Source organism: Momordica charantia (genome assembly GCF_013281855.1).
Source record: "Momordica charantia cultivar OHB3-1 chromosome 8 unlocalized genomic scaffold, Mcharantia_2.0 BLBB01000008.1, whole genome shotgun sequence".
NCBI lineage: Eukaryota > Viridiplantae > Streptophyta > Magnoliopsida > Cucurbitales > Cucurbitaceae > Momordica > Momordica charantia.
In genome coordinates, this window is record NW_028275166.1 from 7,994,571 (window position 1) to 8,055,518 (window position 60,948).

Below are 60,948 nucleotides of genomic sequence, written 5' to 3' on the forward strand. Positions count from 1 at the left end.
AAAAAAAAAAGAAAGAAAATCAAGAGAGAAACTATAATATAAACCGATTAAGTGATTTTGTTACATATGGAATCGTGCAAGCTTGTAGATAAGAGCAAAAGAGTCCCACGCGGTGAGAACTCTACACAACTTGTAACTTCTAAGTCGGCCGCCATGCATGCGCCTCAAACATGGCCATTGGATATCAATATTATCAGACCAAACATAATTCAATCACACAGAACATCTATTTCTTACTTAAAAAAAATCTTGAATTCCAATGTTGATTACTAAATACCATGTCACAAAATTAAAATTATATTTAAGACCAATGATAAAATTACACGTGTCCTAAATTTAATTTTAAAATCGACGAATCAAATTATACCACGTGTCTTTCTTACGATGAAATCAACTAATTTGATCAAAACTCATTAAGAGACTGGACTCAAGTCCATGGCCCATTAAGCCATTACTCATATAAGACCCACCAAGACTCTATAGATAGAGGGGTGACCCCTCATTTGAGAAGGGGAAGAAGGATTGGAAGAGAACTAGAAAATTTAGAGATTTGGAGCACTCAAAATCGTCTAACAAGAATTCGATACTTGAAGAATGTGAGACTTCAACATTGAATCTTCTCTCCCCAAGCAACAATACTTGAACATCAAACTGCAAAGTCTTCATCAAATTGGCAGAAGAACTTGAACACACTGCAAAGTCGAAGCACTTCACAAACTGCAAAGTCTAAGAATTTTAGAAGCTGCAAAGCCAAACAACTTCACAAGCTGCAAAGCTGAAGCATTTTACAAGCTGCAAAGCCGAAGAACTTCACGAGCGCAAAGTCAAAGACTTCAAAGATTCTTCAATAAGCTCAAAGCTGAAAACTTCACAAATTCTTCATCAATCTACAAGCCAAAGAACTTTATCAACAAGTCAAAGTCTTCAACAAGCTCAAAACCGAAGACTTCAAAGAACCTTCGACAAACAAGAAGCTGAAGGCATCAACCACTAATTCAAGAACAAGCTTATAAGTCCTTTAATTAAATTTTACATTTGAGAGAATTACTCAGAAGATTATACATGAGAGATTGTTACACCTACGTACATAAATACAAACACAAGTTCATTAATTCGACTTTTCTCTTTTTGTTGAATTTCTCGTCGAACATCAACCTCTACCCCAATATATATATATATTAAAAATAATAATAAGAAAGCTGCTCCCCCGCTTTATCTTTTATTTAAAAAAATACTTGTATCTCTTTAAAAATTAAATATTATTTCAAATAAATTGATGTTTAAAGTCGAGGGTAAGATAGCTATTTTCAATTAAAAGTTTATGAATTCAAATGTCTATCTAGCAACAAATTTATGAAAAAATAAAAATAATACTTTTTTTAAATGATAGGGACACTTTTTATAAATTTAATCTAAACATAATTCAAATGCAGTAATATTGATGCAATATTCAAAAAATAGAGACCTTAGAAATTTATAATTTACATTTACCATCATGGCACCGACCCATGATCACAACGCCGAACAAAAGCGACCCAGCACCGGTAAAACTTTATGACTCGCCGAAATTGAGAGCGTGAAAATGGTGCTGGAATTGACGTGTTTGGATTTAGATTTTCCAGCACGCAAAATGTATGGAAATGGACCCAATTCTGAATTCAAGTTCCCATTTTTTGACACTGAAACAGAGAGACGCAAGAACACAAAATTAATCTAAAATATCCCTTTTTTTTAAGGTAAAATAAAGACAAAAGAGAACTGGGTTTGGGTTATCTTGAAGGGATTGAAATATCTGGTTCAAATTCCACTAAACAAATGCAGAAATCTCATAATTCCGTTTCTGCCTTATCTCTATTTTTCTCTTTTCCTGATACCTTTTCGTCCCTTTTTGTTTTTTCTTTGGGTTAAATTTCTTGTTTGAAAGTGATTTCGAGCCACAACTCCATTTGGAAAAAGACAACTCTTTGCTTCGATTTAATACCCACAAAGGGTCGGCGAATTCTGAATCACTTCTCCACATGGCGCTTCTCAATTCTCCACCGTCCGATTCCAAATTCCACCGCTTCCCCTCCCTCCACCGCGCGATCCACCGCCCACGGCCGTCGCCCGTCCATTTCCCCCGGGTTTCCCCCGACCCATTATCCCTAAATTTTGTGGGTCGGCGCGATTTCAAATCCCTGAGGCTGAATTCGCCTACCCTGAATCTGAACAGAGCAATTCCACCGCCGGCGGAGGCGTTCGAGGCAGAGGCGTCGCGGCCGGCGGCGGCGGATGGGAGGAGGATTTTGTTGTCGGACGTGGTGGTGAGGCGGCGGAGGGAGGTGTTTTGGGGGCGGAAATGGACCTCTCTGGACATCGGAACCGCCGGCGTGGTGGTGGCGACGCATTTACTAACTCTTCTGGCTCCGTTTCAGTTCAATTGGGCGGCATTTTGGGTGGCGATTTCTCTGTACGTTGTCACCGGACTCTTCGGAATTACCCTCTCTTATCATCGGAATCTCTCTCACCGGAGCTTCAAACTTCCCAAATGGCTTGAATATCTCTTCGCCTATTGTGGAGTTCAAGCCCTTCAGGTTCTGAAAATCCCATTCTCCCTTTCTTCAAAATCTGTTCTGTTCTGTTCTGTACTTACATTTGTTTCCATTTTTTGGGTTGTCTTAGATTTTTTATTAAATTCTTGATTGACTTCCTAAACTTTAGGTTTAAGATTCTGTCTAACAAGTCCCCTTTTGTATCTCATTAGTTCTCCATAGGTTTTAGAAAATATTGAATACATCTTGTGGTGAGAATTGAAACATACGAACTTCTAATCAAACATAACTGTTGTGCTATGTTCAGATGACGAAAATATCGAATAGATCAATAACTTAAAGTGGGACTACAATTATGAGACACAGTTAACTCTTAACTTAAAATTTAACTTTAATTTTTTTGGCAGGGAAATCCGATCGATTGGGTAAGCACACATAGATACCATCATCAATTTTGCGATTCCGAGAGAGACCCACATAGCCCAATTGAAGGGTTTTGGTTCAGCCACATGAGTTGGCTGTTTGATACCAATGCCATGATTGAAAGGGTGAGAATTCAGATCCCATGGCTGAATAATTGACCAAAAATGAATGGTTGTTCTAACTTTAAATTTTGGGTTTCTTTTGGTGATGGTTTTTTTTTTTTTTTTTCTTCTCTTAGTGTGGAGAGGTAAACAATGTTGGGGATTTGCAGAAGCAGCCATTTTACAGGTTTGTTCAGAGCACTTATCTTCTTCATCCAATTGCCCTTGGTGCTCTGCTCTATGCCATTGGTGGATTTCCTTTCCTTGTTTGGGGAATGGTAAGGATTCTTCTTTTCTTTCTATTTCTCTATAAAATTTACTTCTTTTTCCTTTTTGTCTACTGATTTTGGGTGAATGAGTTGTTTTTCTAGTTGTGGGGTCTTTTTCTTCTTTTCTAAATTAGTGGGTATTTTAAAGGATTAAGGCAAAAATAAAATAGTCCAAATATAGGAGTTAGTTTTTTATTGATTGGGCCATTTGAATGACAAAGACTTGATTAATACTAATTACATTCAAATTTTATATTTCAATTGTCTTTGTCAAAGGAAAAAGAAATAGTTTACTTGAGTTTGGAAGAAGTGGGCTACCCAAATGGAGCTGTTTTGGGCTCTTGTGGGCTTTTTGTGATTCTCTCCATGGTCCATAACTATGTCAAATTTTGATTACTCAATTATGAAATGTGAATTTGAAATAATTAAAATAAGTGTAAATCTTGTGTTTGATTCTTGATTTCAGGGTGTGAGAATAGTATGGGTGTACCACATCACCTGGCTGGTGAATTCAGCTTGCCATGTATGGGGAAAACAAGCTTGGAAAACAGGGGATTTGTCTAGAAACAATTGGTAACTTTCTTGACTAATTTCCAACTAATCGAGTATATCGACGATATTATTTCAATAAGAGTTCATGAAGCTATATAAATTTAACGACGACGATGAAAACGTGATTTATTGTGAAGTGTTGTGCGATCTAATATATAATATGTGTTCGCTGGTGAAGGTGGGTGGCATTGCTTGCATTTGGAGAGGGGTGGCACAACAACCACCATGCATTCGAGTTCTCAGCTCGGCACGGCCTCGAGTGGTGGCAGTTCGACATGACATGGTACGTTGTTTGGCTTCTTCAAGCTCTTGGTTTGGCCACAGATGTGAAGACACCATCTGAACTTCAGAAAGAAAGAATGGCTGTTCTCAACACCACCTGATTTTGTACTTACTTTTCTCTGCCAAATCTCAGAACCAAGAACTTTATGGTTTTAAAATTTTAAAATATATAGAAAGAGAGGAGAGAGCATTTCAATTGGGAAACATTTAAATTGTTCTTGCGGTTAACTTTACATAGCATATCATCATGTATTCACTGATTTAATTAGAATGAGATTTTTTTTTAATTCGTAAGTTTTATTTTTCTTAAAATGGACTGTAATATTCATTTAATTCGAAATTGGTTAATCCTAATTGATTTAAAAACTCAATGAGCTTTACCTTTGTTGTGAAAACAGAGCTACAACAACTGTTTTTTCTCGGAAATCAATAACGCTAAATTTCAATACTAAAATAAAACAGAGAACATAAATTTGATTTACATTCATTTTAGGTATATTTTACTATCTTTGGTTTAGAATGAGCAAATTCCAGAGAATACAACTCTCAATACAATCCCCTATCATAGACCTTTCATTCAAATTTTGAACTATCGGGTTTGTGAGGCACGCAAACATAGTCTCATATTGACTAGGGACCGAAAAGGTAATGGGTATATATATATGAGTGACAACATCTTCATTGGTATAAGACTGTTGGATGATACCAAAAGTAAAGTCGCGGATAATATCATACCTTCATGCGAATTTCAGCTAGTTAGGTTTGGATCGAACCTGCCTAGATATGATGGATATGACACTCCAAATGTACATCATCATTTCGTTATTCAATTCAACGATATAATTGAATCAGTTTTGATTAAAAATTTTGAAATTGATGAAACAGTATTTATACTCGGTACTCGATAGGCTATATAATTAAACTTGAAAAGATGATTATATTATTAAGTTTAGAGTAAGGAAGGATGATTAAAATGTTGAAATTAAACATAAGGTAGATTAGGGACAGCCTCGAGCAATGAGTCATGAAGAGGTTTGGGACTGTGTGAGAGGCAAAGCCATGTGAAAGAGCTTAGCTCATGGCTTTTGAAAACGAAAAGAAGCCAATATAATTAAATTGAAGCAAAACAAAACAAACACACGACATCCAATCCAAACGCTTTAAAGGGTTGTTTTGTTTTGTAGGGAAAATTAGAAAAGAAGAAACTCTCGAGTCTTAAGTCTTACTTACCTTACCCCGACATTTGGAATTTCGAAGCTAATAAGGAGAGAAAAGAAACCAAACAGATTAATAATAATGTTATGCCTTTTAAGAGGACAATGAAAGGAGAATTGCTTTATTTTACGTGTATAGTTTCCATTCTACATGTGCACGAGAGCACAGAAAGCATGGTTTCAAAAAAAGTGCTTCTTTTTTTCCTTCTTTTTTGGATGGGTTGTTTCCGAAAAAGAAAAAAAAAAATAAATGTTTATGTTTTTTAACTTGACAACTAAATTTTGATACTCGGGTTAATTATATTCCTAGATTTGAATTTTGTGATTCTATCACTCTTCTTGGTTGTTAATGTTATGGGTAGGAAAAAGTCTTATTCACAAGTGAGTATAGTAGAAAAATTTAGAAAGCCAATCCTCATCGTCTTATACCTTTAGGCTCAAGGATGATCTAAGAGTCGAGTCTTTTGACACGAATTTCTACTGAACTAGCCTACAAACCAAGCATCGTAAGTCAAGGGCCGGAGGCACAAGCCATGGGTTAGACCACCCATGAGAATAAGCCCCATTGGGCTAATTAAGCAGCCCATGGATCGAGGTTTAGCTCGAGACTTGATGATTGAGCTCAAAGTCCCTAGGCCGAACTTAGTCAATGAGTCAAGCTCTCATGTGTTGAGATACTCATAAATGAATTAAATTTAGCTAACCAATCAGTTTAAGGTTTTTAGTTGAGTGGTGGTTGGGCCCGAGCAACTTATGGGTCAACGTACATTATCTTTTCAGTATTTTGAAAAAATATGTAGCCTTCAAGTGGATGTCTCTTGGATTGAGGGAATTCTCGAGGTTTTATGAGTGCGTAGTTTCTTTATTTTTGGAAATTCAGTCAAATCCCCTTATTCAAAGATGAGTGCTACGAATTTGGCATCATGTTAGATTAAATTTATACATCAACAATTAATATCATTATTAAGTGATGGTATGATTATTGGGACATGTTAAAAAGTTAAGTTACGTTTAGGGTTGTGTGCTTTCTCCAGGAAGATAGTCATTAGGGTGATGAATTGAATATTTTCTCATATTTACACGGAAGCAATTTCATTATTCTTGGGAGATGGTGTCATAAGGCAAAGCTTCATAATATTATGCAAAACCTGATAAGTTTTGGTGCTTCCCTCTTAAAGGATGAAGGTAAAAGTTATGGGATAGAGCCTCTTAACTTCTCGAAAAGGAACTATAGGTATTTTAATCGTTGAGCATATATTTATAAAGGTCGATTTTCACTCTTTACTAATACATTTAACGACGAAAAATCAAGACTTTCAATGACGATTCGTCCTTTATAAATATATGTTAAAACATTTTTAACGATAAAAGATTCCTTAATTAAAACTTCTCAAATACAAAAATCTTATATTTTTAATTAAGCTAGTGAGTAACTTAAAGTGTGCCATGATATTGTTGATGAAGTATATACAAATAAATATAACACCATAACTAGCTAATAGATGTTAACTAATAAGCCTAGTATTTCTAATCATAAAATTGTTGATTCATTTAACATAGATAAATTAAAAGGTTAAGGATCTGGCTATCTCCTTTCAACACATATACCTATTAAACATTTTTAAGTTCAAGTCACCTTATGAATTTAGACTAATCATTTCAAATTGATAAAATGATAAAGAAAAAATTGCCACAAAATTGAAACTATATTTTATAAAAAATTCAATAATAGGTGTTTGATTAAAACAATCAACAACATAAAATTCCCAACAATTTCTTAAACATAACATTGATGAATTCGAGTAAATTAAATACATAAAGATGGGAAAGTGGATGAATTTGCTGACGAATTCATATGTAAGAAAGCATGCATTTGGTAGCGAGGAAGTCGAGGTAATTATTAAGAAATAAAACATGCTTCACGAACAAGGATTAATTAAATTATTTCTTAACCCATAATCCGAGTTATGCTCTTCTGCACACTTTTTAATATTCAATTTAATTAATTACTTCTAATAATGCATTCCAAAAAGTACTGTTTTTCATAACTTTAATAATATTAATTGCTGAATAATTTAAACCATCATTTGCTTCTTAGATACATTCAAACATAGTATGCTTTTAATTAATATTTTGATTAAATCATTATCACCTTTCTTATAACTCATGCTCTTTGACAGACTTTGTCCTTTGTCCACTCTCTGCTGCAGTTTTATCATATTATTATTTTGAAAACAACATTTTAGTCTTTATTAAAAAATCTAGATGTTCAAGTTTCAAATTTAGTCTTCACTGTTAAAATTTGAGCAATGAATTGATGAAAAATAGGTTTAAAACATTCAATAGTCAAATGAAAAATTGAAGAAAATCTTGTTAGAAAATTTAACAAAATAAAAATAAAGGAAGTCTTGTGACTTTTTAGGTAAAGGCTTAGCAACCACTTAGCATATTATAAAACTTATTAAATTTTGAAAACCCGAAATATAACATTTTTTAACTTTCAAAGTACCAAATTTTAGGACAAAAATATAAATCTCAGGAGAAAGTGTCGTTTGGCAATTCCAACGTGAGTTTTGAAGAGCAGTAACTTATTATTATTATTTTTTTAGTACAACATGTGGGATAGATGATCCAACTCATAATCTCTTAGTTGTAGATGTATGTCAATTATCGTTTAATTATGTTCGAAGTTAATTATTATCATGAGATATCCATCCTTTAGAATAATTGAAATGTAATTCTTCAACATAAAATCTTGTTGAGATAGTGAAAAGTTTAAAATCACTTTAAGGGTCGTTTGTTTTTCGATAATATTTTAAATTTATAGAATGTTCCAAGAGTAGCTTTAGAATATTCATATGCATTCATTTAATATAATAGATTTGTTTTCACTAATTTAGTATTTTGTTTTTTATGTTATTTTGTAGAACAAATTAATTCATATTAATATAATATAAATTTTATTTTCAACTTTAATATTTTTTCAAAAACACAATTATATAATGGGTGTTATTTTAGGTGACGAAATTTATTTTTCTTATCATTACATTATGAGGAAAAATCTCACATGTATGCGGGTCATAAAAAGAATGTTGCTTTAAAATTATATATTTATGATAATAAGTATTATTAATAATATAATTGCTTCAAAGTATTAAAATTAAATGAAGGGCAAAAATGTAAAGAGTGGATGCCATCGACACGGAAATCTTGGAAACTCGTACTTCAAAAGGGCATCCAAAGCTTATTAGATGTCCTCCGGTATGGGCATCCTAGGGTATCTGGACATCTTGAGATACTTAGGGATCGTTTGTTTCATATGAGAATCCAAGATTCCTATGAAAACGGACATCTGGATTCCCACGTTTATTTTGTAGTGATGTAAGAATACCTGGGTATTTCGAGATGTCTGGATATCCAAGGATGCCCATTTGGAAAGCATCCAAGTCGATTTGGATGTCTTTTTGAAACATAGGTTTCCATGACTCGCATGTCGATGATATCCTATGTTGACATTTTTACCTCTTCGTTATCTTTTCATATAATTTCTTTTATCAAATTTCTTTGGGTTTTTTTTTGTAATTTTATAGTTTAAATAAATTAATATATTCATTGACTAATAAGCAATTAAGTATATTTATGTATTACATGTACATATAAAATAAACTTCAATTAAATTATATAATATCTCCATTTACTTTCAATATTTGGAATGAATATTATAAATAATATCTATTATCTTAAATATATAATTTCAAAGTAATACTTTTTTAACAATTAGCTTAATTTTGATATTTTTCTTTTTACAATAATATAATAAATTAATTTTACCCCATATAACATTAACTATATAACTGTATTTTTTTAAAAATATTAAAATTGAAAATTTGAAATTTATTTTCAATATTAATTACTTTTAAAAAAGTCTTATATTAATATGAATTCTACCTAATAACATACAAAAAATTAATACATATATACAATTAATATAAAAAAAACCTAAAATATTAAATTAATTTTAAGAAAACCTATTACATAAATGCAAATTATATTATATTAATGTGTAAATTATATTAATATTCGTAAGGACGTTTTTGGAACATTATATAAAATTTACACATTCCCATTAAAAAATCCTGCAAAACAAATGTGGCTATCCAGATTCTCGGACATCCTTATATATTTTCCTACGAAACAAACATGATTATCTGAAGATATCGAAGATCTAAAATTCTGGACATCTAAAATTTCAGGCATCTGAAGATGCCTCTTATGTATCCGATGTCCTCACAAAACAAAACATAGGAATCTAGATGCCCATCACATGGGAATCTTGGATTCTCACGAAACAAACGGCCCTAAGTGATTCCCAATCAAGCACTTGGAGTGTGATTATCTAGGTAATTTTTTAGTTCTCATCTCTTTTGTAAGTTTATTTCTCTATCTAAAATTTGTAAATTTGTGTCCGTTACCCTCTAAAATTTCTATCTCTAAGATTTATGTTTAAAGTTTTTGTCAAATTCTCTCTTTGCACTTTAAATATCAATGATTCAAAATCTTTTTTAATTATATAAAAATTACTTGAAAAAGTTGGTAACCAAATATTTGAAAATGATTTTTGACACTTTTGTCATTCTCCAAAATCACTGGTATATTATTGTCAAACATAACTATTTTAAATGGAAGTGATTATGAGAATAGAGGGATTTAACCGTCAACCTCTCTGAGGAAAAAAGTAAAGTTAGACAATGAAATATACAAATGATTTCTATAAATGACAAAAATAATTTTAGCTATACCAAAATTACTCTTAAATAAATTAATTAAAAACTGTATTTGGGAGTGGAAAAAAAGTTAATTAAAATGATTTTGCCATCCCAGAAGACATATAATGAGTCACATCAACAAGTTGGAGAGAGCAAATGAATGGTCTTATTATTATTCTATCAACCTGTAATTCAGTGATTCCCCATATGCCACTCATCAGAGAGTGTAAAATGCCCATCATCACCCCTTGGAAAATTAAGCCCTTCCACGTCATCATCATCATCTTCTGATCCTCTGCTCTTTTTTTTTTTTTTTTTTCTTTTCTGTTTTCATAGTCTCACAATTTCATACCTAAAACAAAGTGATACAGTTATTTTATATTTAATAATATAATAAAAATGCGAACATCAACGTATAGCCAGTGAAATATACTTCTCTCTTTGAGATTAGAAGTCCAAATTTTTCAATTTTGTTTTACGGAGGGAAACGGTTCAAATTGTCCTGACATTTTTATATAATTCTATTTCTAAAATATATATGGAAACTTATTGAAAAATAAAAAAAACTACTAGAAATGGAAGCATATTTAAAAGTTCAAAATTAACTTACCATAGTTCTCTAAGAAGCCCGTTTTTATGGTAATTATTTACACCTTTGAACTCTAAAATTAAGAAAAGTCCAAATTTTTAAAGTTATATCTATTTAGTCCATATATTTTAAAAGAAAATTCTAACCGGTCCTTAAACTTTTTATGTTGTGTCTTGATCTCTATCGTCAACTCAATCTATTTACACCATCAAACTCTTGAACTTGCACTCGAAATCAACCGGACACATAATCTATAAAAGATACAATCAACACGTCATATAAACGATCGCGTACGATGCACAAAGTTTCTTAAAAGTCCATAAATCTATTAAAAGGGAATTTAAAATACAAGCATGAAGTGAAAGCAATTGTAACCGAACTTGGAATTTACCCCATCAAAAAGTAAGTTACAAACAAACGGTAGCTAGTTTAGTGTCTAAGAAAAAGGAAAGAAAAAAGGGTTATTACATATTGTCACCTCACACAAAACCTTGTTTATCGGGCGCTCAAAAACCCTACTTCCACCCAAACTCCTAGGCACCTCTCCCAAACACATTTTCCCGAGAAACAAACAAAACAAAAACAAAAGTAAAAGTGGGCAACCAAAAAGTTTTGGTCTTTATCAATGTAAACCCTCGAGCATGTGTTTTGGCAGCGTGGAACAGCAAAAAAATTAACCAAAAAAAAAACCTGACAGGCAACCGGCTGCAGGTGGCTGTCGGGTGGGAGTCCCTCTGTTCATTCCTTCCCGGCTCCCGCCGCTTCTTTCTGACAGCACGCGAGCTTACTGGCTACTGGCGGAGCAGGTCACCATCGCCTCCTCTCTCTGAAACTGGTCCGGTTGATACCCCACATTCACCTCGGGCCAGCCCCATAAATTCCCCAATAACTCTACACGTGGAACACCAGGATTGGCTCCGGCACCTCCACCCCTTCCTTAGCCATGGCCTTTAAATACCAGCCCCAAAATCAGGCGAAGAAAAGAAAATAAACACTTTGGAAGCAAATAATTGAACAAAGGCCAAACCTTTGTCATACTTTTTATTGGCTTAGAGAGAAAAAAGGGAAAAATTCAATTTGTGAATCTGTGGAATCAGCCAAAACGGGTCTGCCTCTGTGGATGCTTGGCTTCGGGGCCGACAGGTTACGAGCCGACATGAATCGTCTGCTCGCCCTACTCTTCCATCAAGTAATTCATTTCATATCAATTCTTCCTATCAACTTAAGTTTTTTAGTTGAGTGGTGATTTATTCATCTTTCGGAATGTTTATTTTTTTTTGCTTCCTTTCCCTTGCAAAATGTAAATTTTCTTCTAGGGTTTTCCTTCAATCACTGAGAATAATGAAAAATTTTGGGTTATTTGAGTGATTCTTGCTTATTCATTGTTTTGTTTTAATGTAGGGAGTGTTGGATGAGCAATTCTTGCAGCTGCAACAGCTCCAAGATGAGAGCTCTCCAAACTTTGTATCAGAAGTTGTAAACATTTACTTCCAAGAGTCTGAGAGGCTATTGAAAAATCTAAGAGCATTATTGTAAGAATTGACCCTTTATTTTTTTTCTAATTTTGATGCATATACAGATGAAAGAATTTATATGAAACCTAATTAGGGTGTTGTTTGGATTGGACAGAGTTGACAGAGAGTTGACTGACTGCAAGAAAATGGGAAGCCATTTGAATCAGCTGATGGGGAGCAGCTCCAGTATAGGAGCCAACAGAGTCAGAAATGTCTGCATTGCCTTTCGAGCCGCTTCTGAACAAAACAATCGTGCTGGGTAAAAATTAAACCTTAAAACAATATTTTATTCTTAATTACTTCCTAAACTATAAAAAAGAAGTCCTCAACTTTCACCTTCCTGTCTTTCAATTTTGTGTTTGGTAGGACTCCGACCTTGTAGTTCAGAGACTTTTATTAGATATAAAATCAAAAGTTCGTGGACTAATTAGAACAAACTTTGAAAGTTCGGAAATGTATTAGACAATTTTTTTAAAGATATGTGAGAAATATACTACAAATGGAAGCTAAACGAAAGCACTTCAATTTAACGGGTAGAAAAATGTCATAATTACATAAAACCATGATTTAGATGACTAAGAGAAAGTAGTCATTCTTATATCGTCCCATAGAATGTAGGAGTTAGAGCCTGTTAGATGTAATTTTAAAAGTTTGTTTTTCTTTTTTTAGATTCTGAACAGTACTCTACAAGACAGAAGAGCAAAGTACAAAGTCTAGATTTTGACCTAAATTTCTGGGTTTTGTGTGTGTGTTTTTTTTCAGGTGCTTGAGAGCATTGGAAGTTCTTGAACACGAGTATTGTTACTTAAAGAGCAAACTCCACGAGCTGTTTCAGGTGATTATATTATAAAATCTCATAAAGCTAGCTTCTTTAATTTATAAATTGAAAGGAATATTCATTAAAGTTGGCTCCTTTTTTTTCTTTTTGGGTTGTATAATTTGCATGTGATCATACAGATAGAGCAGCAAAGAGTTTTAGCCGCAGGAGTTAGATACCCAATGCAGCAGAATTAAAAGGGGAGAAGAAAAAGAAGTAGTTTATAATGAGAAGATAAAAAAGGGGATGATTTGGGAGAAGCAAAAGAGCCTATCGTCTGTTTCCAAAAAAGAACAATGGGATGGCCCATTGGAAAACCCTACTTTTTTTCTCAACTCAAACATCTTTTGAATTTTTGTAGAGTTTATCATATTCTTTTTCTTTGCTTCCCTTTTTTTTCTTGGTTTTGGGTTGAGTTTTATCTGCCAAAAAGTGGCTGTGCTTGTAACATTAGATTCAAACTAATGATACTCTCATCAAGTTTGACAGTTCCTTATAGAAAATGGTAAAATTCTACCCGACTCAGAAATCTGAATTTGATCTTCTTAATATATTCTTTAAGACTTTGGTTATTTATATGGAATCTTAAGAGTATGAGAAAAATTACTAAGCGAGAATTTCACTGAGTTGTAGATGAAGAAAACAACCTTTACTAGAAGGATTTAACTTATAATCTCTTTATCCTATCAAATAACATATAAATTTATGTTATAATTAAGTTAAAGAAAATAAACTATTTCATTAAAGAGGTACGTAAAGAAAAAGAAAAAAAAAAAGGAGGCTAAGCGAAAGCGTTCCAATTTAGCTAAATAGTAAAAATATCATATTTCAAAAAAGGGGAAGATTTTGAAGACCATGATGAGACGGAGACTTTGATATCTTTCCGGAGGTTGGCGGAAGATTTGTAGATGTTCGAGTAAAGGTGGTTATTTCTTTCGACTCATACACTCCGTAGAATAGCACAACGGCATTACACCAAATAATTTTTTTACTGTTGTTGGATTGAGATGCAAAGGCTTCATTAAAAAATAGCTCTCGATCCGACCAGGGAGAGAGGTAGAGATATTGAAAATATTGAGAAGTTGGTACTAAAGAGAAGAAGTGCATGGGCAGTGCGGAAGCAAAGTGATCCAAAGATTCACTCCAATGTTTACATAGTACACATCAGTTTGGGCTAATGTAACAAGAAGTCTTGATTGAACCTTCCACCGCCGTAGGCACCCAGATATTACATCAATTGTGGCTGTCCCAACCATTTCTAGAATGCCGTTGTTATGATCTTGATCCAACTTTTGCGACTATGACATTCGTGTAGCTCCGAATACGTGCATTAGAGCTCTTTGCTCGATGTCTCGGATAGCTCTGTTGTACATCGCTGTTTCGTCGGATGGTGGCTTATTTCTAACACCTCCTTATTAGATCAAACAAAGAAAACTTCATTGAATGAATAAACTTCTCTCTCCTAAACAAAGGTCAGTCAATGGTTCGGGAAGTTTGTCGCTAGCACTTTTACCCACGATGGAAAGAACGCCATATAAAGTTCAGCAGTGATTTATGTCAACTTCGAAGGTTTACATACTATAATTAATTAAGTTGAGCAGTGATTTATGTCCACCTTATTAAAAGTCCACCCAGATTGAAATTGAGTGTATTAAAAATATGAAATAAACATCCTCCATGACTTCTTTCTAATATTGACTTTACAAGTTTTTTGTTTTTGGGAATTTCATTTCCCAAAATTGAAGTAAGAAGCACAACCCATGAATTGGAAGTTGTAGCTATTGAAGCATTAATTTGAGGGAAAACAAGTGGGTGGGGGAACAAACCCTCGAAAAGGGCATCACATCAATTAGTCAACTCATCAAAATTAAATTTTAATTTTTCGGAGATTGAGATTAGGGTTTCGAAAACAGGAAGAAGATTTGAAATACGTGTAGTTTTGACTCAATTATTCCACAATGCTTTCAAGATTTTTTCCTTTTTTTTTCCTTTGAACAAAACAATGTTTTCTAGAATGGGGTTAAAAAGATTATGATTTTTGGCATATTTAAGAGATATTAATTATCTCCTAATTAATGAGTAGAAATTTAATCAATAATATAATTTATCCCAATGAGTTAGTACAGAAATTACAAACCGATAAACCAGCCCACTATTTTAGTGGCAATCAATAACAACTTTTATCCATAGCCTAGCTTTAATTAATTTAGCCATTAAAAACATCTACTTCTTTCTTTTAGATTAAATCTCTGTTTTTCTTTATTAGAAAACATCATTTATCTATATTTTCAAGGATAAGTTTGTCTCAAGTTGACGATAAAATACTCATTATAATCTCTAAAGTCGATGATTCTATTTTTCAATAATCAATTATTGAACTAAAAAAAAGTGAAATTGATAATATTTTTAATGAAATGTTTATGTCAACAAAGTGAACGAGGGAATTTAAACTTCTAACCTCAGATGAATAAATAAATGTCTTATCTATTAACTATACATTGATATTAACATTCCGTCATTAATGTTGAAAAGCAAAATAATGGAATGAGTATAGTCCTAGCAAATATATATATATATATATTTGTCACTATCATTTCTCTAAAAATAGTTTACCTTAAATTTTTCGTACTACTTTATATATTTCTTTTGCAATTTAGCAATTTTGAAATTTTGAAATTTTGAAATTTTACTCTTTTCAAAACATACATAATAAAATAAAATTGGTGATTATCCTATTTTAAATCTAGAGTATCCCCTTCTCATATTATTTTGTAACTTGGGGATTTACAAATGGGCTAATTGGGCTTATCGACATAGGCCCAGCTCAGCTTTTTCCCTCTTTAAGCCGAGGAAGAAAACGGAGAGAGTGATACATAAATAGAGGACTAGACTCTAATTATAAACAGTTGACAAAAACAGTTTATGCATATCACAGCATGCATTAGTATTTCATAAATCATTTCATGAGTTATTTTTGGCATATTACTAATGTAGCCATCCTCTTCTTTTTTTTTTTTTCAGCGGAGGGCTAGGTTAGAGATTTAAACTCACAATCTCATGGTTAAGCATCTTTCGGTGGAAACGATCAGCCACTAGCGTAGGGACGCTCACGTTTTTTGGCCAGTAAATACTTCTGCTATGAAAAAAAGTTGTGATAAGAAACGCTCAATATTGTCTTCTTCTTTGGGTTTCGCCTAAGGTTCCAAACCAATCAACCTAATAATAAGAAATGGGCTTCCCATTTCGTTTTAGCAATAGTCGGAAATAAGTATTTTAACCACTATGTTCATGTTGGGTGATCGAATGATCTAATAATTATCAATATAAATCTTAGCTCAGCAGTAATTGACATATATATATATCCCCATATGTACTAAAAAGGAAAAAAAAAATCTAGCGGAATAAATTTTCAAATTTTTTATATTCCATTAATATTTTAATTTTATTATACTATTATTCTATTTTAATTAATATTATTTATTTATCCAATTGTAACATAAATTTATTCTAAATTATTACTAAAAACAAATCATGATAAAAATATAATTTAACAATATGAAAATATACTGAAATCAGTTTCCAATAACAAAACACGAAATATAGTTCCTATTTGAACACAATATCATAAACACAAGTCCTAATAATGAGCTACTCTCCCAAAAATAAATATTAAAAAAAAAGACACTGTTTATGTTTTGTATTTCATAAAACCTGTTATTACCAAAGGTTGGTCGACACCAAATGACAGTAAATGACAATGAGATATCTTATAGAAAAAGACAGTGAGATATAAATATATATTGTATGCTTACCACTTTGACAACTTGTGTTGTACAAATTGGCTTTCCTTGACTGTTAATTGCTCTACTTGATTGATTTTTTTTTCCTTTGGGGCATTTGACGTCCATATGATTTGGGATAAACAACGTATTTGGCTGTGTACATGAATTACTTATATTGAGTTCTGAGATTACGTTAGGATTCGTTGGATAACAAATTATTTATGCTTCTCGTTTCTTGTTCCTTTGTTTTTTTTTTAAGAAATAAAAGTAGAGTTTTGTTTGGTAATTTTTTTCCTTACGGAAAAGAAAATAAAAAATATATTTGATAACTATTTCTTATTCTGAGTAACAAGAATCTTTTTATTAGATATTCAATTTTTTATGTTATATTTACTTTTTAATATTTATTATGCATTTATAAGTTATAATTAAGTCTCTATATTTTTTAAGTTATAGATATTGTCCATTTTTAATCTTAAAACCCATGCGATTTTGGTATTGAATTCTACTCAACAGGCTTTATATTAATGACTAATGAAGATATTGTCATCCATTAACTTATATATACTTAATTTTTTTTTTTTTAATAAGCATGAGTATTTGGGTCAGCTTGTACACACCTCGACTAATCTCATAGGATAGTGGTCCTATCCTACAATATTTGATGCTAAAAAACACATAGAAATTAATTTTTAAGGTATGAGAAACACGTAGAAATTAATTTTTAAGGCATGTAACTTATATACTAAGTTCTTCCTTACTTTTTCTAATCGATTTTGGTGCTATATTTACAGCCCAATAAATTTTTAATTGTATTAGCATGTAATGCAAATAGCTAAAATAAACTAATGAATGTTAATGGTAACAACAAATACTAAATAGATGAAGAAATCAAAGTTAGAAAGATATAATTGAAACTTTTTGAAATTCAAAGATTAAATATATAAGATCTAGATTTATAATTTAATCAAAATATTACAAACCATTGCTTTCTTGGTGGTCTTACATAAACTTTTTGACCCAAAAAAATGTGGTGGGAGAGAGAATAAATTAAACTTTCAAAGGGCATCAGAAGGGGTCAACATAGGGCTAGCAAATTAAAGAAAATAGAGATTATGGTTTTGTGGCTCAAAATTTGCAAACGAAAAAGTGGATTGAAATTAAATAGCTGTTATATTTTGTCTCCAAAATTCCACCCTAAAGCCCACGCCTTTAAAGCTTCTACCTTGTTCTCTTCTGCCCTCCATTAATAACCCTAAAGTATTCTAAGATGGAACACTGAACCTTAAATTAAAAATGTCGGAATATTTTGGTTTCCAATAATATTAGAATTAAAATCATAAAATTTTTTATCCAAGTGATCTCGGCGAAAATATCGACGTTAATAAATACTCTTGAAAAAAATATCAATAAATTTAAGAAATTTGTTGTATTATTTCATTTAATAAATAATTGGGTTGTAGTATATGGACTCAGTTTCCATAATCTAGGTTTAGTTTCAATTAGGTATTTATTAAATTTAAAAAGTTCTATTTCTTTTACCGATGATGTAAAATTACATCTCTAAACTATTTTTAAGTCATCTACAATTTAAAAGTTCACGACACATGATAAACAAAATGGTAAAGTCTAATTAAATTAATCTAAATTGTATTGGGAAAAGACAAATGAAACTTTATTCCATCGCTTTCCTCTCGTGGAAAATGGATTAAAGTGGTTCACCAAATTGATAAAGAAAATTAGTTTTCTTACGTTATTAAACGGAAAGTTCTTTTGTGTAACTTTTTAATTAACCTACTAAACTATAAAGATTATTATAATAATAAAATATGACTTAATTACCATATTATTTAATATAGATTTTATATTTATTTGAACATTATTCTAAGTTTAATGCACCCGCAAAGTGAGGCATCAATTTCGTGGTTATATACGTAACAAGGAATCAAGGATAGATTCCTTATGTCAATTCTTTTTTATTTTGATGCTCAATTTCATCATTATTTTAAGGTTAAATAACAAATTTGACCAACAAAATTTCAATTGCAACCTTATTCGGACACTATTTCAATTTGATCTCTATGACTTTAAAACTTTCAATTGGTCTCTAATAGTTTAGTCAAACCTCACAAATTATCACTATTGTTATCATATTAATGCATTTTGTCATATGGCATGACTTTAGAGACTTGGTAATAAGTGCATGTCTTATCTAATTGAACTATATTCGTATTGACTTAAACTTTCAATCTCAAATGAAAGAGTAGACGGTCACCTTATTAATATTTGACTTGAAATTTCATAGTTATTCTAATCGATGTCAAACCGTTCGTCTATATGATTTCAAAAGGTTGATTTTAAACGTTTTGAAAATACAAAAACTAAATAATAAAAAATTGAGAGTACAGTGACAGTGACGAGAAAAGAGTATTAAATCTCAAAGTTAATATAGTAATCAAATTGAGTATTTAAACCTAAAAGTTAATATAGTGATCAAATTTTTCTCTTCTTTACTATTTTGGTGGTAAACATTGTGGGAGATTCTATTAACTGAATGGGCGCCCCATTACCAACAAAGCGTCATGTCCCATTTATCCAAAAAAAAAAAAACAAAAAACAAAAAAAAAATGGAAAAGTATCATGTCCCCATGTGCCCTTTTCTTTTCTCTTAAAAAAAATATAACGTGTTAAATGCATTTTTTAATATGTATATTTTCTTTCAAACTCGAAAAAATAAAAAAGAAAAAGAGAAACTTGTATGTACTTTCTTTTCCAGAAATAAAATTGATTCTCTTCTAGAAAGTAGTTCTTTTCTTCTTCTTTTTTTTACGGCGAAAGTGGTTATTATTATTATTATTATTTTGTTTTTAATACACGAATGTGGTTGAATTATGCATTTTTTATAAGTAACTATCTTTATTAAATGAATAAGAATTTAGTTTTAATATAGATTCCAACTGATTTTTCGTCAGAATATGGTAATTTTGCTTCACTTGAAAAAGAGAAAAAAAAAAACTATTCTAATACAAGATAAGCGTTTTTGTTCTTTGTATAAATTTAATAAATCAAAGTAGAATTGGGATGGCATAATTTAAAAATTAAGAAAAAAAAAGAAGATGATGAAGAAATATAGATTGTAATGACTTAATTAAATAGTGTTAAGTGGTAAGAATCAAATTATGTAAAAAGTATAGTTAAGTGGTAATTGGTATATATTTTCAATCAATAGCTTGAGTTCAATCTTATCTTATACTAAAAAAAATATGTAAAAAATAATCTAAAAAATCAAATTAATTTAACAAATATGAGAAATATGGTCGAAGTCACCTTTAAAAATCATTTCCCAGAAGAAAAAAATCACGTTTAAACATAATTTTTTTGTTTTAAAAAATAAAAAATAAAAAATAATTTGATTTTTTAGAAACAGCTTTGGTAGAAACCAGAAATGATGTTTTCTTCTTTTCTTTTTCTTTTTCTTTTCTTTTCCCCTTTTTCTCAATTTTATTTATTAAAAAAAGATATGTAGACATTGCCACTAAAAAAGTAATTCCTCACATAATTATGATATCGTTGTATTTAGATTCTACCATAATTACTATATTAGTCATGAGATTTTTTTTTTTTTTGAGAAATTATTAGTCATGAGATTTAATTATAATAACTCCATAAACTTGAGGATTGAGGATGTAATTGCAACAACCACATAATTTGAAAGTGGTTTTTTCTTATATAAAGAAAAAAAAAACTTTCATTTCCATTTGAATATGAGTTTTCTTAAATTTATAATATAGTATTACAAATATATCATATAGAATGAGACTTCAATTTTTTTATTTTAATCTAGGGAGAAGTTTCTAATATTTTAATCATTGAGAGAAATTTTATTATATATTCCCATAATACCTATTCATTCTTTTCCCACCGTAAATTTTCCTTAGTAAATAATTTTTTAATATGGAATTGTTGAGTAACAACTAACCTAGCTGATAATGAAAATGAATCGTTAAAATATTATTTTAATCTTAACTTTTGTTCATTTTGGTCCCTATATTTTAAAAATTAATATTCATTTTGGTCATGGTACTTTTAAGTTTTATCTGTGTTAGTCCCTATATTTTTAGAGGTTGGTTTTGGTCCCTTACACTCTTAAGAAGTGATTGTTTTTGTCTCTTAACTTTATTTTCTATATCACAATTTTAACACGACACTACATTCATTATATTTCTTGAAATATAGCTATAATTTTATATTATAGGATTTCTACTGTGTATAGAATTTGCATTAAAAAATTTTAAAAAGGATAAACATATGATCACTTTTTAAAAGAAAAGGAACTAAAACAAACATTTTGAACATACAAATGCTAAAATGAATCAAAATTAAAACTACATTGATCAAAATAGACATTTTAGAAATAGACGGATCAAAATGAACAAAAACTAAAAGTATAAGGAATAAAATAGTATATTACTTGAAGACAATAGTATCCGTACAACTGTAATCCTAAAAATTTAATTATATATTTAGACATTTGAAAATAGTTAGAAGCTATTGAGAGAAGAGTCGCATTGCTTCAATTGATTATGACTATTTGGGGAGGGAAATTGGTGTGCCACTTGGAGGATATTGATACACCAAGAAATACTATATACATCATCCAGGCAGCTCCATCTCGAATCTTCTAAGGTGGAGGGACTTAATCATTATTCCTTCATTAACCGGCAATATCTTAGTTAAACTGTTCGGGTTCGATCTGGAAGACCCGACAGATTCGATCTCTACTCCGACAAAGGTAGCCGCCCGTCGCAATGTCTGTCGGATTTGTGTTAAAATACTTAGAAGTTAGGGGAGTTTTGTTGTGACCTCTAGGAGATAATTTTGGCGAGAGTTTATTGTATCTAATCCTTAACAATATTAGTGAATTACCATATCTGAGTGGAAGACTGGACGTAGCCCTTAGTGGACCAGTATAATATGTTGTGTCGTTAACGTGCTTGTACAGTTTTCTTCCTATTTGCATATTTTCTGTTGTGTTTGGATATCTCTGTAGAAGTGGAAATTATACAGGACCGTTAATTTTCCAACAGGATCCTGCACCTATAAATAGAATGCCTCATTTCAATCACATGTATCGAATTTCTCCTCAAACCTACTATTGAGTTCGAGCTGTTTACTAACTTGAGCGTCCGAGATTTAATCCTCTTATACAGGTCTTTCCATCGTGCTTGAAGTTGGAACTTAGATCGAATTCAATCTTAACCAAAATTTGACCTTGATTATTTCCTTGCATAAACAATGACAATTAAAAACTATACGAGAACTAAAATCAACAAGAAGAACACATTTTATATTAATAATTGTACTTTCACAACTTTATTAATATTAAATAAAAAATTAGAAGTGATAAAAGAGAGAAAAAGAAAGAATTATTGGAGGGACTGTGGACCCCATAAATCCCCAAAACGCCAAAAGCATATAATAATTTGTTCATGTGTCCACGTAGCGTGACTTAAAAAATATCTCTCGTTTTCGATATCCATCACGTTTACATCGTTCTCTTATCTACTTCCTATTAATATTTCACGTACTATATTTTATAAAAATGAATTAGAGCATCAAATCTTATAAATCTTTATACTTTGTATTACAAATTTATTCACATTTTCATGCCATGATCTGTTTTCCTAATTAATATTTTTACGCATAATTTTCTAATGTCCTATGATTTTGTGCTTTATGTTATATTGATGTGTGGATTTCAATCATCCGATTCTCCTCCTCGTACACATCTAACTTGATTATTCGGAGGTTGATACCTGCAAAACCAAATCAATCTAAACCGGTGTGACCTTAGTCACACGGGCTCCGATGCTTAAGTTAGCAAGGGAAGGTTGAGAAAACAGTGAACTAGAGATGTTTACTTGCCTCTTCAGGGTTGGACCTCACTGCTACTTATAGCCGTAAAGATGATTTCAGAACCTTTCGCAGTTAAAACCCTAATTCAGAGTTGCAGGGCCAGAGGCAATGCTTCCGATTTTGTCTTCATCTCCTTGAGAGTATAGCTTTTGTCGTAACTTGTCCTTCCATATCAGGCCCGTGATCGAGGAGATCACGAGCTCTTCGAGGTCCGCGCCGAGCACGCCTCGGTCTAACGGTCAAAGATCGTGGCCCGAACCTATTGAGTTGTCATGTCACTGTGGGACTCGTGAGAACCATAACCGCAGTGAATTGCCCCATCTTCACGAGACACAAGAAGGTTACATGTCGATTTACCATTTCTTTTCAAGACCCGAGGCAACCGACCATGTAGTTGTCACGTCGACAATAGACTCGTGACCTTAATACCGAGTCGAGCACACCTCGGTCTGTTGGGTAAAGACCTCCAGACCGAGAGCTGTGCCTTGAGTTGAGGGCTATTTAAACCCCTCTATTCTTTCCATTTCTTATCAACCTTCCTACAAGGTATACCTCTCTTTGCTTTGCTTTTTGTCGTGTTTTCTCTTCATGGCTGACCTTAATTTCGAATTGACCTCCTCAGATGATGGGTCATCGTTGAATCCTTCGTCCGAATCTCGACCCTATCGTACGTTTTGGGTGGATAACTCCACTCTTACGACGAGGGACCTGCGTCGCATGCGTTCAAAATACCGTATCCCGGATTCGGTTAGCCTTCGTCTTCCGAATCCAAGAGAGAGTATCGATGGTTCTTTTCCGATGAGGTTGTATTTTACGCAGTCATGTTCCAATTTGGAGTCCGCCTACCATTGCCTCTTTTCCTTCAAAACTTTTTAGCTTTCAATCAAGTAGCTCCTTCCCAAATCGTCCCGAATGGGTGGTCTACTTTGATTAGTTGCTTTATTTTGTGGTCGTACCTCAGGGGCGAGCAACCTCTAACCGTCGCTGATTTCATGTCTCTTTATTACCTCAAACACAGTCCCGAGGATAACTTTCATTTTTACGTTAGTTCTCGGAACCAGGTTCTTGTTATGGGTCCTTCCTCAATGAAGCATTGGAAGAACGAGTGGTTCTTTGAGGTGGTGATTGGTTAGCCCGTGACGAGAGAGGATTGTACTTTCCCGTCTCGACCGAGTGTAAGGAGTTAGGTAAGTAGATTCCCGAGCTCTATCGGGACATTCGTAGATATCGATACTGATATTTCTCTTTCCTTGTAGAGGCGTTCAATTTTTACCATACCGTTATCCAATTACCAGATACCGAGCATTGGGGCCTATATTTGGTTAAGGAGCAAAACTTAGTGGATTTTAGCTTGGCTCCCCCTCATAACCCTCCAGGTTTTTGTCGAAATCTTTTCTACGTTTTGCATGAAAGTCGATTTTTACTTTTATCTCTATTTGTAGAAATGTCGAGACGAAGTGCTTCACTGTATGAAAAAGAATGCCGTCGAAACGCTCGGAGTTCGGGGGCCGGCTCTAGCTGGGCTTCAGATAGCGAAGTGACTGACTTGACCGAGGAGGGACTCCCTTCCCAGTAGGTTCGATCCTCCATACCTCCTACAGCTCCGAGGCGTTCTGCCCGACTTCATGGGACGTCTATCCCGTCTTCCCCTCGAGGTCATCCAAGGAGCTCCTCTCAAGCTTCAATCTTCCCTTTCTCTGGCCCGTATAGTGTTGATGTTGACGGGACAGCCTATCTAGAAAGGGCATTTAGCCTTTGGCAGGGGCTCGACGACTCATCGAGCGGGTCAGATTTTGGCCTATCAAATCCTCAGCACAGAATCAGTACGTGCCTTAGCGATCTCCACCTGGTGAGCACTTTGCAGCTTCAAGCATTTGTCATAGCATCTTCTCCTAACGTCGGTTTTTATATTTGGGAGGTTTTCAATAGTCTAGTAGTATTCTCGGGTCGGGTTGTCGATGAAATTAACCACCTCTGTTGCCACTATGCCCCTCGAGAAGAGCTTAATCAGGCTCTTTCTTCCTTGAACCAAGTCAACAGTCTTCTAGAGAGTACCAAACGTAAGTTGGAAATGGAGAAGAGAAAATCTCGAGATGAGCTGGCCAACCTGCAGAGGAGACTTGACGAGGCTAATGCCCGGCTCTCGAATTCTAAATTCTTGGCCGGGAATTCAGAAAAACTCAGGAGTACGTTGACTTGCAAAATTCTGCCACTGAGTGCGGCGTTTCCTGGTCTCTTCGCTAAGTTTCTAACCAACACCCTATATTGACTTCTCCTTCCTCCCGGAGCGTTTTAGAGTCGAGCGTGATGCTCCTGGCGACATGGATGACGACGACGACGAGTAATAGGATAGCTTGAGAGGGTAGCGAGTTGCTTTGCCTATGTTTAGCGTTTTCACGAATTTTATTTACTTTGTCACTATCTTCGCTTGTATTTCTTTAGAATCATCAATTAACCCTCTGCTACCAACAATTATTGGCTTACGGCTCTAACCCCTATGGAGTTGATTTTGTTGCTTTATTTTCATAGGTTTCTAACCCTTTGGCCATAGCCAATGGTTTTATACATGCTGTCGTTTGGCGTTTACTCCATCTTATGCTTTAACCGTGCTAGGTCAATCGACCCGCTTCTGATTTGTCCGTGTTGAGATTGTTTAATTGTTCTTTCCAAATTTGTCGATTAATGTAGTTCCTGCTTCATCGCACCTGGTTGACGCCAAGCAGGGCTCGGATCCGACCCCTGCTCGATTTGGGCTAGTTTTACTAAGCTTGTGTCACCGAGTCTTCTGATCATGACCTGTTGCCCCTTACTCTTAAGGTAGTGTATTGTCGATATTCACTCCTTGAGAGTATGTTTGTAGACGAGGCAAGGTGTTTTATTAAAGTCATTTGGCATCCAGTTTTGGATTTTGAAGACAACGTTGATAGGGAATTTGAAGGGAAAAAGGAAAGGAAAGATCAATGGCCCCGTAGTAGAAGTCTTGTCATTGCCCCTCATTAAAGTATAGTAGCACGCACGCAATACTCGTTGCTCTCCTTTAATTTCTCCTACTCCACCAGGTGTTGGGAACTTCATGGACTGGTGGTACATGGATGGTATCGCTTTGAGCATGTGCATTGTCGGTCTTCCCAATATTGCATTGTAGGAGGATGTGTAGTCAACGACCAAAAAGTTCACCGTTTTGGTGATACTTTTTGGCCCACTTCCGAACGGGCAACTCTATTCTCCTATCGGGAATGACCCGTTCTCCTCCAAATCCTATCAATGGTGCCGGGCTGCTCTTAAGCACCTCTTCTCCTAAATCCATGGCTTTGTAGGCTGTCAAGGAGATGATATCTGCTGAGCTGCCCCCATCCACCAAAATTCGTTGCAATTTTGCGTTGGCTATTTTCAAGGTGATAACCACCGTATCGTTATGCAGGTGGAGGAGGTGAATCGCCTCGTCCTCTGAAAACTTGATCTTCGTAGATCGGTCCGCAACATATGCATGGTAAACCTTACTTTGTTGGAGGCTCGCCCTAGCTTCTCATACGTTTGCCTTTCTTTTTCTCCCGGACTTTCCCTCTATTGGGCCTCCAATTATCGAATTTCTCGAGCAGGTGACTTGTCGTTCTCGCCATTTTGTGTCGCTTTAGGGTCCTCTACATACTCTTTAAGGTACCCCTTCCGGATGAGTCTTTCCACGTCTTCCTTGAGGTCAAAACAATCCTGAGTTGCATGGCCGTGATCCCTGTGGAAAAGGCAATATCGACCTTTGCTTCTTTTAGTCAGAGGTGCCTTCATCCTCTCTGTCCATTTAAGCAACCTTTGGTCTTTGGTCTCCATTAGTACTTGCTCGAGTGGAACGGTAGTTGGCGTATATTTTTCGAATTTTTGGGGTGGATCTTTCTGGCTACTCCGATCTCTTTTCTCCCACCTCGACCCCTGTGGCTTATCTCCCAACCTCTCTCTCTTATGGTCGGACCGTTTTCCTTCTGGCTCCTTTTTTGAGTAAAAGAACTTACCATCACTCATGTACTTCTGAGCTCGGCTCAGCGCCTCCGAGAAGGTGCTCGGTGTCTTCTTCCCGAACGAGAATGATAAGTACTCATCCCTGATGTCGGACATGAAGGCCAGTAGAGATACAGCGTCTGTGAGGCCCTCCACCTGCAGCTTTTCCTTGTTGAACCGAGCCACATAATCGTGTAGGCTCTCTGTCGCCCTTTGTTTAATAGTTAAAAGATAAAATACGCGTCGGCTCCGACTCTGTCCCCCTACAAACTGGTTACGAACGCCCTAGCCAGGCTTTTGAAGCTCGAGATTGAACCTCGTTTTAATTGTCGGAACCATATTCTAGCCGACTCGTTCAACATGGTCGAGAACACCCAGCATCTAACTGCCTCTGACACCCCGTAGATATTCATCCATTCTCGATAAGCATTAGATTGTCCACTGGGTCGGCCGTCCTGTTGAATTGTTTCACCGTGGGTAGCTTGAATTTTGGAGGGACCTTCTCCTTCATGATCTCCTCCGTAAATGGTGAGTCGGCCTGATCCAGTAGTTCTTCGAGGTCGAACCCCTTCTCCTTTTAGTTTTGTCACTTCTCCGACAACTGTGGCCGATCCGTCGGTTTGTCTTTGTCGAGGTCTATCGGCTCAGAGTTTCGGTTATCCTAGTTGTTCTTGCCCCCATTTGGTATCGGGGATTTCTGTTGTTTTTTGCTCTTTTGGGAGTAAAAAATCCGGGTTCGTCGTCTGGTGTTTCCACCTATCCTCAGCTTGCTCCCTGCACTGTTCGTCGTCTGCTGGACCCTTCCTTTTTCTGGGGTCTCTAACAAAAGGTATCTCATCGGGCTCTTGTTGTTCGAATTATTGAAGGACTTGGGTCATGCATTGAAGCATGCCCTCTATCTTGTCTTCCAGGGTTGCAAACTGCTTTTGGAGTAGCTCAGGGGTCATTACTACATGCGTCTCGGGCAACCCTTCCTGACGTTCCGGGTTTGATGGGCTGGTCCCATCTTCGGGTCCTCTAACCTGGGGGTCGTCCAAGTTCAACCTCCTCTTGGTATAGCAGTTGTCATCAGAGTGTTGTGGACTCTTTTCTAGTGTCATGTTGCTTGACTGGATGCCTTAAATCGTCTCCACAGACGGCGTCAATTGTTGATGTGTGGATTTCGTCCTCCGGTTCTCCTCCTTGCACACACCTAACTTGATAATTCGGGGGCTGATACCTGCAAAACCAAATCAATCTAAACCGGTGTGACCTTAGTCACACGAGCTCCGATGTCTAAGTTAGCAAGGAAAAGTTGAGAAAACAGTGAACTAGAGATGTTTACTTGCCTCTTCAGGATTGGACCTCACTGCTACTTATAACCGTGAAGATGATTCCAGAACCTTCCGCAGTTAAAACCCTAATTCAAAGTTGCAGGACCCGAGGGGAATCGATTGGCTCTATGTCGCTCGCTTTCTTCGTTCCTTTGCAGCTTGGTTACTTGTCGATTTTCCGTTGCATAACATGTTACATATATAGTTGAAAGAAGCAAGGCGTAACTAGTATGGCAAACTCCTTTTAAATTGTTTATGTATAAATTTTTTCTTCTGTCCCTCGTTACGAATATCGAGTTTGGTATCAAATGTCTTAAAGTTTTTATTAACTAAACTATTAAAAAATTAATAACACCTAGTAAATATATTTTTTAGATTCAAATTTGGCTCTCGTAATAATTTTTGTTGTTATATTTATAAAAAAAAAACTTTATAAATTATAACAATTAAATCCTTAAAAGGGTTACCAAACTATTATAATAATTAAATTATATAATTTAATTGGAGAAAATTTTTGGTACTACGAGAGTACTATACTCTCTCCCATTTATTGCTTGCCACATCAGCAGTGTATTAAAAATGATGTGGACTCTATTTTGTGATTTTCGATCTAATTATATGATTTGGAGTTTTTTTCTATAATATTTTTTTAATTTGGTCACAACGCTCATGACTGTATTCACATCCTGAACAATTCTTCCTTCGGACAATAGTCCTCCTCAAATAATCATCCAAAACTTGCTCTCATCCCTATCTTCTTTTCTTCTCCATGTTGCGTAACAAGACTATCGATGTTGACCATTTATACACACCATAATAGAGTTCTATTGTGCACCCAAAATTTGGATCGATACAACTAAATTTCGAGCTTAGCTTTGTAACCATCATTAGGACCACAAATTTATTCATATTTATATAATGTTACATTATTGGCTACTTTTTGGAGACATGCGATTTTAATTTTTCAATTTTATCTAAAAGGCTCGTACTAATAAAGTGAGTCCCTGAACTTTAAACTTTGTGTATTTCAAGAAGTTTCTAATAATTTTATAAACTTTCTTAATCGGTCTAGCTGTACGGAGTGAGCTATAGAAAAAGACCTACACGCAAGGAACAAACACTCTGATGCTCAGGTCAGTCTAAAGTCCGAGCTAATAAGTCGGTTCCAAGACAGAATCACTTACTTGTGAGTGGGAATGATGTCGTATTTATAGGAGTTAATTAATGGGAGACGGTCGTGTTATAACTGATAGAGTTTGTTACTGAAGTTGATCACAAATAGTTCTACTGTATGGCTCGGATTAGTCCAAACTATTCAATGATTGTACATATGGGAGTTTAAGTACCATCAAATCCGTGAGATAAAATTATAATATAGATTTATTTGACATAAATAAAAATTTGATGAATTTAAAATAGAAAAACATAATTGATCAGTTGTCATGATTCAATTGGTGAAGACATATTTTTGCGCCGATAATAATACAAAAGTAAAAGTTGTACGCCCTCCAACACGTCAAAACATTAATCTCCGCGTTCATTTTTTCAAACCAGACCCACCACTCTCTCTCTCTCTGGCAATGGTTGAGGTTGACCAGACGCCATTTTTTCTGAGCTTTTTCTCCAAAACAATTGTACCGTCCCCGCCGACCCTTTAATCTCTGTCCCCCTTTCTCTTTCCCATTCTCACTCACTTTCTCTCCTCTTTATAAACCACGCACCATCTCCAACTTCTCTCCATCATCCCCATTCCTCATCTCCAAAATGAAGGTCTCTTCCGTCGATGACTCCCAATTTGATCTCTGCAATGGAATCGCAGCCGCCACCCATTTCACTGTCATGAAAACCTCTCTCTTCTTCGCCGGCGACGGCTTCACCGTCTACGACTGCAAAGGCAACCTCGTCTTCCGAGTCGACTCCTACGGCCCTGACTCTCGTTACAAGGATGAACTCGTTCTCATGGACCCCCTCGGTCGCTGCCTCTTCACTCTCCGCCGAAAGGTTACTTTTTTTCTCTTTCTTTTTCCTTCAATTCAACTGGGTTCTGCCTATTTGTTCAAATTAATTTCTGTTCTTGTTTCATTGAGTGTTTGTTTTTAACTCTGTTTTTGGTTTTGCTCTGTTTCTGCGAAACAGAGGCCGAGTCTGCATCAACGGTGGGAAGGGTATCTCCGGGAGAGGATCGACCGCCAGAAACCGATCTTCGGCGTCCGGTGGTCGTCCATCATCGGACGGTCGAGCGTGACTGTGGAGATGTACGGAAATTCCGGCGAGGACTATCAGATCGAGGGGTGTTTTGGGCAACGCTACTGCACGGTTTTGAACGCCGGGAAAGAGCCGGTGGCGGAGATTAGGAGGAAAGTGGATGCTTCCACCAATGTCATGCTTGGAAAAGACGTTTTCTCTCTCTCTCTCAAGCCTGGTTTTGATGGAGCTTTCGCCATGGCTTTGGTGCTTGTTCTTGATCGCATCAACGGTGATGATGGGCTAGATTCTGCCGCTGAACTAGATCCCACCCTTGATTGATTTTACAGCTTTTTTTCGAGATAAAATATATATTTTGTTCACTTAATTTAAAATGTCCAGATTCAGTTCCTCTCGGAGAAAGTGAAACCCATATACTTTGAACATACATGGTATACCTCCACTGCATTTTTAACCAGGCTCCTTGTACGAGAACAAAATTTTGTACATTTCAAAATTCAGTGACTGAAATTGAATAAGTCTCAAGGGATTTGTGTTTCGACATTTTTGTTTGAGGTGTTGGCTCCTCTTTCCCACCTGTTTGATGGGAATTTTATGTCTTTGTTTATAGTTCTTACTTTTTTTCTTTTTAGATTTGATGTTGACAAATGTGTATATGTTACCATTTTTACAGCCTGAAATGAATGGGAAAAAAAAGGGTGTGGAATATGATTTGAGTATCAGCAAACAAAGCCTTGATTGGAAATGGAACAACAGAGACAGAGTATTAAAGAATGGGATTTGTTACATTGATGAAATGTTGTGTTGAAAAAAAAAATCAATCAGTTGGTGTTTTAAAAATTCATATAATTACAGTTAACTCAAAGAATTGAAGATGAATTGTAATTGTAAGTTTTTGCAAACTGCTTGATCTTGAGCTGCTTTGTAATGTCTTGTGTAGTTTTTTTCTAAGATGCAAGAATCAGCAGCAGCACAGCAGCACAGGTTGAGCCAAACCAGCTTCCAAATCCAAGTTTCTGCCATTTTTTGATTTACAAAAACAAAAATAAACTCGAATGAACTAAACTTGAATGATAGAAATCAGTTTGAAAAATCTGACTGTTCATGAAAAGAAAATCATACCTTGAAAGAGAGAAGAGATGAGGGTCCTGCAGAGGAAGGTTTGAGCCCCGTGAAGCCGATATCGTATGAAATGCTGCCATCCGCCCTGAACAGCCCGAAGTTTCTTTCCGACGTCGGCCCCGGCTTCGAGTTCTCGTTGAACAGAGCAAAAATGTAAGCCTTCACCACGGTTTTCGGCCGGTAGGGAGTTCCCTTCTTCTTCATCAACTTCTTTCGTAGATTTCGATTGTATGTTCTTGCATTTTTCAAATTAGCACCAGCTTCGTTCTCATCCCCATGAGATGCCCAGCCAGTCTCTGAGACGATGACTGGCATCTTCGCAAACCCGGCCTTTTCGAGTGCAGCATAAGCCGCATCAACTTGAGCCTCGAACATGTTATCGTAATGCAGGTTGGTTTTTGCATCGAAGATCCCCTTGTTCTTCTTGAAGAGGGCATAGTTGATGTCAATATGTTCAGGATCATTCTTGTAAGCCAAGAATGGATATGCATTAATGAAGAAAGGAGAGCCAATTTGGGAGAAGAACTGCAAAAGAGGCTTCATAAATGGCACAACATCTTCCCTAAAAGTGCAGGATGAAGGTGGAAATGAGTTTGCAAAAACAGCTTCTGAATGCGGACTTGAAACTTGCACAATGGCTGTCAATTGAAGCCTATAGAGAGCATTGTAAACATTTTTAACTGCAGGCACAAGAACCTCCCACAGCTCGGGGTCGCCGCTCCCCAACACCTCGTTCCCAACCGCAATCCCTCGTATATGAGTGTCGGGGAGGAATGGCTGAACATTCTCTTTAATCCAGTTCATGGCGCGATCCTCCGCGACGCTTATGTCCTTGAGATATTCATTGCCAAGACCAACCACAATCTCGATACCAGAACCTTTGAAGGCGGTGAGGACTCCATGATCAGCATCATAGATTCTGATGTTCTTTATCTTTGCAGCTTTCAGAAGTGTCACCACACTTTCAGGTGGTGGTAAATTATCAGCTATTCTTCCATAATTCACTCCATAAGTCCAAGTTGCATCCACTGCTGTAAAAAAGAAAAGCCAATAGTTAGCCAAAATTCAACTCAAAGTTCAATGGAATCAAAGAGCAAGAAGTTGTTAAAGTGGAGAGAGAGGGGGAGAGGGAACAGACCATTTAGCAAAATGGCACAGAAGGGAAAAAAGAAGCAGAAGAAAGAGGAAAAAGAGGTCATTTGTGAGGAGGGGCGAAAGCAGAAAGAAAATAGAGTTCCTTTTGTAGAAAGATGTGGGGTTTGATGGCCATGGGCATTACAAAAATAGACTTCAGATTCTTAGCCTTTGTCCAAAGATGATTCAAATTTTGATCTGAAGGAAGAAGATTCTTTATTCTTAGTTCCATGATGAAAAAGACTTTGAGTTGTTTTATGGGGACATAGAATAGATTCTTCCCTTTCCTCTCACTTTTATTTCTCTGTCTCTCCTCTCTCTAAAATTTCCTCTCTTTTCACTTTCTTTTCATCTGTTACTTTCCTTGGAAAATCTCCATTTTCTGCTTCAAGATTTTTTTTTTCTTTCTTTCAGATGTTTGATGTGGTTTTAGAATATCCATTTGATTTGGAGACACTTTCCATTTTCATGTTAAAGAAAGAGTGAGCAAAAGGGTTGATTTTGAGAAAGGTTTCATTTCAGTGTGATGTTGAAGTTTCTAGAGCAAAAAAGTTGGAACCGAAAAAAAAAAAAAGCAACAAAACAATGATTTCCATTGCAGAATATAAGACTCAGAATGAAAAATTGATGATTGGTAGAAGGATTTAAACAGGAAAAACATCTTTCACCCAATGTTAAATTAGAAGGTTGATTAACGTTTAACATTCTACAGTCAAAAGAAGTCTGGTAACCAAAAACAACAAAAGCTACAGAGTCTAAAATCTAACCTGACTACTACAAGTTCTCTTTTTCAGTAAATACATTGGTAAACTAAAGCTATCGTCACCGTGGAAGAGCGTAAACAGTTGCAGAAACAAAGATCGGGTGTCGAGACTACCAAAAGGTGATGGGAAGTAGGCATAATACAGCAGTCAGCAGACGGTTGTGATATATGCGCTGCATCGATCCATTGGTCTGTCCTAGTTAAAGCTTGCCATTTTCTTTCACCAAGTTATCGTGTTCGATACTTCTGTCCTCGGCCTGAACATTACACTTTGCACCATTTGTTGAAACATCTTGATTACCCTTACTTCTGTCCTCGGCCTGAACTAATGCACCATTTGTTGAAACATCTTGATTACCCTCAGCCTCGGCATCTGGTGCAGCGGCTACTGTTTCATTCTGATCACTCTGTTTCTCTTCCTCCACAACTCCGTTTGCTTGTTGGATGACAACAGTGCCAGGGTCGTTTTCTTTCTTGTCCAGAGAGTAATTTTCTTTCTTGTCGGGAGAGTCGTTTACTTGCTCGATCTCAGTTTGCGCTACTGCTTTTTCAATTTGGTTCACCTCACTAGCAACAGTTTCTTCAGTAGGTGTGACTATTTCTGCTACCTCATTTCCCTGCTTTTCAACTTCTTCCAGACCTTCAGTTTTCTCTTGAATGGTATCTTGACCGTTAGTTTTGCCACCATTCTTATATGTTTCATCGTTACCGACAGTTCCCAAGTTAACATCTAAATCTGAACTTTCCTTGAGATCTTGCTTTTCACCTTCTTTCACCTCAGGAACATTTTCCTCAGTAGCTGCCTTTGCTTCTGTTTGACCATTTTCAGTTTCACCAGCATCGCTGCCCATCTTATCTTTACTGCTTATTTCTGGATCAGCATCCACTTTTTCGATTCCCTTCTGTTCATCTTTCAGATTATCTCCATTTTCAGCCTGACGATCATTATAAACGTCTTTGTCTTCCTCAACAACAGGAATCTCCTCATTCCCCTCTGCATCTTTCATTTCAATTTCTTCAGGAACCTTTGGAGCTGCATCAGCTTCCTCCTTGTTATCCTTTTTAGAACCAGAAGATTTTCGGCTCCGTTTCCTTGGAGGCTCCTCTTTGGGCGGAGTTGCCTTGACCTTCTCGCTAATTCTTGCTGATCTTCTAGGTGTCTCGCCAGTGCTCCAATCAAACTCCGATACTGCAGGACTACCAGGATGGGATTTCAAGTACTGCTCCAGCAGTTTTCTGTTGCTGAATTCTTCACCAGTTGGAGCAATGAATACAATCTCGCTCTTTCTTGGTGTACCTGCCTTCTTTGGTATGAACTGAACAGGGAAAAGAACCGACAATTCGTTTTAGTAGAAATGCACAAAAGAACCTTACAAGACAGAAGTCATGTTATTAAAATCTTCCAAAGAAGAAGTTCCATTTACATCAAACATCGAGAGTTTGGCACAAAGAACACAACATACACAACACCCAAGCCACCTGAAAATGATCAGAGAAGGCATCAAATAACTGAGCTAATGCATCTCACTCAATTTGAGAAAAAGGAAAAAACATGGAAGAGATGGTGGGGGTGGACGGGGGCGATTTGCATTGCATAGACATCAGTCTTTACTGAGACACCTCGATACAACCGAAAAATCTTGGTAGATTTTGCTGCTTCAAAGAATCAGAAGTTATTTCTCAATCTCTAACTGAGAACTGAATTACAAAAGACTTTTCATATAACGTAAAAGAGATAACAAACTTCATAGTTCACACAATAATCAAAAAGCCACAAAACTCCTCAGCTGATTCAGAAAACACTTCAAAAATAGCCACAAGTTAGATTTAAAATGTTTAGGCCTCGGGTCATCCAATGGCAGATCAAAGGCCTTCATTTCGGTTTCTATTGCAGCCTTAAAGAGCAGACTGCTTTAGGCAGCAACAGTAACAGCAACTAGATCAAAACTGCTCCCAAGATCGGTCTCGCTCTCTCTCTAAAGTACACAAAATCCTACAGCATGAATATCAGAGACGTTTCGCACAGAACAACATAAGATCGTAACTCCGAGAACTTAACACTCTCTTAAGTTTTAACACTCTTTCTTCAGGTTTCATGTACATCAAGTTCCTTATTTTCAATCAGACAGGAGCTCTTTCATAGGTAGTCATGTCCTACACATAAGAATTTTCTACAACTTCATAGCAACTAATTTTTCTCTATCCGCCATCCAAAAAAATTCTCAGGGAAAAGATTTAGCAAATAAATGTCTAAAGTTTCAACAATTACACAAAAGTCAAATGACTATGCAACAAATTGAGAAAAAAGCGAGCTTTCAAAAGAATTCAGTCCTCTTCTATGTCGTTTCCCAGAGGGTAAAAACAATTTTCAGTAACCACAGACATGAAAAAGGGCCACAAACAAGGATTTAACGTTGTATTATAACCCTAACCATTCGGACAAGCTGAAACCTCCCACAATTTGCCAAACAAGCCCAAAACTAAAACAGAGTTCTAAAGCAGAAAAAACACAAACTTTACCACAAAAAGAGAACATTGAGATGAAATTCACAAGACCCAGAAGCAAAAATTGAAGCAGAAAGTGGAAAAAACTTGCTTTCTTGCCAAAGAAAAAAAAAGACCTAAATTGGGCAAATTTCTAAAAGTTTTAGAGAGAGAGAGAGAGGGAGACCAGTTTCTTCCAAGTAGGTGGTGCAGGAAGCTCCACAGAAATGAGTTCATCCATGGCTCCTCCTCCACTCTCAGTTTGAGCTTCGTTTTCCAGCACCATCACCTCCGCTTTGCTCTCCATCTTCCCACCAATCTCTCTTTCTCTCTCTAGAAAACTCTCTGTTTCTCTTTCTCTCTGGTTTTTTATTTGTTTAATTTTGTTGTGTGGCCAAAAAAGAAGACACAAACCGTTGAGAGAGACTCTGAGGTGTGCTTTTTTGGTGGTTACTCCTCCAAGCTCTCTCTCTCTCTCTCTCTCTCTCCCAAATCCACTGGGCGCTGCTAAAGTTACCCTCACAGCAATGGGAATCGAAACCCATCTGACACTTTGTCCAATCAGAAGCGGGGTGATCTTCCAATCCTAGATGATCATCCATCGTGTCAAGATCAGAGAAGCCAATTCAGGGACTTGAACTGTACTCGGCAATAGTGTAACTTTTCTTGCATAAAAATCCCAGCTTTCTCAACGCGGGTGAATTCGGAGAAAAGAAAAAAAATCCAAAGATTCCAAAATTCCAATTTTTTTTCTCTTTTTCTTTTTCTATATCCATAAAATTTTGAAATGGAAAGCAATTTTTGTTTTCCCGCACTTTGTTTTGGAGAATTGGAAAGGAGCGGTCGTGGCGGACGTGAAAAGCTTCGGATAACGTTACTTTTAAGGGAATTGAAATGTGGATTTCACGTCCGAATCTGACAGTGTTGTGTTGGCTTGGGCTTCAAGTTTTTTTTTTTTTTTTCTTTTTGCTTTTTCCTTTCTTGTCATTTTCCATGGATGGTATGATAGAGTTTTTTTCATTTTTAATTTTACAGTTACAGTTAGTTTGTTTCATTGGGTTTCTCCGTGACATTTGGATTAGAGATACTGTAACCTATGACCTATGTTTTGTTGTTTTATGAGTTTGACTTTTAACTTAGAAATCTTAAAATAATCAACAAATAAAAAAAACTCATCGTAGAGAAAATTGAGTATGTGTACATGACAATATAATTATAATTTGTTTTAATTACTATTTTAGTTTTTAAAAATGTGAACCTTTAACCAAGGGATAATGGTACTGATGTTCTCAAATTTAAAATCCACGTGGAAGTTAAATATTTGATTTAGCTGTATTGGAGTTTGAGCAGAGAGAAAAACAAATTGTGTAGAAAAGTCAATCAGCCCCTCTCTCTCTGGTTCTTTAGGGTGGACTGCGCCAATTGGACTTCTCGCTCTTCATGTTCTTGGATTGGACAAGGTCTTCTGTCTCCATGAATTTCTTTATTTGTTCGATGGCTCCTTTTAGGATAGTCTCAGACTTCTTCCCTAATGACTAAGTAAGGCGCTCGATCTCGGATATGAATGCGGAGCACGCTTTATCATTTGAGCAATGAGACACATTGACCTGCTGGATGAGAAACCTCTTAACGAATTCGTGCGGGGTTTCCTTCTCTTTCTAGTCAATAGAAAGTAAGTGAGTTGTTGAGTGCTTCTTCTCATGGTGTGCTCCGAACTAGGCAATAAAAGCTTTCTAGAGTTGCTTCCAGGATGTTATGGAGTAAGGTGAGAGCTGCTTGTACCAGTCCCTGGCTGCGCTTAGCATTGTGACAGAGAAAGCTCTACATTTCATTTTGTCTAAATAAACATGGAAATCCATGACAGATTTGTAGGTCTCAGTATGGTCTACTGGGCTAGTAGATTCTTCGTACTTGTCAAAGCTTGAGAACTTTCCCTCCGAGGGGGTTGGGGCGTCCAAGACTTCCTGAGTGAAAGGCGGCTCCTTAGGCTCGTCGTCTTTAGATGAAGGCTTAGCTCAAGCCTTCTTGATGTCGTCTTAATTAGAGCTCGCTTTTGAGCTCTTTTTTTTTAATTTTAATTGCTCTAGTTGGAGCAGTAGATCATCATTGTTTACTAACTCAAATCGGGCAGAGCTATCTGACTTCCCAACATGTTTAAGGTTTCTCGCAGGTCTTCATCTTTCTTCTGTGACGACTAAACTTAGAGGAATGAGCATAGATCCCCTTCAGCTTGGGGTTTGTCATTGCCTCCAAGCACCAACTTGGAGAATGGTAGGTTCAATGATTTCTTTACATGTAGTTCATTTGCCTTCCCCTTCCCCTTCCTAAGATTTTACGAGATCTTAATTAGGTTCTAGCAGCTCGAAAAGGGTAGTTTGGTAGTTTGTTGTCCTCCATCTGTGCCTACATCTGAGTGACCTAGGCATGTAGATCAGCTACTGGAGACTCGTCGACATGCATAGCTTGTGTTTTACGAGAGTCCACTCTAGTTCTAGGCTTTTTCCCTTTTGGAGGCTTTTCGTGCAAGAGCTTGCACCTCCTTTAGATCATTTGGATAGTTAGGTGGATTCAGAACTCCCATATTGTGGTTCCTTCAACCCTGAGAATCGCCTATCGTAGCTAACTTGATGTAGCGCTTACTTGTTTAAATGTTCTAACATACGACGGCTAAATATTCATGTTGAATTATACGATGTGAGATTCGTGCGCGAGCTGACTGGCGAGTTGGACAGGAAAACTTGCATGCAAAGAACAAACACTTTGACTCTCAAGTCCGTCCAAAGTTTGAATCTCTAGGTTACTTTCATATAGAATTGCATACTTGATTGAGTCGAGTGATGGCGTATTTATAGGGGTTAGGTGGGAATATTTCACTTACGACAACTATTAGGTTATGTTAATATATTTATTTTAAAATTTAAGAATTAATCTAACATTTATTTTATTATTTCATTTTTTTTGTACAACAAGTGGGGTGAAGGATTCGAATTCATTACCTTGATCAGAGATAATAGGTGTCAATTACGCTATGCTGAACTATGCTCATGTTGGCGTTCTCGCTTCAATTTTTCATTTACCATCATTAACTGAGTTAAATAAGTAAAATTTAAATTATATATTTAAACTTTAAAATAAAAAGTACAACCTAAACGTTATATTCTGTAATTAGGACTAATTTGAATATAAATAAATAAGATCCCTTTGAAATATAGAAATATTGGATACAAGTTATTAATTATATTTTCCTAAAAAAGGTAGTACTTTTTTATTATTATTGTTATTGTTAAAAAATAAAAACTTAGAAAATGTTTGCCACGTATAACTTCTTTTCCAAGAGTTACTGGTTTTGGAATTAGATCTATGCTGTTGTACCAAAATATCAATTTTAATTTTAATTTTAATTTTAATTTTTTTAATTATAAATGTGATAAAAAAAAATTAGTCTATTTTAATGAGTTTTACGTTATGTTTCTAAATTTTCATTTATAATTTTATGGAGTTACTACTCTTGAATCCGGTAACATACTTACTAGTCATCATCACTTCATAACTCAGGTGAATAAGATACTTATAAATATTTCTAATGTCGATGAATTCAATCTTCAACGGTAATTATTGAAAAAGAAAATAGCATTGTTGAATGATAAAATTTGGCCAATTATTAAGGTGTCACGTCATTATTTTAAAATTATATTCAGAACCAACCACAAATTTATACATGTACCGAATATTTATTTTAAAATCCACAAATAAAAATATGTCACATATTTTTCTTATAATCATTGGATGACATGGCTAATTATATCAGCCCAAATTGAACTCAAACTCATTAAGCTAGGAGAAAAATGGTACTCACCAAAACTCTATAAATACAGAGGTCACTCTCATTTGAGGCATTCAGATAGATCATATTCATCTGAGGATTCAAAAGCGTCCTCAAACATTTATAATATCTACCAGCATTTAGAATCATCCACAAACTATAAGTCGAAGACTTCATCGAGTTGCAAGCTGAAGATTTCATCAAACTATAAGTTGAAGAACATCAACGAGTTGAAAATCTTCAACAAGCTCAAAGTCGAACACTTCAAAGATTCTTTAATAAGCTAGAAGCTGAAGGCGCCAACTTTATTGATTCGAGAACAAACTCATCAGCTCTCAAATCAGAGTTTACATATGAAAGAAAGTATAAGAGGATCATACATTAGAGATTGTAGAACTACATATATAAATACAAATACAAATTCAATAATTCGAGGATCTCTTCACCATAAATTCCTCGCCAACAAGCATACTTATTAATTATACTAAAAAAGAACATATAAATTGACCTCAAGGGAAGGAGTAAGGCTCCTTAACTGTTGAGTAATGCGAATTACTAAAGTGTCACGTTATTATTTTAAAATTATATTTAGAATAAACCACAAATTTACACATGTACTCAAATAATTTTAAAATCACGAAATCAAATTATATCACATGTCTTTCTTATGATTGTCTAAAGAAATCCCCTCGCAACCCCTTTGTTGGTTGCTGTGGGCGGGGGCACACGCTGGCCTCCCGTGCGCACCATCGCGCGGATGGCTTAAATCCGAGTCCTCGGCGCCCAGAATAGGATCGAAATCCTATGATGTTATCCCATGCTAATATATACAGAGCGTAGGCTTGCTTTGAGCACTCTAATTTCTTCAAAGTAACAGCGCCGGAGGCACGACCCGCCCAGTTAAGGACAGGAGCGCATCGCCGGCAGAAGGGACGAGCCGGCCGAAGAGGGGAAAGGTTCCATGTGAACGGCACTTGCACATGGGTTAGTCGATCCTAAGAGACGGGGGAAGCCCGTCTGATAGCGGCGGAAGGATCATTGTCGATGCCTAAAACATCAAACGACCCGCGAACGCGTTTCACGAAACGTCCGTGCTCGTGTCGGGGGGGCCTTGATTTGGTGGGCTCTCGCCCCCATGCCGCCCTCCGGCGCGCACGGACCCAAACAAAACCCCGTCCCAGGTCGCGCCGGCTAACTAGATCAACCCATGTAGAGATTGGTTCAAACTCATTAGGCCCATGAGAAGAAATGACATATAAGAAACTCTATAAATGTGGAGGTCACTCTCAATGGAGGCATTGAGAGAGATTCATATTCAGAATCATAGGATTTATAATTATCTACCAACATTTAATGATCAGTAAGCTATATGTCGAAGGCTTCATCGAGTTGCAAACTAAAGATTTCTTCAAGCTGCAAGTCAAAAAATCTCATCAATGAACGGAAGATCTTCAAGAAGCTCAAAGTCGAACACTTCAAAGATTCTTCAATAAGCTTGAAGCTGAAGGCTCCAACTTCATAGATTCGAGAACAAACTTAGCAGCTTTCAAATCAAAGTTTGCATTTGAGAGAAAGCATAAGAAGATCATACATCAAATATTGTATACATAAATACAAATGCAAGTTCATTAATTTGAGAATCTCTTCACCATAAATTTCTCACAAACAAGCATCTTTATTAATTATACTTAGAAAAAAACAGACAAATTGACTTCAAAGAAAGGAGTAAGGTACCTTAACTACTTAACTATGCTAGCCAATTGTCTTGATCGTGGGATATCATTGATAAATAGGAATTCATGTTATCAAAGGATTTCCTGCAATTATTTCTAATGTGGAATGAGTCAATCATCCATGTTGGCAATTAAAATATACCATTCATGAACAAAGTAGAGTAGAGAGTATAAAATTGATTTGATAAGTTGGTTAGAAAAATAAAGCTACAATGCAAATATCAGTTTATTTCATTAATAACAAATTAACCAATGTTTATCCAAAATATCTCTATAGAATCACAATCTAAGGTCAACAGACGTAGTTAATATATGTGTAGTTAATACATATATTTTCTTAATTTAAGTACTAAATAAATAGAGCTATCAAAATTTAATATTAAATTTTATAATCTTCAACTTTATAATTTTATTTTTTTAAAATTCTTTCTATTTTTTCTCAACTTGAACATAGTTCAACTAATTAAAATATCAGAATTCGAATGCGACACCAAAATCTTTTAACCTTTTCAAGATGTTTTTTCTATTTTTTCCTTTTTCTAAAGGATGTTTGTTTAGTTATAATTTAAAAAAGATTGTGGAGTCCACGCACACCCACCATTAATTATTATTTTGTATCTTCAAATTTTAAAAAATGGTAGGACTTAGCACATCGTGGCATGTCATTAGCATTTAGCAACATTAATTGTTAACTAATAAACAATTAATGAAACATATCATAATTACTCGCTATCAAGCAATTTCTTGCTTAGTTAACCTTTGAAATCCGTCAATTTAGTTGACATTTCACACTAAATCCAATTTTAAATTTTAAAATACTGAGTGGATACAGTATTTAAAGTACTATAATTGAATTAATTCTAAAAGTCAAACAGGCATCAACAAGATTACCATAATATCTTACTAAATTTGCAAATATTATATGTTCTTATATTTTCCGTGCTCTATATCATTTATTATATTGTTTTACTTTTTTTTTTTTTTTTTGCATGTTTTAAAGAATTAGACGACGTGCAATCTCACTACCTAGCAACACAGAAGCAGCACCAACCATTTCTGCAATAAACATCTGAATTGAACTGAAAAATTATAAAAGAAAACTACTAATAATCATCTGAATTTGAAGTTTAAAATCAGAACTTATTTCTTATTTTCTTCTCTTCATCATTAACTTTCCCCAATTGGATGATGAAACTTCAAACAAATTCTTGATGGGTTTCCACAAAATCTCAAGTTTCTTCTTCTCCTTCTTCCTGATTTCTCAATCCCTCATCGTCGAATCCCAAAATATCGACAAGATCCTCCCAGGCTTCAAAGCTTCTGCATCAGAATTCAACCAAACAAACGGGAATTTTCTTCTGTCCAACAACTCTGTTTTCGCTCTCGGCTTCTACAGCGGCGCCGATGACAACGTTTTCTCACTCGGAATCACTCACATTTTCAGTTCAAAGGTAATCTGGACGGCCAACAGAGATTTCCCGGTGAACGATTCTGCACTCTTTGTATTTGATGAAACAGGGGTTGCTTATTTGGATGGTTCCGGCCGGAATCGGGCTCCGGTTTGGTCGACGGGGACGGCCGGAGACGGCGTCGTTTCGATGCAGCTGTTGGATTCCGGGAACTTGGTTTTGCAGAGTAACAATGGAAGTTTTATTTGGCAGAGCTTCCATTTTCCGACCGATACCCTTTTGCCCGGCCAGGTTTTTTGGGAAGGAATGAGGCTCAGAAGTTATCCAAACGACAATGATCTCTCGAATTTTTTGGAATTTAAACATGGCGATTTGGTTCTCTCCGCCGGTTACCGGAATCCCCAAATCTATTGGGCTCTGTCGAATGATAGCCGGAAAATTCCAAAGTCCGCCGCCGGTTCCGGTGGAGGTGGGTATGTTCTGTTTGCTATTTTGGAGTCGAATTCTTGGAATTTCTACGGCCAGAAAGGGGAATTGCTATGGGAATTCAGATTTTTCTGGCAATCGAATTGGAAAGACAGATGGGTCTCTGTTTTAAACACCGACGGATCGATTTCCTTTCACAATTTGGAGATGGGAAAATCAGCTCCGCCGGAGCCGATTCGAATTCCGGCGGGAAATTGCGGCGTTCCGGAGCCTTGTGATCCTCTTTTCATCTGCTACTTCGACAACCGCTGCCAATGCCCTTCGATTCTCAACGAGAAAATCAACTGCAAAATCCATTCGATCCCCTGTAATGGCAGCTCCACCGAGCTTCTGTATTTGGGGAAAGATCTTGATTACTTCGCTCTTCGCTTCTCAACTCCTTCATTCAACTCCGACTTGAACTCTTGCAAAGCGGCCTGCGCCGGTAATTGCTCTTGCCACGTTTTATTCTTCGAACCCATTTCGGGAAATTGCTTCCTCTTCGACCAAATCGGTAGTTTACAGCGGTCGGAGGAAAGCTCCGGCGGGTACATTTCGTATATGAAAACGAAGCTCCCCATTAATGGCGGCGACGCCGAGATGAGCCCAAGCCAGTACAGAAGAAGAAAACACATCGTGCTGATGAGCATTCTTCTCGCCGCAATGGCTCTGGCATTTATGGGCCTGTTCTGTTTTCGGTTCTACCGCCGGAAAATGAAGGAACTGCTAAGCTCCATCGAAGAAGCAACAGAGGAAGACAAATTCCTCGAGCAGATCTCCGGTGGGCCGATGCGGTTCAGTTTCCGGCAGCTCCGGCGAGCGACGAAGAATTTTTCGAGGAAAATCGGGCACGGGGGATTCGGGTCGGTTTATTTGGGGGAGGTTGGAGATGGGTCGAGAGTGGCGGTGAAGAAACTGGAGCGAATGGGGCAAGGGGCGAGGGAATTCAGAGCGGAGGTCAGTTTGATCGGCGGGATCCACCATGTGAATCTGGTGAAGCTCACAGGATTCTGCTCTGAAAGTCTCCATCGGCTTCTGGTGTACGAGTATATGAGCAACGGATCGTTGGATAAATGGATTTTCAATGGTGAAGAAGACGCTCCGTTTCTGGATTGGGACACCCGATTCAACATCGCATTGGGTAAACTCTTAACCAAATTCCTCACTTTCAATTTTGTGTTCTACTCCTAACTTGAACTTAGTAAGCTTAGGAAGTGGAATAGAGGGTGGTAAAAATAAAATTGCAGTCCTAGTTTCTGTAATTAAAGCTGGGGGAATCAATATTTTGATATGAACAAAATTGTTTGGGCCATTTCATCGAACAGGTATAGCAAGGGCAGTGGCGTACCTCCACGAAGAATGCGAATCAAAGATAATCCACTGCGACATAAAGCCAGAGAACGTCCTTCTGGACCAAAATTTCACACCCAAAGTCTCCGATTTCGGGATGGCCAAGTTAATGGACGCACAAAAGAGCTTCATCTGCACCCAGCTTCGCGGAACCAGAGGCTACGTCGCGCCGGAGTGGATCACCCACCTCGCAATCTCCGACAAGACCGACGTCTACAGCTACGGCGTCCTGCTTCTCGAGATCATCGCCGGGAGGAAGAGCTACCACGCCGACTCCGAACAGCCGCCGGAGAAGGCGCATCTGCCGTCCTACGCGATGAAGATGGTGGCGGAGCAGATGGGGCGTCGGGTTCTGGACCCGCGGCTGCAGGTGGAGGAGGCCGACCGGCGGGTGGAGGCGGCGGTGGAAGTGGCGGTGTGGTGCATTCAGGAGGAGGTCAGTCTCCGGCCGCCGATGAGGAAGGTGGTGCAGATGCTGGAGGGGGTTTCTCCGGTGCCCAAGCCGCCGATCTGGTCGGAGATGGGTTCGAGTTTTTCGTGGAGCAGTGGAGTGGGGGCAATGTTATTGGGATCCAATGGGTATTTTAGTGAAGTTCCGTTGTCCGATGTTCAATTATCCGGACCGAGATAAATAAAAAAATTATTGGAGAAGATTGTAACAAAATATACCATACTTTGGCATGAGAAGAATTACAAAATGTATTTTGAACTATGATTGCGAGGTATACAAATTTTGAATCTACATCCAACAATTAATACGATCCATAATTAAACTCAAATGATCAACATGTTAAGATATTTATTTTTCATTAAAAGGTAGTAAGTTTCCATCTACATTTATATATGCTATTTTATAAAAAAAAAACAAATTAATAGGACCACATTATAACATTTACATGAGTGATGTTTCTCATAAATGTTTTGGTTTAGGTCTAAAAATGAACTTTTATTTGTACAAACTTTGATTAGTCCAAAAAAGTAAAATGTATTATCTAACTTTATTATTTTACTTTCTTTCAAATTTTTAAAACGTATCACAAGTAGTTTATTGAAATTATATTTTTATACCGAACGAGGTTCTCTTCAAATAAAAGATGGTGAGCTTCCACTGAAATATTTGTTTTGTCTATTGGTCCTTTTTCACCTCTACTATCTAGTCAACTACTCTCTTTAGAACATGCTACCACTTTAATAGAAATTATTATAGGGAAAAAGAGAAGTTTCAGCAAAGCGAGAGAAGATTGGAGAAGAGAAAAGAGAAGGCACGAATCAGAAAGGGGGCCAATGATTGGTGACCCAAGTTGGCCTCCCGACCGACTAGTGGTTGGCGCCGAGCAAGTCTAGACCCCCCCGGTCGAGAACTCCAGAAGACCTAACTCTCGATCGTGTGCATGCCGGTCCGAACCCATCGCGTCCCGACTCTTGATCCGACGACAGCCCACGCTAGCCCAGATAGATTTCCTAGATGTATTAAGATTGGAGTAAGCCAGACCTAAAGGTATGCTCACAATACCCTACGCTTTATACTCAACTACTCTGATCCTAACTTAAGCATCGAAGCTCGTGTGACGAGAGCCACATCGATCTTAGTGTTACTTTATTTTGCAGGTCTCGTCGATCCTTTTATTCTCGAAGATTGGTGCAAATTAAGTGGAATCTCAAGAGGTCAAATTTTTGCATGAACAGAAGTGAACCATCAATTACATCATGGGATAACCATCAAAGATTTATATAGTCTCGTATTTTCAGCCTTCCTATCAAAGTATACTGTATACTTGATAAAGTTTTATTGTGAAAAACATTATTGAAATAATAAGAAGCTCTACGCTCTTCAATCAATATACAATGTTTCATCCACAATATAATGTGACTGTTATGTTAGTGAGATTCACCGACTTTTTATTTGATAGTCAAGATTTCGTTAACATAAGTTAGAGATATGGCTCAAATACCATTTGTTAAACTAAAAGTAGAATTCTCTAAAATTCCACCAATAATATGATATTGTACACCTTAAAATGCGTTTACATGATGTTGTTTTTAGTTTCAACTAAAAGATTTTATGTCAACATAGGATATCGTGGTTATCTAATATTTTCAAAGTTTTATCTAATATTAAACTAAGTTCTCAGACAGAATCACCAAGCTTCCCTTTAAATATTCCTCTGTTGGTCAACTCTAAACATTATTAATACAACCAACTCTTATCTAGATTGTTCAAAATTTTCAAATTATTAGATTTCTCAACCCCATATTTTAAAATAAGGAATTTTGCTCTATTCTACCATTGATTCACACATGTCATAAGCTAGGAAATTCAATCAAATGATGGTACATTTAACTTCAAAACAAAAGATAGAATATCAACAACTTTATCCAAACAATTCTTCATTCATTCCCATTCTAAAAATTATGAAAATGCTACAAGCCATACACTAATGATCCAGAAAGAACCAAAACTCGGAAAGAAAAAGAGATGGAAAACACAGTGCCAAAAGAAGCCAAATCTGGTTTTTAATTCTGTACACAAATCACCATCCCAGATCACAAGGAATCATAATCATCATCTCAAGGCTGATAAAGCTTATTCCCACATCTGCATTTCCAATGCAGAAGATAATAGCTATCATCTTTTTCTCTACGAGTCAGAGGTTCGAATCCCTTCCTCTCACGGTGCTCAGGCACCACCAGGGTCGCCGAGCAGGGCCTGCAATTCAAGCACTTCCCGATGCATTGCGGCGGCTTCGACCCCAGCACCGTCTTCTCCTGCAAGCTCCCGCCGCCACCGCCCGCCGCAAAAACTGAGATACGAAACATAGATACATGAGATGAAACAGGAAAAGGGTTGGTCTGTTTTTGGTGTGTGTTACCTGAGGGTGTGGGAAGAGGAATGGAGAGGGAGAAGATGAAGAGGGCTGTGATGGAGAGGTTCAGAAGGGTGGTGAGTGGGGAAGCCATTGGAGGAGGGAGAGAAGGTTGAATTTTGCAGATTTCAATGGGAGTTGTGAATTGTGAATTGTGATGTGTTTCCTTTACCAAAGACCAAGAAGTTGCTAATAGTTAGTTTCTTTTCTTTTCTTTTGATTTCTAAATATTGAAAACTATTTTAAATAATTGTTTTTAGATGATCCATGAAACTACATTACCCCATAATGTTATTTATTTTATTCCTAATTTAAGGGAGATATATTCCAAAATCTCATCAGAGTCTCTTCAGTACTGGCACCATAAATAGCAGGTTCTTTTTCCCTTTTAGAAAGTCTTGAGGAAAGGAAATTGAACAAAACAAAAAAAAAAATAAAAATAAAAAACAGGAAAATAAAATTGTTGAGAAAGAAATGGAAAAGGAGTTTATGTTATTTATGGTGTATACTAGAGAGATTCTTGGTTAGATTTTAGAAGGTTAGGGATAAAAATACTAATCAGAAAAACACTTAAATATTAGACCTCCGAATATATATTTAACATTTTATAATCTGGTTGATGACATGATGTGACACGTTTAGTAATCTCCAAGTTATTCCTTAACAAAGTTTAATATTTTAAAAATTTAAGTTCAACGATGACATGGTGATGTCCTATCCATTTAGATATGTTTGATATTTAGAGTTTGTAAGACTGCTACGTGAAGCTTAGATGATAAATAAAGAGTCTAACTTTACTCACATCTAATTATATTAATAGTATTAACTAGAAAACTAAAAGCATAATAAAAAATTTTTTTTAAGAGATGTAATTCAAATTTTGGGACTTTAAATATTTAAAATATAAAGATTAAATTCTTTGAACTTTTTTTCTTTTTAAATTTAAGAAGTACTAGAGAAAAGGAGGTGATTTTATGGGGGTCATTCACCAATGGGAGTGCTTTTCAACAGTATGGATAAACCCAAAGAAAGAATTGTTTGGTAATTTTTGGAAATTGGTGTTTTGACTGTTTTGCAAATGGTAATTGATTAAGAGGCTGATTTTGATGGTATTTAGGTGGGTGGGTCATTTGACTGTTCTGGCCCTGGGATTGCCAAAAATCATCCAAACCATCTCTCTTAAATTCTATTCCATTTATGGAGTACTTCATTATAGTCGTTATCGTCATATGTTATGTTGATGCACAATTATGACTAAGGTGATATGTCCATCTTATGTGCACTGCACCGACGCTCGAATATTCTTTCACAGCAAAACCATCCTTTCGTCGAATGTTAATGGATTTCCTGTTGGTTCGAATCTTCCCTAGGTCAGAACCGAGTTGAGTTCTACTTCCGAAGTCACATGTTTTTCGTTCTCGTCTTTGAGGACCACATGTTGCATTGAATTGTACCCTTAACATTTTGTATTGTATTTAACAGGCAATATTTGAAATATAGGTAGAAATGGAGAAGAGGGAAAATTGAAAAGGACACCAAAATCAAAGTGCAGATACATTGTAGAAACGCTGACAAAATGAAAAGCTTCTCATAAGCAGTGGTAGAAGTAGTTTAGGAAAAAGCAGATATCCAATCTAAGCTTCCATGAAAATTATTAAAAACATAAAGCTTTGATAAGTTGAGAGAATCAAATAAAGTGGGCATCATCAGTGACAAATAGTTCTAGATTTTTCAGTCTCTGTAAAGCAAACAGTGAAAAAAAGGATGATTGAGGACAGCTTTTCCACCCTTAATTCATTTTAAAAAAATATCACAACAAACAAAACAAAACAAAAACAAAAAAACAAACCAATCAAAAACTTTTATAAGTTCAAACTTTCATCTCTACCTCTTATAATTGAACTAGACATTAATAACTTTTCTTAAATGTAGGGTTTAATTCTCCACATCTACCTAAAAAAGATCGAGTTCAAAATGATTGAATAATTCGTGAACCCTAGTTTTTATGCCACGCCCAAGAAAAAATGTATCCTTCTAAGAAAAATATTAGCATAAACATTTTATTAGATTTAACAAAATTATAAGACACTATAATTAAAATTTGAAAATCATAGCGGAAAAAAAAAATCTAACTTAAGTGAATAGACTGCTAGTTTAATTTTATCTCAATTAGTTAAGAAACTTATCTCTGACGAAAATATCGTAAGTTTTGGATTATTCCCCACATATTGTTGTATTAAAAAGAAAACAATATCAATGAATAGAATGACAATTTAACCTAAAATTGATTGAAGTTTGACCATAAATAAGTGAGTATTAATCTTAGAGATTAGCAATTAATTATGTCTTGGAAGATGTTCAAGAGTGAAATGTTTGTTCTTGAATGTGCATAAAATTGTGTTTTACTAGATTCCTAGCTAAAAAATTACTTATGCCCACAATATTTCTTTAAGGAAAATACTTGTTTTTTTAGTATTCAAGAAAAATATTTAGGCGTTCACCGGTTAGTACCTATTTTGTGTTGAACACCGCTAAATTGTAGCTAGAAAAATAGCAGAGAAATACAAAAATAAAGGTTTTTTTTTAATGAACTATCCATTTTTCAATGCTCTTAGTATAGAGTGGATGCTAACTCACTTAAATATCATTGTTTCATCGCTATACATTATATATTCTTGCTTTAAAAAAAACTATAGATTTAAAAATATTAACACATAACATTATAAGTCTCGTACACTATATATATCTCATAGTCCATATGTACTTAATAATAAAATCCCGATTTAAGTAATATAAATATAGTAATAAAGGAGAAAACACGTCAATCATTGATTACTATAACAATGGATATTACGATGGACTACATTCACAATTTACTTTTTAAGTTAAAAAAGTTGCAATCTAGTATTTAAACTTTAATATATAACAATTTAATCTAATTTAAAATTTGTAACTAACGATTTAGTTTATAAATTTTAGTACGTCACGATATATAGTTCTCTTAATTTAAAATTTATAATAATTTGGTTCATATCGTGAAAAATAATATTAATTTAACCACTAAATGTATTTTTAAATTTTGATTGGATTTTTCACAACGAAACTAAATAAATTATTGTAAATATTAGTAAACTATACGTTGTTGCATAATTGTTGATATGCATTTCTTACTAGAGTAACATGTCAATAACGATCCTATGCGGAGCTAAGCACCTACAAACAGAAATTTACTCCGATATTGTATTTTCGACCACGTAAACTATAAAACTTAATGTTAGAATTAAGTTCCAACTATTGTCACTATTGTCGAGGTGATCTGATCGTCTGATTTAATGGACCCTGCACTAACGATAATAAAAAAAAACGGGTTTTTAGAATCGAAAAGTCGACCAAGCTTTCAACTTTGTTGCCAAAAAATGAAAAGAGAGAGGGAGAAAAAAAAAATTAACATATTTATTTTCCATTAGAAGCAAAACAAAGAAGGCATCACATCTGATCCACACACCACATGATTCCCTCGCCCTGACACCACCTGGTTAAAATCGACGGTCCTCCTTCGAAGTCAACGCGCTCTGGTCGTGTGATCAGACGGCATCGGACGGTCTGCTGTAAGGTGTACGGTAACAAAAGTTGGGGTTGACAAGACCACTGCGTAGCACGCTTTGCTGGGGTTGTGTACCCACTTCTTCCATTTTATTCTGACACGTGGCTTCTATTTACTGGTCTTTTCCCCATATGGTTCCTTACGTTATTGCCTCTCTACAACAACTCAATGAAATATGAGGCGATTTGATGGTATTAATTAATAATAAGTTTAAATCGTTAACAACTACTAACTTCATCAATCAATAATTAAGTCCAGTTTTGTTTTTGATTTCATATTCCCTAAGTCAGTATCTAAACGTTGTTTTCTGTGGAAATTCTTGTTTTCAAATGCATAATTATATTATATTTATATAATATTGTAAAATACTTGCCTCCTTCTCATTCAAAAAGAACATTTGACAATTAAAATAGAGAAATGCAAAAATATAAACTTTTTTCAATTTCTCAAGAAATAATGAGTTGTCAAACATCTAGTCCTCCTCATCGTTGAGAAGAAAACAAGTATTTACTAAATACTAATTCTATCCAAATTTATAATGTTTAGGTTAACAAATTAATTAATAATATTTTAAATTAAACTAAATTTTTTAGTAGCTAACCAATCCTTTATGATTATTCAAAAATTAAAATATTTATATAATCTTGTAAAATATAATTCTATCGAAATTTATAACATTTATCTTAATAAATTAATTAATAATATTTTAGACTAAATTAAATATTTAGTAGATAAACAACCGTTTATGATTATTTTTTTAATTTAGATTTAATTTTCATGTCGGTGAAAACATAGAATCAGGGTTCAAAATGTCGAGAGACATGTCGACATGTCGTTGGACATGGTCGACATGTCCACGTATCGAGCATGTCAACATCGACATAGGGGGGAAAAGTCGACTTTTCCCATGTCGTGGACATGTCAAAATGTCTATGTTTTTTTTTCCTTTTCTTCTTCAAGGTTATTTTATGTTCATAATCTTCTTACTATGCCACTATAGTCTATAATTTCTCACCACCTCGATGATTGTAATCTTAGTCTGTTCAATGAAACATTCGAATTTTAATACTGTATAAAGTATAAATAATAAGATTTGGAATTTACTTTATTGATAATCTCTAATCCAATCTAGTCCTTACTTACACAATTAAACAATACATGTAAATACTGACATATATAAATATTGAAATAATCTTAGAATTTTTTAAAAATAAAATATTATTATATACAAATAGTGGTGAAACATGGGGTAGAATAGATAACTTAAAAGATGATCGTGGAGGGTCTAGTTCACTATCTTGATAATTTTAATATAAATTACAATAATTCTCCCAAGGTATATAAATTACAATAGTTAAGTAAAAAGTAAACATACACGAGTTAATTAGAATTTAGAAAGACACGAGTTAATTAGAATTTAGAAATATGTTTGAAAATCAAGTTGGTAATTATCTCATTTCCAAATGAATCCTATTATGAAGAACAATAAAGAAGTAGTCAAAAGTTTACCATTAAAGTTTACTTTACATATTCAAATAATTTTCATCAGACATCAAAATAGTCATATTCTTTATTTTTAATGGTTAAAATGATCCATTATAAACTATTTTTTAAAATGATCCATTATAAACTAATTAAACTACCATTCAAGTTTTCTCTGCTAATTCAATAAATTTCTATCAATTTCCACCATTTTCGTTAATTTCCACAATTTCCATTATTTTTCTTAAAATATTAATCAACATCGACATGTATATATTCAAGTTTTCTGTGCTAATTCAATAAATTTCTATCAATTTCCACCATTTTCGTTAATTTCCACAATTTCCATTATTTTTCTTAAAATATTAATCAACATCGACATGTATATATTTACATCAACATCGGCATTTCTATGCCGACTCTACTCTGATTAGACCACACTAACAAACTCAACCATGACTCTACTCTGATTAGACCACACTAACAAACTCAACCATGAAGAGCTTTGCTTTGGATCTTTCTCCGGTTGAACTCCGATCTGATCTGCAATTGCTGTACTAAAAAAGGAAAAAAAAAAAACTCCAAAGTAAATCATAGCATTTATTTTTCCAAAATTTGAGAGACCAAATATTACAAAACTCAGCAACACAATTCAGAGAACAGTGACTTCCTTGACATCCTTTTGGGGCCTCTCACCCCTGGGAATGGTAATCGTCAAAACCCCATCCTTCAGCTCCGCCTTAATCCCCTCCACCTCCGCATCCTCCGGCAGCATCACGCTCGTATCGTAATAACCATAACTCGCCGCCGCCACCCACCCGCCGCCTTCTTCTTCCTTCTCCTCCTCCTCCTCCTCCTTGTGCTCTCCTCTGACCCTCACAACCCGGCCCTCCACCGTCACCTTCACATCTTCCTTCGCCATCCCGGGCATCTCCAGCCGCAGTTTGTAGCACTCTTCCTGCTCTTTCACACGCCCTCCCAAGCTCAGGCTCTTCAGCACTCTGTTTATGCTCTCCGCCGCTTGCATCAGGGAACTCCCTAGACCCCCGTTGTTCCTCCATACCCATTTCTTGCCATGCCTCCTCTCTGGGAGCATGTTGGGGTCTTGGCCTTCATTGACGGCGACCTCCTTATCCTTTGGGTTGCCGTCTGAGCTCTGACCAGACAGCCTTCTCAGGGGCTCAGCCCCCCACCGTGGCCTCTGCAGCAGAGCATCAGCAAAAGAGGAAACAGCGGCCCTTTTTTGGTGTAAATTCTTCAGAGCCAAACGAGGGAAGGCCATAGGAAAACGTGGGGTTCTTTTTAGTGTTTTGGTAAGTAAAGAATATGATGATGAGATACTGATATAAAGAGAGGAGCGGTGGTGGGTGTGTGAGAATCCAGAAGGGTCTCGTTGAAGTTCTGGGAGGTGGTACTCCATGGTGGAAACAAGTGTCAGTGACCTTTTCGTTGTTTCTCAATTATTTTCTGTTTTTCAAATTTCTTTTTTATCTTGGACTAAATTACAGTTTTTAGTCCTAATAATCCAAACTTTATATTAAACCCAATCACTAATAAAATTCAAATCCAAATAAGAAAACTGATCAATATACATTAACATTTTTCATGGATAGGGAAAAAAGGATAAAAGAATTTATGAAACTAATTATGGATGAAGAATGAAAACAATGAATTCATCTTGTCTCTCTCTACACACAATTTACCATTTAAACAGAAGGAGGCAACTCAAGTTTCAGACAAGACAAGAACTCAACAAACACTACCCAAAAGAACACAAGAGGCCTACTGCAACAAGCTGAACACTAATATGGATTAATGTTCTGTTTTACATATCACTGCAGAAAGCTACATTTTGGGTATTGGCTGGCTCTAGTTGCCAACGTAGCAATTGAGCCTGTTCGTGTAATAGTTCGAGTTCAGCAGTTTAGAGGGTTTCCAAAAAGTCTAACTTAACCTTCAAATATCTTCCATTCCATAAATGTTGCTCAATCATACAACCCCTCTTGTTCCCATACGTCCACAAGAAAATCAACCATTTCCTGTATGATTTCAAGATTAGATCCCCCCCGGTTAGAGAAAAGGGAGAGGTTAATGAGAAAAAATCGAACAGAAATGAAGCGTATTGGCTTGGGAGACACTTACAGCAAGTGGAACAGGCTGTGGGAACGGCTTGTTGCTTCCCAACAAACTGTCGTATGTTGCATTCCAACTGCAAAGCCAGAAGGATTTAGGCATGCAGAGACAATGAGTGCTGACAAAGATACAACAAACAAAGTTCAAGAATAATTAACTCCCAATTCAGAGAAACCAGAGCGTTAAAAAGATTTTTCTTTCTGGTTTCTTATCATCTTTAGCAAGCTTTCAGTCTGAGTCGAAATATATTTTTCAAGACTTTTCAAAGTGAAGGTTTCAATAAAGTATATTTCAATGCTTGAAACTAGATTTGTTTGGAATTATTTTTCAAAGGAAATGAAGTTGTTATTCGTGAACAGTTATTCTAATGTGTACAATATCATTAAGCTTTACCAATTAGTCCTTAAAAACACTTATAAAACAAAAAATAAAAATCTTGGAAATTTTTCTCCAAACAAGCCCTAATGCTCATAGCAAGATGCTCTTGCTCTAAACTACTGTGAATAATGTCTATACATGGTGCTTTCATGTTTCACTGTAAAACTTCATCGGCTTACTTGGCCAAACACGTATAATGGTTATATCCCTGTCCCAAAAATTTGATGGTTATATCCCTGTCCCAAAAATTTGAAGAGACAGTCTATTGTTTCCCATGACGAAGTTAGCATCCAAAAATAAAATCCATCGCCTGGGTTAGAAGGAAACCATCAAAGAAATTTGTAACAATGTTTTTGAATGCAAAAGGGAAAAAAAAAAAAAAACAAAAAAAAATGTACAGAATTAATACTTACATTTTTTTCCAGAAGAGGTACAATAATTTCTAAAAAAAAACGAAACATTTTAAAAGTTGTCGATGGGAGTGTCTAAATGTAACTTAGTAAATTATCTTCAGTATGGACTGGAGCAAATGGTTCAACAAGAATCTAATTACAGCTTTATAAGTGGAAACCAATAGTTTCTGGATGGATTTATGGATATAAAATAACTTGTTTTGGTAATAGAAAAGATCAGTGACCATTGATCAACTTACTTTAATTTGGGTTCCCGAACAAATAATTCTCGGTTGCACGGCTTTTTGTTCTTCACCCAATGCTGCCTAGTTTGATTCCAGAGAAGAAGACCTACAACCAAAATTGTCAAACCACCACCTAATAACATGACAATATTGTTCAACATCGAACCTCTCCTAAACTGTAAACTTCTGTATTAAAAAAGGACAGAAAAATGACATAATACGTATTGGTTATCCAATTGAATCAACTTGAACATGGACCGAGAGTCTGAGACTCGACATTCAAGACAATGGAGCTTTTGCTCTGAGTTTTAATGTTATGGCAACAAGTTGATCAAGTGAAGTTGCTAAAAATCACAGAAGCAATGAGGAGTTACCATTATTTACAAATGCTGTAGAAACGTTAGCTTCACTAGAGTCCCCATGTATTTGGTTGGTTTTGCTAATTGATGAATTGCTTCCCTGTGACCGGTTGGCACTGTTGTCCATGACGTGCGGGCTTACGATTTCCGAAATATATTACGAGAAGCCTTCGATCGATAAGCTACAGTAGTTGTAAGTTTAGGCTTGATATGATTTTCAAGGCAACCAATGCTCTATTACAAACCACAGTTAATCAAAAAACTCATTAGAACCAGCCATAGCATGGTTCAAAACTATAGTAAACATTAGAAAAGCATGAAACAAATCTCTCAATGATGCTAATTCAGTAGTTACATTTGCCCATATGTACATTACAGTTGAGAGAATCCCTTAAACCATTGGATTTTTTTTATTTCCATGCTATGATTAACACCATTAAGATTAAATAAAACAAATGAAGACCAATGCAGCAGAAATGGTTCGAGTTCAATCATTCGGATGAATCAAGGAGGCAACCAATTTACAAACGCCATCTCCAAATCCTTATTCAGTACTGAATGCTTCCTTCAATTTTGCCACATTTTCTAGGCAACCAAACACAGAGCTAACAATCCATTCCGAATTGGCGTATAGAATAAAGCCACGCCATCGCATCAATCAGATAACTCAGAGGCTTAAAATCAAAAATAGAAAAAAGGAAGGAACTTACCCCATGCATAGGGCAAGCTTTATATAGCAGACTCAGAAAGCCAAAACGGATCCACGGACGAGGAATCAAGGAGCGCCAAATCCGATTCCAGAAAGGAGAGATCAGAGAGCCGCTCCTGAAAATCAAAACGATTTCACGGGGCGAAAAGGAAAAGGCGGAACCAAAAGCAAAATTGAGAAATCGAAAGATAATATTATCATCAGAAATTGAAACTTTGGAGAAAGAAAAACAAAAAGTTGTGGACCTTGAGTGAACGATGTCACGGGTCGCCACTCTCGTGCTTCCTGAAATCGAAAATGGCCCCTTCGAGGGCTCACAGGCTCGGCTTTTCCCCCCTCCTTTCTTCTTCCTTCGCTTCTCCTCTGGCTCTGGTTATTATAAGGATGGGGAGGAAAATGGTGGGTGCATACAATATTATTATTTATAGGAAATGGATCATAATTGTCTTTTTAAATAATAGTGGATCATAATTGAATTATAAAATATGGATTTGTATAGTTTTAAGTTGGAATGTTACACGCCAACACGAGCCTTGAGTCACTCGAGTCACTTGTTCATATTTGTTGTATTGAAAAAAGAGTTCGAATGTTCTACGAATTTAAGCATAGTTTAATTGATTATATTATCGATCAAAAAGTTTAGAGAATCGAGTATTAGTTAATCTCACCTCCCTCTTCTTCGTTGATCTTGACTGCCTTAACACAAATAGAAACTTTGAAGCTTAATTCTAGTATGAGCTTAATATAGAGAAAAAGTACCACAAAGAAATTGAGAAAAAAAAATCAAGAATTATGTGAACAGATCCAATCAACCTCACGAAGTTTTAATAAAGTAGGCATTAAAATTGAGGCGAAGCGAAGTTTAAGAAAGTAGCATTAAAATTGCGGTAGTATGGTGTTGATGCAGCAATTTGATCGATCGAAATCACCAAATTTGCACCAATCTTCTTGAATTAAACGGGTCAACCACACACTCCGATGTTTAAATCGGAATTTGAGTTTTATGTGAAACGTAGCAAATAGTAGAGTTTTGTAACTTACCTTGATCATGAGGTTACTCTCTCTATTTATAATCGTGAGAATTCTAGGGTTTATAGGAATAAGATATCTTCTCTTTTTTTAATAGGAGATGATGTCGTCGTGGCCGGACGAAGTAAGAGTGGAGGAGTCAACCTGTTATCATGTTTATTGGCGGTGCACAGAAAATAAGCACGAGGTGGTGGAGGCCGAGACTTGGTCGGCCGGGTACTGGTTCCTAGTTGGTTGGGTCTTGTGGCCCAATTCGTCCTTTGGACCTCTGGGTCTCTGCTCTTCTCCCACTTCGTTCTCCCAATCATTTTTTTAATCCTTTAGATTTGTAAATAAGTTGTTTGCACTAAGAAGCAAGAAACTTGCTTGAAACATTTGGTGTAAAACAGATGCACGATTGTGTGTGGATAATGGCACATTTTCTAACCGGAGCTAGCAAAAGTAGAGTTACATTTTGTTAACATAAATGTAAATTTCACCGCAAGTTGTGGTCCCACTGAAACTTTATGGTAAATTTCAACTGTCAAAATACAAAAATAAAGTGAATGTTACTCTTCTATAAGTCCCATGAGTTTGTGAAAGTTACATTCCAACTAGATCTATTAATTATGTATTTTTGTAAATATGATTTTTCTTTCCAATTTGATTTTGCTACAAAATCTTTATGTGATTCTCTCCATTTCTCTACGCAATTTTAAATTGACATGAAATTAATTTAACTTGAAATATAACATACATGAAAGGATATATTTCATCCTCAAATTGATCATAGGACTCATAATACAATTTACACACATATAATGTAGTTTATATATATATATATACACATCTCATTTTCGCTCTTAGTTGACAATTTTTTCGTTAACTTTTGATTAATTGACATATAAAATTAATTAATTCAATTCACAAATAAGAGTTTCCAAAATTTGCTCCTCGCCAATATATTAATAAAAACATCACTTTAATTCTTTTTTTAATACAACATGTGTGAGTGGGAAATCGAACTCACAACCTCATGGTTAGAGGTATATATCAATTATCAAACTATGCTTGCTTTAGCATCACTTTAATTCTATTGATATCAACAAATTTAATTTAATTAATTAACATATTACCCGTTGTTTCATCAAAATAATAATAACAATATATTACTCATTGTTTGGTCTAAAGGGATGCTTCTTCTTTTTAAATATTCTAAGTATGAAAAAAAAAAGTAGTACTTGAGAAGGTTTTTGAAATGGAATAACTTTTGGACTAAAAAGGCGATAGGAAAAAGCTCATGTTGACGATACCTCTTTACTTTTTAAAAACTTAGAAATCATAGTTTATTTTCTTCATTTCTCTCTCTTACTTACAAAAATTTAATGGTGGTTAGCAATATCGGTTAACACTCAAGTATTGTTATGGTAAAAATATGTATAGAATCTAATCTCCCTGCAGCTTTATCTTAACAGGATCAATTACTTTCTTGAAAAAAAAAATGTCAAAATCACAAGCAAGAAAAAATATTCTCCAAATTTCAAAATAGAGGCTAACAATATTTCGCCCCAATTTTATCAATCTTTGAACGATATGTGACAATTTCCACTTTCAATTTTCAACAAAAAGAAAATGTAAAAATTTTTTTAAAAAATCTATTAATTTGTTTGAAACTCCATCGGTTCCATAACAAACCTCTTACTTGTAAATTTGTAATGTAGTCCATTAAATCCAATTAAAAAATATTCTTTAACCATTTTTCCATAAATAACTAATTTTTATAATTTTTTTATTAGTAATATTCTCTTTTAATACAACAATATATGGAGTCACAAACTTTTTGTTAATACAAATATTTATTTGGTACCGTATTCAAACAATTAAAAAGAATGGAAGTTCAAATCTGTGTATTCTCATGTTTGTTGTATAAAAAGGAAAAAAAAAAAAAGACAAAGCTACCCACAGGTAATAAAATAAAATTTAGTATTTACTATTATGAAAAAAAGTGGTCTCCACCATCAGCATCCATTTACAGCCACAGAAAACCAAGATTTCTCTAATGTTTTCCCCAAACAGAAACAAACAAGAAAACCCCCAAAAAGAAAAAGAGATTTAAAAAAAAACAGAAAAAAAAGGAGGAGAAGGGAAAGAAAGATCAAGAAAAAAAAACTGTTGTTGCTTGGCGTTGGGTTGAATTCAAAAGGAACATTCCATCCTGTGCGATCGCTGCTTGAGAATTCCATTATAGAGAGCAACTCGATTCGGCGGAATTTGATTTCTACAGCTTATTCTTCTTCTTCTTTCTCTGTTTTCCGCCATCGCCAGCTTCTCGTCGTGCTCTTTCCTGTACTCCTCTCCGTTCCCACTCGGCTCCTTCACGTCCTCTGCAAATCTCACCTTTTTCTTCTTCTTCTTCTTCTTCTTGTTCTTGTTTTTGTCATCTAAACACAGTCAAATAGAAAACCCACCAGAATTCAAGACCCAAAAAGTGGTTATGAAATTAATTTAATGGAGGGAGGGAGAGGGGAATACGCACGCACCAGAAGAGAAGCAAGAACGGAGGGATTTTGAGGAGGGGAGAGGAATCTTGTCGGGCTTTGAGAAGGCGAGGAACAGAGCAGTGGTGGAGACGACCATGGCTGTGGCAATTACCAGACCTTGGGAGCTCAGAATTGAAGACATGGCGGCTGCAGATTCACAACGAGGAAAATGGAAGCCGGAAACTTGTTTTGTTTTCTTTTGTGAAAGAAAATTAGATGCAACTTGGAAGGGAGCAGACAAGAAGAGGAGGAGAGGCGGATTTTAATGCTTAAACAAATACTACCCAACTCTCTCTTCACTATCTATATATCTTCCCCGTTTCTGTCACCGTTAAAAATTTAACAATATATTTTAAAATAAATAAATAAAAATATATCACTCTTTTTACGTTCATCTAAAATTCGATCGTAACATGTTAGCGCTTAAATATTGTTCATAATATGCGATTCCTCACCTCAAGTTGTCAGATAGAACATTAAATAAGATAAATGAGTTGAATGGAGTAGTCATTATATAATTTAGAGTGTGTTTGGGAGTGAAGATAGAATTAATGATTTTGAAAAAAGATAGTTAAATATAATTGATTTTTTAAAATCGTAATTTAAAAATCAACTTTTTAATTTGTCAAACATCTTTAGTGGAAAGGGGAGTGATTTTGATACGAGAAATGTGATCTTGGCATCACT

The 60,948-nt window shown here is 35.5% G+C and overlaps 10 protein-coding genes across 14 annotated transcripts; 4 read left to right on the forward strand and 6 right to left on the reverse strand.

Annotated features, from left to right (window-relative positions):
• Positions 1–1,823: 1,823 nt before the first annotated feature.
• On the forward strand, positions 1,824–4,445 carry LOC111021123 (palmitoyl-monogalactosyldiacylglycerol delta-7 desaturase, chloroplastic). The gene is made up of 5 exons (XM_022297975.2): positions 1,824–2,573; positions 2,939–3,079; positions 3,193–3,333; positions 3,791–3,897; positions 4,055–4,445. Exons 1-5 carry the CDS (start codon positions 2,019–2,021, stop codon positions 4,257–4,259), a joined length of 1,149 nt encoding a protein of 382 aa, XP_022153667.1. The 5' UTR covers positions 1,824–2,018; the 3' UTR covers positions 4,260–4,445.
• Positions 4,446–11,240: 6,795 nt separating this feature from the next.
• HP6 (histidine phosphotransfer protein 6) lies at positions 11,241–13,572 on the forward strand. The gene is made up of 5 exons (XM_022297958.2): positions 11,241–11,916; positions 12,129–12,259; positions 12,357–12,500; positions 13,004–13,076; positions 13,199–13,572. The coding sequence occupies exons 1-5, from the start codon at positions 11,848–11,850 to the stop codon at positions 13,253–13,255; spliced, it is 474 nt and encodes a 157-aa protein (XP_022153650.1). The 5' UTR covers positions 11,241–11,847; the 3' UTR covers positions 13,256–13,572.
• A 16,134-nt stretch (positions 13,573–29,706) lies between these two features.
• On the forward strand, positions 29,707–30,807 carry LOC111021043 (protein LURP-one-related 5). The gene is made up of 2 exons (XM_088127547.1): positions 29,707–30,060; positions 30,196–30,807. The coding sequence occupies exons 1-2, from the start codon at positions 29,824–29,826 to the stop codon at positions 30,583–30,585; spliced, it is 627 nt and encodes a 208-aa protein (XP_087983673.1). The 5' UTR covers positions 29,707–29,823; the 3' UTR covers positions 30,586–30,807.
• Positions 30,808–30,975: 168 nt separating this feature from the next.
• Positions 30,976–33,027, reverse strand: LOC111021024 (Glycosyl hydrolase superfamily protein). Of its 2 annotated transcripts, none has more exons than XM_088127546.1 (3): positions 32,525–33,027; positions 31,387–32,414; positions 30,976–31,280 (listed from the first exon to the last, which is right to left on the reverse strand). In XM_088127546.1, the coding sequence occupies exons 1-3, from the start codon at positions 32,583–32,585 to the stop codon at positions 31,212–31,214; spliced, it is 1,158 nt and encodes a 385-aa protein (XP_087983672.1). In that variant the 5' UTR covers positions 32,586–33,027; the 3' UTR covers positions 30,976–31,211. The 2 variants fall into 2 exon arrangements, with proteins under 2 accessions (XP_087983672.1, XP_022153543.2); XM_022297851.2 differs by having other exon boundaries at positions 31,387–32,417.
• A 136-nt stretch (positions 33,028–33,163) lies between these two features.
• On the reverse strand, positions 33,164–36,209 carry LOC111021089 (uncharacterized). Of its 2 annotated transcripts, XM_022297938.2 has the most exons (3): positions 35,955–36,182; positions 34,708–34,762; positions 33,164–34,599 (listed from the first exon to the last, which is right to left on the reverse strand). In XM_022297938.2, exons 1-3 carry the CDS (start codon positions 36,002–36,004, stop codon positions 33,484–33,486), a joined length of 1,221 nt encoding a protein of 406 aa, XP_022153630.1. In that variant the 5' UTR covers positions 36,005–36,182; the 3' UTR covers positions 33,164–33,483. The 2 variants fall into 2 exon arrangements, with proteins under 2 accessions (XP_022153630.1, XP_022153629.1); XM_022297937.2 differs by lacking the exon at positions 34,708–34,762 and having other exon boundaries at positions 35,955–36,209.
• Positions 36,210–41,501: 5,292 nt separating this feature from the next.
• Positions 41,502–45,264, forward strand: LOC111021045 (G-type lectin S-receptor-like serine/threonine-protein kinase SD2-5). Its single transcript, XM_022297881.2, has 2 exons — positions 41,502–44,338; positions 44,523–45,264. Exons 1-2 carry the CDS (start codon positions 42,535–42,537, stop codon positions 45,176–45,178), a joined length of 2,460 nt encoding a protein of 819 aa, XP_022153573.2. The 5' UTR covers positions 41,502–42,534; the 3' UTR covers positions 45,179–45,264.
• A 1,686-nt stretch (positions 45,265–46,950) lies between these two features.
• LOC111021046 (EPIDERMAL PATTERNING FACTOR-like protein) lies at positions 46,951–47,605 on the reverse strand. Its single transcript, XM_088128148.1, has one exon. It carries the CDS (start codon positions 47,503–47,505, stop codon positions 47,116–47,118), a length of 390 nt encoding a protein of 129 aa, XP_087984274.1. The 5' UTR covers positions 47,506–47,605; the 3' UTR covers positions 46,951–47,115.
• Positions 47,606–52,820: 5,215 nt separating this feature from the next.
• LOC111021079 (HSP20-like chaperones superfamily protein) lies at positions 52,821–53,984 on the reverse strand. The gene has a single exon (XM_022297923.2). It carries the CDS (start codon positions 53,915–53,917, stop codon positions 53,150–53,152), a length of 768 nt encoding a protein of 255 aa, XP_022153615.1. The 5' UTR covers positions 53,918–53,984; the 3' UTR covers positions 52,821–53,149.
• Positions 53,985–54,121: 137 nt separating this feature from the next.
• Positions 54,122–57,118, reverse strand: LOC111021080 (uncharacterized). Of its 3 annotated transcripts, none has more exons than XM_022297925.2 (6): positions 56,959–57,118; positions 56,715–56,829; positions 56,020–56,186; positions 55,661–55,751; positions 54,640–54,748; positions 54,122–54,536 (listed from the first exon to the last, which is right to left on the reverse strand). In XM_022297925.2, exons 3-6 carry the CDS (start codon positions 56,129–56,131, stop codon positions 54,483–54,485), a joined length of 366 nt encoding a protein of 121 aa, XP_022153617.1. In that variant the 5' UTR covers positions 56,132–56,186; positions 56,715–56,829; positions 56,959–57,118; the 3' UTR covers positions 54,122–54,482. The 3 variants fall into 3 exon arrangements, with proteins under 3 accessions (XP_022153617.1, XP_087984326.1, XP_022153618.1); XM_088128200.1 differs by having other exon boundaries at positions 54,640–54,706; positions 56,020–56,238; XM_022297926.2 differs by having other exon boundaries at positions 56,020–56,238.
• Positions 57,119–59,687: 2,569 nt separating this feature from the next.
• LOC111021094 (cytochrome P450 family protein) lies at positions 59,688–60,552 on the reverse strand. The gene is made up of 2 exons (XM_022297946.2): positions 60,262–60,552; positions 59,688–60,162 (listed from the first exon to the last, which is right to left on the reverse strand). Exons 1-2 carry the CDS (start codon positions 60,401–60,403, stop codon positions 59,918–59,920), a joined length of 387 nt encoding a protein of 128 aa, XP_022153638.1. The 5' UTR covers positions 60,404–60,552; the 3' UTR covers positions 59,688–59,917.
• Positions 60,553–60,948: the final 396 nt, after the last annotated feature.

Coding starts and splice junctions, on each gene's coding strand:
- LOC111021123 (XM_022297975.2), top strand. CDS start 2,019: ATGGCGCTTCTCAATTCTCCACCGTCCGATTCCAAATTCCACCGCTTC. Junction 3,080..3,192: donor CCAATGCCATGATTGAAAGG/GTGAGAATTCAG, acceptor TTCTTCTCTTAG/TGTGGAGAGGTAAACAATGT. Junction 3,898..4,054: donor GATTTGTCTAGAAACAATTG/GTAACTTTCTTG, acceptor TCGCTGGTGAAG/GTGGGTGGCATTGCTTGCAT.
- LOC111021079 (XM_022297923.2), bottom strand. CDS start 53,917: ATGGAGTACCACCTCCCAGAACTTCAACGAGACCCTTCTGGATTCTCA.
- LOC111021089 (XM_022297937.2), bottom strand. CDS start 36,074: ATGGAGAGCAAAGCGGAGGTGATGGTGCTGGAAAACGAAGCTCAAACT. Junction 34,600..35,954: donor CACCTACTTGGAAGAAACTG/GTCTCCCTCTCT, acceptor TTCCCTGTTCAG/TTCATACCAAAGAAGGCAGG.
- LOC111021094 (XM_022297946.2), bottom strand. CDS start 60,403: ATGTCTTCAATTCTGAGCTCCCAAGGTCTGGTAATTGCCACAGCCATG. Junction 60,163..60,261: donor CCGTTCTTGCTTCTCTTCTG/GTGCGTGCGTAT, acceptor GACTGTGTTTAG/ATGACAAAAACAAGAACAAG.
- LOC111021080 (XM_022297925.2), bottom strand. CDS start 56,131: ATGGACAACAGTGCCAACCGGTCACAGGGAAGCAATTCATCAATTAGC. Junction 55,752..56,019: donor TACAGCATTTGTAAATAATG/GTAACTCCTCAT, acceptor TTTTGGTTGTAG/GTCTTCTTCTCTGGAATCAA. Junction 54,537..54,639: donor CACAGCCTGTTCCACTTGCT/GTAAGTGTCTCC, acceptor GAAATCATACAG/GAAATGGTTGATTTTCTTGT.
- LOC111021024 (XM_022297851.2), bottom strand. CDS start 32,585: ATGACCTCTTTTTCCTCTTTCTTCTGCTTCTTTTTTCCCTTCTGTGCC. Junction 32,418..32,524: donor CTGTGCCATTTTGCTAAATG/GTCTGTTCCCTC, acceptor TCTTTTTTACAG/CAGTGGATGCAACTTGGACT. Junction 31,281..31,386: donor CATCTCTTCTCTCTTTCAAG/GTATGATTTTCT, acceptor AAAAAATGGCAG/AAACTTGGATTTGGAAGCTG.
- LOC111021043 (XM_088127547.1), top strand. CDS start 29,824: ATGAAGGTCTCTTCCGTCGATGACTCCCAATTTGATCTCTGCAATGGA. Junction 30,061..30,195: donor TCTTCACTCTCCGCCGAAAG/GTTACTTTTTTT, acceptor TCTGCGAAACAG/AGGCCGAGTCTGCATCAACG.
- HP6 (XM_022297958.2), top strand. CDS start 11,848: ATGCTTGGCTTCGGGGCCGACAGGTTACGAGCCGACATGAATCGTCTG. Junction 11,917..12,128: donor TCGCCCTACTCTTCCATCAA/GTAATTCATTTC, acceptor GTTTTAATGTAG/GGAGTGTTGGATGAGCAATT. Junction 12,501..13,003: donor GAACAAAACAATCGTGCTGG/GTAAAAATTAAA, acceptor GTTTTTTTTCAG/GTGCTTGAGAGCATTGGAAG.
- LOC111021046 (XM_088128148.1), bottom strand. CDS start 47,505: ATGGCTTCCCCACTCACCACCCTTCTGAACCTCTCCATCACAGCCCTC.
- LOC111021045 (XM_022297881.2), top strand. CDS start 42,535: ATGGGTTTCCACAAAATCTCAAGTTTCTTCTTCTCCTTCTTCCTGATT. Junction 44,339..44,522: donor CCGATTCAACATCGCATTGG/GTAAACTCTTAA, acceptor TTCATCGAACAG/GTATAGCAAGGGCAGTGGCG.